At 39.5% G+C, this 72,089-nt stretch overlaps 1 long non-coding RNA gene across 1 annotated transcript; it reads left to right on the top strand.

The window, feature by feature from the left end:
• Positions 1-13,796: 13,796 nt before the first annotated feature.
• Positions 13,797-68,017, top strand: Gm31431. Its single transcript, XR_384987.2, has 3 exons — positions 13,797-13,892; positions 14,019-14,172; positions 67,902-68,017. It is a non-coding gene; the product is annotated as a predicted gene, 31431 (long non-coding RNA).
• Positions 68,018-72,089: the final 4,072 nt, after the last annotated feature.

Below are 72,089 nucleotides of genomic sequence, written 5' to 3'. Positions count from 1 at the left end.
AATGTAGATATAACTTGGAATTAAGTAGTTTGTAGTTCTTTAAAACATTAGTCTGGTATTATCTGAATTACCCCCCCCCCCCTTTTACTTCAGTCAGTAGTTTAGCTCTGTTTTTTGTTTTTTTTTTTAATAGGAAAAATATACTAAAACCTAGAAAGTTTCAAATGCAAACTTGAGGGGCTGCAGAGATGTCCCAAAGGCTAGGAGCACTTGCTGTTCTTGCACCACTGTGGGTGGCTCACATCTTTGTCTTCCATTCCAAGGACTCCAATGTCCTCTTCTGGGCTCCACCTTCACACAGTTGTGTATACACATACAAAACAAACAGACAAAATAAAACAAATCTTCAAATGTGAATTTGAAATGTTTCCTTTATTTCTTTGAATATCATTTCTGCTGGAGTTTTTTTTTTTAATTTTAAAAGTATGGTTTATCTAATTATTTTAACCCAGGTCACATATTTGCATTATTACAGTGTGGTACTGCTTATCTTTTTCAGTACCATTCTGATCACAGTTTATAGCATTAGGGTTTTCAGAGGGAGCTGCCCAACAGTGGAGACTGGTTACACAGTCTTCCATGTCTAATATCCATTTCCTTGCTTGTAGCCCACCTGACATAGTTTGATTCAAGAATGATTTCAACAGCTAAGAGATTAGAATAGTGGGAACTTGAGACCCTTAAAAATTGAATCAGTTTGAGTTTAATTTTACAAGTTTGATTTTTGCATGAAGTGTTTAAACCTTCCTTTGATGAAGTTCTTCATTAGAAATTTCTAGGCCTGCATTGATGAGCCTAAGTAGATTTAGAACCTTTTCTAATGGCAGCAATTTGGGTTATTTTCACTGAAGTGACACTACATCATTGTTACCTTTGTGGGTATTTTTATTAACTTTTGCCAGGTACCAAAAGATACATCCCCTTCAATAATTGTGATAATGTATTCGAACTACGCAGGTGACTTTCCCTCTCTAATCCTCCCTCTAATTCAGAGGATTTAAATCTCTTTTGTTAAGTTATTATTGGGAGAAATAACTCCTGCATTCTTTGTGAACCTACTTATAGAAAAAAGGAGATTTTATTTCTCCTTTTAATTAAAAAGAAATACAACTGGTCTTTCAGAATGAACCCGAACCTAATTTAATGTTATAATAAAGAGGAGGTGCCGTGGAGAGAGATTTTGATGTTCCTAAATTTATACTGAGATACAAAAAGCAAATCCGATCTGTCCTGAGCCTGCATTTAATGAAATGTTGTGAGGGCAAGAGAGAGTAGAGAATCTGAACAAAGAGAATACATGTCGGGTGGAGTAGTTTCTTTAGAATGACGAGTTTGTTGGCTCAGCTAGCAGGAGGGGTCAAGCCGTAAACTGAAATAAAGGGACATTATAACTGGTAAGAAGCACAGCTTATACAAGGGTGCACTTTTAAGTTTGGGAGAAATAGTTGTTGCTCTGGCTGGAAAGTTTCTGTTCCCTTCTTTTTTACTAAACCAGGGAAACTGTATTGACATGCACCCAGATGGACGCTTTGCAGCCTTTCAAAGTGACTCTCCCTAACACTGCAAATTCTTGGCCACTTTCCAGTCTAAGGAGAGGTTAGCCAAAGACTAAAGATTTACTCGGACCACCCAAACGATGAGACTCCACCTTTCTTCTGGATCTCAGCCACCCGGGTACAAATAGAGAAAACTCAGGGGGCCAGGGGTAGGGGTGGGGACGACGGACGATGTGGAAGACAGATGGCAGGGAGAAAGAAGAAAGAGACAGAAAAGAAAACGCAACTTTTAATCAGAGGAAATTAAATTCTCCTTGCTTTCTTTCTGTTGCCCTGGAGTATTAAAGATACAAACCAGCTACATCAATCACTCCTCAACATAGACCTTTTTGTTTGCTGCTCTGAGCCAGAAGCACACATTGTGATTTTTTTTCTGTACACTGCAATGGTCATTATTGTGTGTGTGTGTGTGTGTTTTTTTTTTTTTTTTCTTAAATTTCAGACGAAAGCCTTTACATCCTAGCTCTGATTCTGGACAGTGACATTTTGCGTGGTGGGGAATGATAAAAATCTGTTCTTTGGCATCTTAAAGTTTTATGGAAGATTCTCACTTATTTTATTAGAGCTTTCGTGTTTGGAGACGTTTGGAGCTTGAGTTGAGTTCTAACTGTTCTGAGAGGTTTACAGACTTCCTCGGGCATTTCTGACCAGGATTCATGGACACTGTGATTTCTGCTATCAGTAAATATTTTTTAAATCATTGTTTTTATTGTATAGATTTACAGGGTAGAGTGCAACAATTTGATAGATGCATATGTTATATAATGATCAAATCGATGGTTAATCTTTCCATCTCTTTAAGCATTAATAAATTGAGAAAGAACATGTAGTAGTTGTCCATTCTCTATTGTTCCTGTTCAGGGTGTATGACCCTGAGGTAGGAGACTGTAGCACAGTCCAGCTCTGGTGGCACATCTCCTTATTTTCCACCTCTTGGAGGGGCAACATCAGCACTTTGTCTCCTGAGGGTAATTTGGGGCTTAGGTACTTTAGGGTCAAAAGAAATATTAAGAAAGCAGGCTTAAGCCAGAATTTGGCTTAACTGATTCAAGGCTAGTCTGACCTTCAAGTGACCTGCCAGGGGAAAGCATGGATCTACCATCTCATGTGTAAACATGATAGGTTCTGCAGATGCTTAGAACTATGGGATGAATGACCCATGTAGGGATGCTCCAAAGTTTTATCAGCCTGTCAATCAATCAGGATAAGGATCTATCCTCTTTCTTACCCTGTGGAGGGGCTGCTCTAGCTCTAACTCATACAAAGAGCTTGGAAAAGAACTCTCAGATCTAAACTTGAGTTGGCTGAGTCTGTGGACTGCAGCCCCTTTTACTCCGTCTGTCCACAGATCTATACTTTTATTATTGATCCTTGGGTATCTATTCCAATTCATTGAGACAAGGAACCTGATATGACACAATGGGACTCTCCAAGATCCTCCCGGACAACAGATCACTCCTCCAACGTTTCTTTCAAAGTTAGATGAGGATGGATCAGAGATGAGGAATAGTCCCAAGTTTTGTGTAGCAACTCAGCATCCTTTTTTTATCATCAGCTATGAAGTACAGAATGTGTATTGTTTTGCTTCATAGCATCAGACTATTCCAGAAGATCAAGGAAGATCAGCATCCGTAAGAGATAAAAGGAAGCAATTGAGTAAGAGACAATGTGAAGAAAGGATGTGAGACTTCGGAATGAAAGGAAGGCTGGGAGGACAGATGCCAGGGTGAAGACTTGGGAGAGTGAACCGGACTCATTGAGCTATTGAAGGCCTCTGCTCTCCAGTGTTGCATGGTAGAGGAATGGTGGCAGGTGGCAAGAGTAATGCAAGCAGGAAGAAGCTGACCATAGTGATGTGTACTGCACATGGGTCTCCTGCAGTTCTTATGCGTGCCTGGGCTGGGCTGCCATGTGTGTAGGAATGGGCTTATTCAGTCCTTGTGACTATTGCTTACTTCATATAAACATTCTCTTAGTGGTTTAGAAATTTCTGGAAGCAATTATGTTTCTTAGAAGTAACTCTGTGCTTTCCAGTCAAGATGCTATAAAAAAAAATGTTGCCATGCTTAAAAGTTAGAAATTTACTGTGACCTTTAATTTCTTAGGAAGAAATTACTATTAGTGTCACTTGGATGCCTGCAAACAGCCATTTACTTCTATTATATAAACGTCTGTGTACAGATATTTCAGCTCCTCAAAGTTTTGGATGCTCAAATTTGAACATCTTTAAAATGTTCAGTATGGCTTAGGACACTCGCCAGAAATTTGTTTCAGTATCCATAACCTGGGGAAAAATCGAGAAAAATTTTATTCTTTTTCAAACACAACAGGTTTCAAGGATCTTCTGTATATAACGAGGCTTTCAGAAGTCCATAAAGAAACTCACTTCTTTAGATATTTACTGCTTTAAAAAGTTTCATCTTACAACTACACAGTTAAGTTCAACATTTTAACGCTCAATTCATTGACCATGCAAATTCTTTGCCAGGATTTCGAAGTCAAATAGGGTGAGAGGGGAGAGCCTTTCCATATTCCAGGTTTAATATTGAAGCACCAGATGGAAATAATTCTACAAAGAAAGAAAGAAATCTGTTAGGATAGTTTGGAGAGCTGTTCAGTTAAGCAGCCCGTCACTGGTTATGGGGCCAATTTCTCCGATGACTTATTTGAATTGCAGATACTCAAGTAGTGCACGAATTAACTCAGGATATGCTGAATTTCAGATATATCTGAATTAAGAATTTTAATATTTCCTTAGTTTTAAAAAAATTCACCTTTTGTCTTTGTGAGTAACTCGTTTTTTATATACCTGAAACAAAGAACATCAAGTCAGGCAAGTATAAAGAGAAGTAGTGCTGTGTAGATCAAGTTGGATAAATGAGAAAAATTATGGTCTTAATATCTACTGTTCACGTCTACGATTCCAATTTAAGAGAACTGTACGATTATTGGCAGGTGTGTTTGTTGTGAAACTCCTTTGTCGGGGTGGGGGCAGTTTATGGCATTTCATTTTTTTTGACAGATTAGAATAAATTAACAATTAAACAAGCTCACCATGGAAGCTTTTCAATGGGCGATTTCAAGCAAATTTGAACAGAAACAAAGGGTAATGAAATTTGCTTGGGAATATGCGGAAGGTGGCAGGGTTTTGACAATAGATAACTGGGGAACCAGTGAGAGACGAAGCTGTAAATCTCAGAGGGGGGCGCTTTCATATCCATACCTGTGTTTTCTGGCAAAGTAAGTGTCAAAATTTGCAACTGTCTGACAGAAAAATTATGCATTACATGGTGAGTTAGAGATGTTGGATGAACTCCAGCTCGGATGCTTTGGTAAGAACTTGACGTGATAAACAAAAACACTAACATGTCCAGGCTTCAGTGTCTCAAAGATAAAATGAAAGGAAAACAACAGTAATACTATTATTAAGAGAGACTGTCAGGCTGTCCACCTTCCTCTCTCCCACTGCTGAATGTTTCAAACACAGAAATTGTGAGAGAATGTATTAGCCATTTGTTCTCCTGTCTATACAGTCTGTGGAGAGATTGAAATAAATGAGGATGGCTCTAATAGAAAACAGGAAGGATTTGTGTCTTGTTCACGTATTTGGGGCTGAGAAAATAAATTCTCAGAGGAAACAAAAGGAACAATTGTTCATTGTCCAAATCCCTGAGTTGGTCCCATCCTTTGTCTTGTATATTTCAGCAGAAAAATAGAAGGAAAGCCAGGGGGATTGGAGGATGGCCTTGTAGACCATCAATGGGAGGAGAGACCCTTGGTCCTGTGAAGACTTGATGCCCCAGTGTAGGGGAATGCCAGGGCAGGGAGGTGGGAGGGAGTGGGTGGTTGGGTGGGTGAGCACCCTCATAGAAGCAGCAGGGAGGGGATGGAATAGGGCATTTCCGGAAGGGAAACCAGGAAAGGGGATGACTTTTGAAATGTAAATAAAGAAAATATCCAATAAAAATTTTTTTAAAAAGCAGCAAAGAGAAACAAGAAAGAGCAAAAAACAGAGAGAATGATACTTGTAAGTCATTGATAAGGCGGAGTTCTGGGTTCCTGGGAGGAGGGACATTACTGGGAGGAAGGAAGATGTCGGGATACTTGTCATCTCAGGCATTAAGTCTTTAAAATCACTAATGTGCTTCTATATCATTAAATTAAGTTATGGTCTGAGGGCAACTGCAAATATATTTCACACTGCTGCTAAGGGGAGTAAGTTAAACTTCATACAAGCTTTCCCTGTGGCACATACTTTGTGGAGTTAAAAAAAAAAGTAGAGGGGTGAATTTTTACTCACAAACAATTTACAGTTGCTTTAAAGGACTGCAACTGAGGAATCCAAAGAGAGTGGATGAACGTCTGTGAACCAAAAATCCTGCACGCGAGTACCTGACCTTCACGTAGTTCTGTACACGAATCATGTCCTCTCCAACCTCGCCTTTGTCCAGCAGTTGTCTGTTCTATCAAAATAGGAGTTCTCTTCATGCTCTGAAAAATCCATGGTTCTGTGTTCGGCTTACTCTAGGAAAGGAAGATGTTCATTCTTATTCAGGGTACAGAGAAGTATAATCGATATCTGGACCAGGGCTGTAGGCACCTGAAGGCTTTCTTCCTCTTCTCCTTGTGTTTCTTTCCTAGATGATCCATAGAACTGTTGACATCTGTGCCTTACAAGCTTCACATTTAGAAGGTATCACTTGGACAACTGAGTTGGTGTGATCTCACCTATTGATTTGATCACTGCTCATATTCTTTCTGAAGTCACTTCGATGCTTGCGTAAAGCATGTTGCAGAAGGCTTTGATTAGACCGAGGGACTTTGTTTCTGTATTTTCAGAATGCTGAACGTGGGAGCTGGTGATTAAAGTAGGCGTGGAAGAGCTGGGGCCTTAGTTTTGTTTTTAAAATGTTTTCTGAGATCCACTTACTTAGTTTTTCTTAGAGGCATGAGGCTCAAACTAAAGATTGAAAGAATTGGCTCATAATTCCAAGCAAGCACAAAATGGCCTATTCTTTAGAGTACTCATTATTTTATACTAATATGGATTAAATTTATACAATCCTTCTTCATAGTAAGAAAATTGATGGATATTAAGGATAGAATGCATGTTTTAAAAAAAGATTTTGTTTGCTTTTTTTTTTTTTAAATGTTATCCGTGTAAACTGTTGCTCTCTTCAGAGCCACCAGAAGAGGGCATCAGATCCTATTGCAGATGATGGTGAGCCACCATGTGGTTGCTGGGAATTTAATTCAGGACCTCAGAAAGAGCAGTGAGTGCTCTTAACCACTGAGTCATCTCTCCAGACCTAGAATGTACATCTTATTGTTGCTCTCCAACATATACTTGAAAATAGCTAGAACATAGTAAAATAGTTGTTAAGCTGTAGTTGTGCCATGGAAAGTGCATTTCTAGTTTCTTTTTAAAAATTTTTATTTAATCAGTTTTTACACTCCAGATTTTATCCCCCTCCCAGTCCTCCCTCTCACTGTTCCCTATCCCATACCTCCTCCACACCCCCGATCTCCAAGAGGATGTGAGGTGCCCCCAACCACCCTCACCCCACCAGACCTCCCCACTTCCTGAGTCCTTCAGTCTCTTGAGGCTTAGGTGCATCTTGTCTGACTGAACCCAGACTCGGCAGTCCTCTGCTGTATGTGTGTTGGGGGTCTCATATCAGCCGATGTCTGCTGCCTGCTGGGTGGTCCAGTATCTGAGAGATTTTTGTGGTCCAGGTTAATTGAGACTGCTGCTCCTCCTACAGGGTCACTGTCCTCAGCTTCTTCCAGCTTTTCCCTAATTCAGCCACAGAGGTCAGCAGCTTCTGTCCATTGGTTGAGTGCAGATATATGCATCTGATTCTTTCAGATGCTTGTTGGATCTTTCGGAGGGCAGTCATAATGGGCCCCTGTTTGTAAGCATACTATAACCTCAGTAATAGTGTCAGGTCCTGGGGCCTCTCCTTGAGATGGATCACAATTTGGGCCTGTTGCTGGACCTCCTTTTCCTCAGGCTCTTCTCCATTTTTCTCTCTGCAGTTTTTCAGACAGGAACAATTATGGGTCAGAGTTTTGACTGTGGGATGGCAACCCTATCCCTCACTTGATGCCCTGTTAAGTTGTAGTTGTGCCATGAAAAGTGCATTTCTGGTTTCTTTTTTAAAAAATATTCTTTCACAATTTCACATATATATTATGTATTTTAATCATATTTATTTCATTATTCTCATTTATCCCCTTTTCTCCTCCCACAGAATCCAATCTTCCACAAAAGTCCTCTCCTACTCTCATGTCTGTTTTGGTTTCCCCACTGCATTTGATTAAGGTTACTTGTGTTAGCATGGAGTATGTGTGTTTTACATACCAGAGTCTGGGCAACTTCATTCTTAGACAAGCAGATAATCATTTGGTTCATAGGTTTGGAGCTCATCTATCTCAGGGTAGCTTCAAATTTGCTATATAGTAAAGTTTGATCTTGAACTTCTAATCTCCTGCTTCCACATCCTGCATGTTGGGATTGTTGGCATGTGCTATAAATCATGCCTGATTTATATAGTAGGAACCAACCTCAGGGCTTTCTGGTCTACCTTTCATTACTTTTTCCTAACCTATTAAATTTCTTTGGCACTCAATGGAAACCAATTGACCATAGATATTACAGTGTTTATGCACTCACTACATAACTGATTCCACTGATGATAGATTCCACCAGAGTCTATGCTTATAACTGTGCCCAAAATGCATTCCCAGATTATAAAACTTGTAGGTATTGAAATATGAACTGTGTTTTCTTTCATAGGTTGTTTTTTTCCCCTATTATGTATGGGTCCCTTTTTTTTCTTTTTGTGTTTAGTTTTTATTAATCATTCATTTACATCTCAAATGACATCCCATTTACCAGTCACCCCTCCACACATCCCACATCCCCACATCCACCCTCTCCTTGCTCCCCTTTGCCTCTATGAGGGTGCTTCACGACCCACCCACTCTCTCCCACCCCATCGTTCTAGTAGCTCCCTATGCTGGGGCAACAGACCCCCACAGTACCAAGGGCCTCTCATCCCATTGATGTCAAGACCTCACATATGTATCTGGAGCTATGGATTCCTCCCTGTACACTCCCTGGTTGGTGGTCTAGTCTCTGGGAGCATTGGGTGGTGTATGGGTTCCTTTTATCCAGGTCAAATTTAAAATTACCCTGACAGTTTTTATAAATATGCCAGCTGACTGGTAGGGATTATACTCAGTCCATTGATCAATTTTGGAAGTGTTTATAACTTCACAAAATTGTAATGCAATCTACAAACATGTAATGCTTTACAATGTGTTTATTATTTAAAACAATGATTTATGGAAGATCTGTCATGGGATTCTGTTTTAAAGGTATTACTAGTGGTATATCCTGTTCAATGCTGTTATAAGTGTATTTGCTCTCCTAACTTCTTTTTCTGACTTTATATTGCTACTCTCTAGAGACATGACTAATTTTATGTTGAACTCTAACTGTGTTTGCTTGCTTTAATATATTTCTCTTCACCAATTCCTTAAGATTTCATAAAGACACTGTCATCAGTCAATACAGAGAGTTTTACTACTTCCATTTCTATATGAGTACTATTTATTTTTTCTCCTTGCCATAGTGTTGAAGAGAGGATATTATAACATTATTCCTTATTTCAGAAGGAAGACCGTTACTTACATTGTATGAGCTGTTTGCATTTTACGGAAAGCCCTAGTTAGAAAGGTCTTGGTGCAGGTAGTCTTTTACTTGAAATTAAATGGCTTACATGAAATGCTTTTCTTTCATGAGTATGCTTTTTAAATGAAGAGTTATACTTAGCTCACAGTTTTGACGTTCCAAGAGAGTAGTATGGTGAATTCTATATGGACAGTGTGGTTTGTATTCTACAACACTGCACACATGTCTCACATTTTTTGGTGAAAATCGCTCACCTGGCCAGACCTCACGAAGAACAAGGAAGTGGCATGAACTTCGAGCTTGGATGTGGGAAGAATCAGACACTTCAGAATCTACAATCTTCACAGCAAATAAGCCATCTGAAGAGAAGGAGCAAGGACTCAAGGCACACACACAACATCATTGAGTCAGCAAATAGAACAGAACAGCACTCCCTTAAAAATCTATCACAATTCAGATATCTTGCAACTGAAATTTGCCTAATGAAGAATATGAGCTAAATAGCCAGGAACTGCTTCAAAGGAGAGAAATTGAAGACAGAAGTAGAAGCTTATGGAAGCCATGACAAACTCTTTTTGCTGTGTAGCCCTGAGTGTCCTGGAACTCACTGTGTAGACCAGGCTGGCCTTGAACTCAGAAATCTGCCTGCCTCTGCCCCCCTAGTGCTGGGATTAAAGGCGTGCACCACCACTGCCTGTCCATGACAAACTCTTAACAGTGCACTGAGACTGCTGCTGGTTGAAGACTGTTCGTACTAGGAGTCTTGTACACTTTTTACAATGTGGAGTGGAACTTTCCCGAGAAAGCTTTGACCCGTCTACAGTGCTCAAAGGGAGAAGCTGGGACAGAGCAATGCTTCATACAGCTGAGCCCCTTCATCTGAGCCCCGAACATGAGTCTGTCAGCAGTCACTCCCAATAGTTTCCTGCAGGAGAAATGATCCCCAGGCAGAAAGGGTCTCCTTAATATGTCAGGGGTACAAACTCCTCACGCCAATAAAGCATTAGAAGGTATAATGTAAAATGAATGTAGCCTTAATTAAAATGATCTCCCTGTGCTTATGCTATAGTCTATAGTCCTAATGTGAAATCCAGAGCATCTCTATTGTTAGTTTTGATGATACTTGGATGCTTTCTAAAATATTCTTTTTTTTTTTTTTTTTTTTTTTTTTTACTCATGGATGATGGATAATCAGGTTAGACTTGCTAAAGTAGAAACGTTTACATTTCTGAAGAAGCCTCCTGTTTCCCTCAGCATTGGATGTGACAGGCTTGCTCCATAATATATTCAGGTGAAATTGAATTTGAACTTCAAATGTGTTTATTTTTACACTCATTACATCAGCTTTCAAGGAAATCTGACATAAAAATGAGAGCTTTCTAAAATTTCAGTAAAATGGAAAATAAAAAAAGGGGATTCATTCTAATTGATTTGATATTGTGACCTTCAATCAGTTTAGATTCATATTATTCTGTGGACCTTTTAAAAACAGCCAGTTGAGAACCACCAGCCAAATAGCATACACAGGCTGTTCCTAGGCCTCCCCACACATATGTGGCAGATGTGCAGCTTGGTCTTCACTTGGGAGTGGGGGCTATCTTAAAAGCTGTTGCCTGTCCATGGGATATGTTCCTCTAGCAGGGCTGCCTTGTGTACCCTCAGTAGGAGAGGATGCACCTAGCCTTGCAGAGACTTGATGTACCAGGGTAGAGAGATACCCAGGGGCACTGTTAAAAAAAAAGTTGAAAATTGCCTGGAACTTAGTCTTCTTAATATACTCGCACACCAACTATTCTTTATGTGAGCTGAATGTTGATAGAAATGGGAGATTTGTAAAAACGCTACAGAGGTTGTTTATACAAGCATGCACAGACATAGATACTCACTCAAGCCTATCATTTTTATCACACTTATTAATGTTTAACTGCTCTGACATCTTGATGATTTTTCTAACAACATTAAACGGAACAATATTTATACCCATGTACTCTGGTTTAGACAAGACGTGCTGGGAGGTCTGCTCTCCTTTCCTTTGAAACTTTGGTGCTTATTTTCTTTAGACGTTAGGGCCGTATGTTCATGATGGAGTAGTTTTTGAATAGTGATCCATACCACGATTATAGCCATTTCATAGTATTCAACATAATTTTTTTTAGTACTTTTAGAAGCAGATTTTTTCCCCTTTCTTTTAGTTACTTTTTGCTCTATTTCCCAAAGAAGGGGTTCCCCAGCCCCCTCTCCTAATCGAGGCACTTCAGACAGTTGATGGCTTCTGGAGAAAAAGAGTCTGGTTCTTTTAAAGGGTGTGACCCCAGTTGGGAAACCATAATTCAGCAGATGGCCCCATACCCAGGAGTATATGGGTGATAGAAATATATCTTATGGGATATTTAAAAAGGGGAGCATGAAGTTGGGGTTATGGAGGTAGAATGTGCAAAGGAGGAGTTGGGTAGAGTATGGGCTAAATATATTCAAAACACATTGAAATTCTTGAAGAATTATTAAAATATTAAAAAAGGACACATTAGTTCCTTAAAGCGACCGATCTACGATTTGTACTGTTGTGTCTCAGGAATTCAGGGGAGTTCTCGGTGGATGGTTTGCCCTTCTTTGGTGAGCAGATCCTCTGAGGTTAGAGGATCCACGGCAGTCCCTTGCCTGTACCTGGGGGATGATGCTTTGGCAGAATATCCTTGTAGGGAGTAGTTTACCTTTCTTCATGTGGTTCTTCCTCATGCAGTGGCCTCACCTCAGTTTCGTTACATGCAGCTCTTAGCAAGGAGATGAGAAGAGCCCAACCCATAGCAGGATGCACAACTGGCCCTAAAAGCAGGTGATATAAACCAAACTACAGGTTGCATGTGGACATATAAAGCTGCCTTATAAAAAAGAACATTCTGTTGTGTGTAGAAGAAGGCTACATAGATATAGAAATAACCATACTACGGTGCAGTTTATAGCACAGAGTACACAGGCACCAACTACATACACCATGACCATCTGACTACATGAGGTTTAGTAGAACAAAGCGGAAATGGTTCTAGGAGCAGACACAAAACTGAGTCTTTAAAGGATGTGTAAGAGTATACCAAGGAGGGGATAAATATTATAATCTAAAAGCTCCAACATGATACAAAGAAGTGTGAGTAGTTCATTGTTCCTGGGTATGGAATGAATGGGCCAGTTCTGCTTAACTAAGAAATGGAAATCTTGGGCTGAGTTTTGCCATGTGTTCCAACTCCTAGACTTCTAAGTGGGTAATATCCAGAGCTGGCACGGCTGTCTTTGCTCAGGGTGGCTGTTTAGCATGTATGCCTTAATGAAGTTGAGATGAAACGTCACAAGCAGTTTTCATTGTTGCTGCCTTTACAATGATGGCATGACTGCTCCATCGAAGATTTCAGTTGCGCAGCTGAAAAAGGCACGAAGAGCCATCACGTTTGATCATGATTTAAAAAAATAATAACGGTTAATTGAATGTCAAGATAAAGTAATATTGTACTGCACAGTATTTTGTGTAAAAATTCCAGGCGATCTTCCTTTCAAATAGGCGTTAGCAAATCAAAGGTTGCTAGGCACAGTGTTGTGTTTTATAAAATGGCAGTGAACCGGTGGAAGGTTGGGCCTCAGTGGGGCCATGCCGAAGCATTCTTTCTGAGGAATCAAAGGACAGGCTTAATATAAAAGAGAGAGTATTGGGACTTGGAGAAGAGGGTAGAGGCAGAGAACAGAATTAAAGAATGACAAAAAGAGAGAGGAAGAGAGAAAGAGGGCAAGAGGCCAGCAGGGGAAACATGAGGATGGAAATGAGAGAGAGAGAGAGAGAGAGAGAGAGAGAGAGAGAGAGAGAGATATCTTCTATAAGGATCCAGGCTTGTACCTGACTGTTGCTAGGTAACTGTTGGGTGGAGCCTAACTGTTGCGTGTGTAACACACAGTTCTAAGGAAATTCCAGTGAGAAATGATTTTTAGCAACAGAGATATGTTTGTTTCTTAGCTTCCACACCGAGGAAAGGTTTTTACTTAAAGCGAGCCTTACCCCCATACACTTATATTTGAGTGCAGGATTCCCATTTTAACCTCAATTTTATAACTGAGAGGGTATTTCAGTACCCTTTATTCCTAATTTGGACTTTTGTTACTTTTGGGGCCCTGCACATTGTTAGCTATGAAGGCTCGGGAATGTTCTTAGAGCTCTATGTATCTCAGCGACCCTGAGGATAAACAGGGTAGTGATTCTTACTAGGTGAAACCTCTGTGCTGATTAAATGAGATCTTACAGGGAAAAGTGCCCAACTTACTGTGCAACATATGGCGAGCACCCAATAAATGCTAGCTGTTTACTGTTATTTTCATATTAACATTGATAACATAATTACTAATTACTGTCACTGCTTCATCTTACAGTCAGAGAAACAGTGGCACTAGGGAACCTGGGAACCCTGACAATGATATGTGCTGCGGCTTCAGAAATCGAAAAAGATTTTTTTTTTTTAGCCCTTGAATTTCACACCAGTTAGTTCCCATCTCGCTGAGTTTTCAAGAAAATACCAAGGAGACTGAAGAGAGATGCTGGACATCACATCACCACAAGATGTCCTTGAAACGGAAACGACAGCAATTACTACTAAGCATAGGTAAGGGAAGAGTGGCCGGTCAGTCTAAAGGCAATCGGACCACTTTAAGTCCAAAGACTTGCCTTGGGTCAAATAATTGCCACGTTCTCTTGCTTGGACATTCTCCATCTGTGTTTCCGTTTACAGGTTCAACACTGTAGACAAATTGGAATAAACGGGAGTAAAATACTGGTATCACTCAAGCAGAAGGACTATTGTTCAGTGTAGAGAGCACCGCTGATGACGTTTTTGATGTTATCACAACAACCGTATGCTACCCTACTTCAGTTTCATTACAAAGGTAACATTAGAAAGGCTGACCATTAAATCTTATAAAGGACTTTAATTAGATTAATGGGACTAGTATCCATTGCAGAGAAGGGAAGACTATGAGGCAGGCATAACTGCTGGAGTGCTGAGTAGAACATTAGACCTAGAAACGATTCAGTTCTGTGCCCCAACATGCACCCATGGAAGTGAGGATGACCTTGTCTGACATCAGTGAGAAGGGAGGCCCTTGATCCTGTGTGGCAGGAGAGGGTGGGTCGGGGAGCACCCTCATAGTGGCAAAGGGGAGGGGGAGAGGGGAGTTGTGTGATGGGGGGGACTTTTGGAGGGGTAACCGGGAAGTAGGATATAATTTGAGATGTAAATGAATGGAAGGATTAATAAAAAAATTAAATAAAAATAGATGTGCTCGTTAGCTTAGCTGTTTCATGGTATGCCGTTAAGGTTATGCATATCCTATTAGCAGCAATTAATTAACAAGTGTCGCATGGTAATAAAATAGCAAGATTCGATAACAGTTCTATTTGAATTTAATTTGGAGGGGTATATAGAAGCACAACCCCAAAGAGGTACTGTGATCTACAGTAAAGAATAATTTATACACTATTCTAGTTTACAATTAAAGAAAAAGTCCCCAGGAAACCCCCAATTTCTGATTAAGGAGAGTTGATTATGATTAATGTGCCAAATTAACTACTAAAATTGAATGCACCTCAGAACAAGCGTCATTGCCCCTCCCTCAGGCTGCGGAGGCTGCACTGTGCCCTCCTCTCTTATTCTTAATGATGCACATTTGTGTGTAAAAATTTGACTTTTGGCTATTGGGACAACGGCAGTTCTTTATTTTTGGATGTAGGAATTATTCAAGGTCTCAATAATTTGCTTTTCTCCTTTCTAATTATCTCAAAAATTAGCATAATGTGTCTGTGAACCCCGGATATGAATGTGACTGTATAAATCCAGACCGTCTTTGCACTTGGCCACTGTGCTGTGCCTCTGCCCATGGCACTGACCTAAAATGTTCAAGTGGAAAGGTGGATCCAAAGGCATATTTCTAGGAAGATATGGCACAGAAATGGCTCTCTCTCTCTCTCTCTCTCTCTTTTTAAATTTGAGTCCCTTAATGAGGAAGTGACTTTTTGTAGGGGATTTTTGGTATGTTATAAATAGTCACATCTTTTTAGGGGATTTGCAAAGATATTCATAGAAAATTCAGGAATGTTCATCAGACTTTGCTAAACTGTCATTTTAAACTGAAAATCTCATCCATACAGCATTTGTTAGAAAGTATCTTCTTTGATTGGAAGTACATTTATATTTTAGAAGCAAGTAGTTATTGTTATTGTTATTTTAAAACTATAACAGACTAGGACTTAATCTAGAAAACTAATATATATATTTCCTTAATTAGCCCGTAGACCATTTTCCTCCAAAAGAAATTTTATTGGAGTTATCAATTATATATATATATATATATAATTTACAGTGACTTTATTAATAAACTCAAAAAAGTACATAAGTTATAGGGCTATGACTCCCCCTCAGTGGCAAAGTACTTCCCTGACATATATTTTTTTTAATTAGGTATTTATTTCATTTACATTTCCAATGCTATCCCAAAAGTCCCCCACCCGCTAGGCCCCCCCCCCACTCCCACTTCTTGGCACTGGTGTTCCCTTGTACTGAGGCAGATAAAGTTTGCACGACCAATGGGCCTCTCTTTCCACTGATGGCCTAGTCGGCATCATATGCAGCTAGAGACACGAGCTCTGGGGGATACTGGTTAGTTCATATTGTTGTTCTACCTATAGGGTTGCAGATCCCTTTAGCTCCTTGGTTACTTTCTCTAGCTCCTCCATTGGAAGCCCTGTGATCCATCCAATAGCTGACTGTGAGCAACCACTTCTGTGTTTGCTAGGCCCCGGCATAGTCTCACAAGAGACAGCTACATCTGGGTCCTTTCAGCCAATGCTTGCTAGTGTATGCAATGGTGTCAGTGTTTGAAAGGCTGATTTTTGGATGGATATGGCAGTCTCTAGATGGTCCATCCTTTTGACTCAGCTCCAAACTGTGTCTCTGTAACTCCTTCCATGGGCGTTTTGTTCCCAATTCTAAGAAGGGGCAAAGTGTCCACACTTTGGTCTTCATTCTTCTTGAGTTTCATGTGTTTAGCAAATTGTATCTTATATCTTGGGTATCCTAAGTTTCTGGGCTAATATCCACTTATGAGTGAGTACATATTGGGTGAGTTCTTTTGTGATTGGGTTACCTCACTCAGGATTATGCCCTCCAGGTCCATCCATTTGCCTAGGAATTTCATAAATTCATTCTTTTTAATAGCTGAGTAGTGTAAATGTACCACATTTTCTGTATCCATTCCTCTGTTGAGGGGCATCTGGGTTCTTTCCAGCTTCTGGCTATTATAAATAAGGCTGCTATGAACATAGTGGAGCATGTGTCCTTCTTACCAGTTGGAACATCTTCTGGATATATGCCCAGGAGAGGTATTGCTGGATCCTCCGGTAGTACTGGAAAACCTCCAGACTGATTTCCAGAGTGGTTGTACAAGCTTGCAATCCCACTAACAATGGAGGAGTGTTCCTCTTTCTCCACATCTTCACCAGCATCTGCTTTCACCTGAATTTTTCATCTTAGCCATTGTGACTGGTGTGAGGTGGAATCTCAGGGTTGTTTTGATTTGCATTTCCCTGATGATTAAGGATGTTGAACATTTTTTTCAGGTGCTTCTTAGCCATTCGGTATTCCTCAGATGAGAATTCTTTGTTCAGCTCTGAGCCCCATTTTTTAATGGGGTTATTTGATTTTCTGGAGTCCACCTTCTTGAGTTCTTTATATATATTGGATATTAGTCCCCTATCTGATTTAGGATAGGTAAAGATCCTTTCCCAATCTGTTGGTGGCCTTTTTGTCTTATTTAGAGTGTCTTTTGCCTTACAGAACCTTTGCAGTTTCATGAGGTCCCATTTGTCGATTCTTGATCTTACAGCACAAGCCATTGCTGTTCTACTCAGGAATTTTTCCTCTGTACCCATATCTTCAAGGCCTTTCCCTACTTTTTCCTCTATAAGTTTCAGTGTCTCTGGTTGTATATGGAGTTCCTTAATCCACTTAGATTTGACCTTAGTACAAGGAGATAGAAATGGATCAATTCATATTCTTCTACATGATAATCACCAGTTGTGCCAGCACCATTTGCTGAAAATGCTGTCTTTTTTCCAACGGATGGTTTTTGCTCCCTTGTCAAAGACCATAGGTGTGTGGGTTCATTTCTGGGTCTTCAATTCTGTTCCATTGGTCTACATGTCTGTCACTATACCAGTACTATGCAGTTTTTATCACAATTGCTCTGTAGTAAAGCTTTAGGTCCGGCATGTTGACTCCACCAGAGGTTCTTTTATCCCTGAGAAGAGTTTTTGCTATTCTATGTTTTTTGTTATTCCAGATGAGTTTGCAGATTGCCCTTTCAAATTCGTTGAAGAATTTAGTTGGGATTTTGATGGGGATTGTATTGAATCTGTAGATTGCTTTTGGCAAGATAGCCATTTTTACTATATTGATCCTGCCAATCCATGAGCATGGGAGATCTTTCCATCTTCTGAGATCTTTAATTTCTTTCTTCAGAGACTTGAAGTTCTTATCATACAGATCTTTCACTTCCTTAGTTAGAGTCACGCCAAGATATTTTATATTATTTGTGACTATTGAGAAGGGTGTTGTTTCCCTAATTTCTTTCTCAGCCTGTTTATCCTTTGTGTACAGAAAGGCCATTGACTTGTTTGAGTTAATTTTATATCCAGCTACTTCACTGAAGCTGTTTATCAGGCTTAGGAGTTCTATATATACTATCATATCATCTGCAAAAAGTGATATTTTGACTTCTTCCTTTTCAAATTGTATCCCCTTGATCTCCTTTTGTTGTCTAATTGCTCTGGCTAGGACTTCAAGTACAATGTTGAATATGTAGGGAGAAAGTAGGCAGCCTTGTCTAGTCCCTGATTTTAGTGGGATTGCTTCCAGCTTCTCGCCATTTACTTTGATGTTGGCTACTGGTTTGCTATAGATTGCTTTTACCATGTTTAGGTAAGGGCCTTGAATTCCCGATCTTTCCAAGACTTTTATCATGAATGGGTGTTGGATTTTGTCAAATGCTTTCTCTGCATCTAATGAGATGATCATGTGGTTTTTGTCTTTGAGTTTGTTTATATACTGGATTACGTTGATGGATTTGCGTATATTTAACTATTCCTGCATCCCTGGGATGAAACCTACTTGGGCAAGATGGATGATTGTTTTGATGTGTTCTTGGATTCGGTTAGCAAGAACTTTATTGAGGATTTTTGCATTGATATTCATAAGGGAAATTGGTCTGAAGTTCTCTATCTTTGTTGGGTTTTTTTTGTGGTTTTGGTGTCAGAATAATTGTGGCTTCATAGAATCAGTTGGGTAGAGTACCTATTGCTTCTATTTTGTGGAATAGTTTGTGAAGAACTGGAATTAGATCTTCTTTGAAGGTCTGATAGAACTCTGCACTAAACCCATCTGGTCCTGGGCTTTTTTTGGCTTGGAGACTATTAATGACTGCCTCTATTTCTTTAGGGGACTTAGGACTTTTTAGATCATTAACCCGATCTTGATTTAACTTTGGTACCTGGTATCTGTCTAGAAACTTGTCCCTTTCATCCAGGTTCTCCAGTTTTGTGGAGTATAGTCTTTTGTAGAAGGATCTGATGGTGTTTTGGATTTCTTCAGGATCTGTTGTTATGTCTCCCTTTTCATTTCTGATTTTGTTAATTAGGATGCTTTCCCTGTGTCCTCTAGTGAGTCTGGCTAAGGGTTTATCTGTCTTGTTGATTTTCTCAAAGAACCAGCTCCTCATTTGGATGTATCTTTGTATAGTTCTTCTTGTTTCCACTTGGTTGATTTTGGCCCTGAGTTTGATTATTTCCTGCCTTCTACTCCTCTTGGGTGAATTTGCTTTCTTTTGTTCTAGAGCTTTTTGGTGTGTTGTCAAACTGCTAATGTGTGCTCTCTCTAGTTTCTTTTTGGAGGTACTCAGAGCTATGAGTTTCCCTCTTAGAAATGCTTTCATTGTGTCCCATAAGTTTGGGTATGTTGTGGCTTCATTTTCATTAAACTCCAAAAAGTCCTTAATTTCTTTCTTTATTCCTTCCTTGACCAAGGTATCATTGAGAAGAGTGTTGTTCAGTTTCCACGTGAATGTTGGCTTTCTATTATTTATTTTCTTATTGAAGATCAGCCTTAATCCATGGTGATCTGATAGGACACATGGGACAATTTCAATATTTTTGTATCTGTTGAGGCTTGTTTTGTGACCAATTATATGTTCAATTTTGGAGAAGGTACCATGAGGTGCTGAGAAGAATGTATATCCTTTTGTTTTAGGATAAAATGTTCTGTAGATATCTGTTAGGTCCATTTGTTTCATCACTTCTGTTTGTTTCACTGTGTCCCTTTTTAGTGTCTGTTTCCATGATTTGTCCATTGGTGAGAGTGGTGTGTTGAAGCCTCCCACTATTATTGTGTGAGGTGCAATGTGTGCTTTGAGCTTTACTAAAGTGTCTTTAATGAATGTGGCTGCCCTTGCATTTGGAGCATAGATATTCAAAATTGAGAGTTCCTCCTGCAAGATTTACCTTTGATGATTATGAAGTGTCCCTCCTTGTCTTTTTTTGATGACTTTGGGTTGGAAGTCGATTTTATTAGATATTAGAATGGCTACTCCAGCTTGTTTCTTCAGACCATTTGCTTGGAAAATTGTTTTCCAGCCTTTCATTCTGAGTTAGTGTCTGTCTTTTTCCCTGAGATGTGTTTCCTCTAAGTAGCAAAATGTTGGGTCCTGTTTGTGTAGGAAGTCTGTTAGTCTATATCTTTTTATTGGCGAGCTGAGTCCACTGATATTAAGAGATATTAAGGAAAAGTAATTGTTGCTTCCTATTATTTTTGTTTTTAAAGTTGGCATTCTGTTCTTGTGGTTGTCTTCTTTTAGGTTAGTTGAAGGATTACTTTCTTGTTTTTTCTAGTACGTGGTTTCTGTCCTTGTATTGTTTTTTTTTCCTGTTATTATCCTTTGAAGGGCTGGATTCGTGGAAAGACAATGTGTGAATTTGGTTTGGTCATGGAATACTTTGGTTTCTCCATCTACAGTAATTGAAAGTTTGGCTGGGTATAGTAGCCTGGGCTGGCATTTGTGTTCTCTTAGTGTCTGTATAACATCTGTCCAGGCTCTTCTGGCTTTCATAATCTCTGGTGAAAAAATCTGGTGTAATTCTGATAGGCTTGCCTTTATATGTTACTTGACATTTTTCCTTTACTGCTTTTAATAGTCTATCTTTATTTAGTGCATTCGTTGTTCTGATTATTATGTGTCGGGAGGAATTTCTTTTCTGGTCCAGTCTATTTGGAGTTCTGTAGGCTTCTTGTATGTTCATGGGCTTGTCATTCTTTAGGTTTGGGAAGTTTTCTTCTATAATTTTGTTGAAAATATTTGCTGGCCTTTTGAGTTGAAAATCTTCATTCTCATCTACTCCTATTATCCGTTGGTTTGGCCTTCTCATTGTGTCCTGGATTTCCTGGATGTTTTGAGTTAGGATCTTTTTGCGTTTTGCATTTTCTTTGATTGTTGTGTTGATGTTCTCTATGGAATCTTCTGCACCTGAGATTCTCTCTTCCATCTCTTGTATTGTGTTGCTGATGCTCGCATCTATGGTTCCAGATTTCTTTCCTAGGGTTTCTATCTCCAGCGTTGCCTCACTTTGGTTTTTCTTTATTGTGTCTACTTCCCTTTTTAGGTCTAGTATGGTTTTGTTCATTTCCATCATCTGTTTGAATGTGTTTTCCTGTTTTTCTATAAGGACTTGCAACTCTTTAGCAGTGTTCTGTATTTCTTTAAGTGAGTTATTAAAGACCTTCTTGATGTCTTCTACCATCATCATGCGATATGCCTTTAAAACTGTGTCTAGGTTTTCGGGTATGTTGGGTTGCCCTGGACTGGCTGAGTTTGGAGTACTGGGTTCTGATGATGGTGAGCGGTCTTGGTTTTTGTTAGTAAGATTCTTACGTGTGCCTTTCGCCATCTGGTAAACTCTAGAGTCAGTTGTTATAGTTGTCTCTGGTTAGAGCTCGTTCCTCTCATGATTCTGTTATTCTCTACCAGCAGACCGGGGAGACTAGCTCTCTTTTGAGTTTCAGTGGTCAGAGCACTCTCTGCAGGCAGGCTCTCTTCTTTCAGGGAAGGTACACGAATATCTGGCGTTCAGACTTGCCTCCTGGCAGAAGGTGAAGGACTGAAACAGGACCTGTCCCAGAAGCTATTAGCTTCTGTAGTCCACACTCTTACCTGTGCAGAGTAGTCTCGGTGGAGTCTGGGATCCAAGATGTCTCCTGCAGATGTTCAGGCAAAGCCCTCTCGGGCCAGGCTGACACCTATCCTCTGGCAGGGAAGTTGCCCGGATGTCCGAAGCCCGAAAAGGGGGCTGCCTCAGAAGCTCTGTTGCTCCCACCTGTCCCAGAAGCTGTTAGCTTCTCTATCACTTATATTTTGTATTAATAGATTTCACTAGTTGTCTAGGATTACAGTAACAAAGTAAAACCACTGGCAAAGAAAAATTCAGCATCTCAAAATCTTATTACATAGGCACAACCACTATTAATGTTTTAGAATTAATTCATATGCACTTTAGAAAACAAACATTCACATGTAGTTTTCACCTATGATTAATTTATATATTAAATTTTAGAATTCAACAACATATATGGAAGTATTTCATAATTATTAAGATATCTTATTTCATTCATTTAGTGCATAGTATTATCTCATATAAATATACATATCTTATTTATATATTGAGTAAACATAGTGACTGCATAGTATTTATTGTATAAAACTACGAAGCCGATTCAGTTTTTTCAACTATAAGTATAGCCATAAAAGAAGTTAATTGCTTAAGATTTAATACAATTGACTTATGCTTTCTCCAGGGATGCTTAAAAGTTTTTATTTCTTGGCCAAAACAGTTCCTTTAAGACAGCTATAGTGAAAACTGCTTTAAGGAGATTTGTCTGTGCATAGGATGTGAACTTGCATTTTAAATACTTATTAGTAAAAGATTTTTACCAACTCAAACACTTCCATTAGTTTATAAAATCATTATTTCAATTATTATTTATTCACTGTATATTTAAAAATCTCACTGACCATTGACATTTCTTCTGTATTTTCTTTTTTAATTTTCTTTTTACATTGAAAGTTTTTAAAAAAATATTTTCTTATTATTTTGCAAGAGAGGTGGTCTTTTTGCCCCTTCTTCCCCTTCTGTTTAATGTTCATTTTAATCATTATTTCAGCTACAACTATTGGAAATCCCACGCAAACTCAAATTCACTCTATGTGTATCTTTGTACTCCATTTTTCTGCAAAAAATTTAATTATGAGCTCAGTTCTATATGTTTTACCCCAAAACTCAATCTGATCTCATGATACAGAGCAGGCAGCCTGCAAATGTAAGGAGCCAGAAAGAACATCCATTACATGGTTTAGGGAAAGTGAAGGCATCACTACTTTGTAATTGTCTGACATTTTACAGAACACTGTCGGAAAGGGTAGGCCATCTTTAAACGTTAGTATTCACTCCCTACTAGAAACTATAAACTTAGATGCGAACTCAATGTGTTACAAGTAAACCACAAAAAAAAAAAGTCATTTATATTACCGGTTCTGCTATCAGGAAGCAATCATTAAAATCAGAAGTGTTGTGTTGTAACTTGCAGGCGACAGGGCACCTCAAGGAGGAATGTCATATGGAGGAAGCTGAGGCAGGGTCATGATGGGAGCAGCCAAGTTTCAACTGTTTCTGACAAACATTTCATCTATCCCCTGAAGTCACTCTGAACAAAAAAATTGACAACAGGTGCAGACTATATAATCTACTATATTTTAATAACATTAACTAATTCATAAATGACATCACTTTATTCCTGAACAAGTATCCAGTGATTCTCAATTTACTTTATCTTCATAACTCCTGGCTGAAAGAATGCCCCTGCGGATTGCTTCAGTGTAAATACCTAGGAGGCACTGTTAGTAGAAGTGCATTCTGGGACCCAGAGTTTGTTAACTCAGTAAGGAGAACCAATTATAGATGGTGACTTGGTAACATGCATTCCTGTCTGCATGTCCTGAATGTGGCACAAAGACAAAAATTCAATATCTCAGGAAGAAATGCAAACAACATCTCATGTTTATTTGATTCTTCATTTTCCATGTATCTGTGATTTGGAGATTTATTGTTAAGATAATCTGGGAAATGCTGCAGCCTGTAAGAAGCAGCTAATATATACCCCAAAGACCGCCAACAAGGTGTTTGTCAGCTCACTATTCTCTCCCCAGAATGCCATTATTCAAAACAAAAAATTTTAGATATCAACTTGAATGTCTCAAAGGATGACAGTTATAAATAAATAAATTAATTCTACTACTAGAATTAATGAGATGATAATGAATAACGGGTAATTTAAAACTGTACTTTGTCATGCATTCAAATCAGTGTTAGGTCTGCTACTACAACAAACTAGCATGTCAATGTACTCAGCTACATATTTTTCCTTTCTTGTTATCTTGTTAGAAAAAGAATGCATCAAGGAATAAATATCCATGCTCCTCCTGGCAAGTGGCTATTGCCGGAATTTGCTGGTGAGGAATTTCAGACCATCTTTTCATGTGTTAGTTTCCTCACTTGCAAAACTAGAACAAAGTATCAACAATGTTAGTTGATTACATAATTATTATTGCCTTGAATCCGAATTCTTCTTACAGCACACTGAAAAGAAAGAACAAAAGGCCAGCAGGCTAGTATTTAATTCTGGTGTACAACCCAAGATATCATACGATGGTAAGAGAGTCAAGGAAGGGGGAGACAGAAGGACGAAAGAGACAGTGCACGGAAGGATGCCTTAACTCATTGTCCTCTGCTGCACGAACTGGTTTCTTATTGCAGCATGACAGACCACCTAAGAATTATACCTGAAGGTTTTCTGTATGTAGTAGGGCAGGTAGGGAGCAGAGATTCACTGATTTCCATCATCTATGGGTTAGTCTTCTCCCAGGAAGGATTAGTGCCTGGAAGGATTAGTTCCAGTTATATATGGGATAAAGACATCAAGCAGCCAGCAATGGAACCCTATCCTAGGAAGGAAGGAAGAGCACACCAGATGGAGTTGAGCCAGTATTCTGTGAGGGGGCATATCCATTAGTCTGGTCAGGTTTTGTGCAGGATGGTTGCTGAGCAAGAAGCAAAGATCTGAGTGAGATTGAAAGAACTCTCCATGGTGCTTAGGAGATAGCTGAGAGATTATCATTATGGGCAGACACCCTTCAACTTCTAACTATCAGAGCCTTCCTAAAAATATGTATGTATGTGTGTGTGTGTGTGTGTGTGTGTGTGTGTGTGTGTGTGTGTTGGTTTGAATCTGCTTGGCCCAAGGGGACTGGCACTATTAGGAGGTGTGGGCTTGTTAGAATAGATGTGGCTTTGTTGAAGGAAGTATGTTACTATGTAGGTGAGCTTTGAGGGTTCCTAGTGTTCAAGCTTCACCCAGTGCAGAAGTCACCATCCTCCTGGCTGCCTGAGGAGGACAGTATCTTCCTGGCTGCCTTTAGATCAAGATGTAGAACTTTTGGCTCCTCCAGTATCAGGTGTGCCTATAAGATGCCAAGCTTCCCACCATGATGATAATGGATGGAACATTTGAACCTGTAAGTGAGCCCCAATTAAAGGCTTTCCTTTCTAAGAGTTGCTTTGGTGCCACTCTTGGTCATGGTGGCTCTTCACAATAATGGAAAACTTAAGTAAGACAGTGTGTGAGTGTGTGTGTGTGTGTGTGTGTGTGTGTGTGTGTGCATGTGTGTTCATATGCACATGTGCATGCACACATACCTTCTGGGAGATGAGTGGCCAAATAGGCTAGAACAGTTTCTTTCTTTCTTTCTTTCTTTCTTTCTTTCTTTCTTTCTTTCTTTCTTTCTTTCTTTCTTTCTTTCTTCCTTCCTTCCTTCCTTCCTTCCTCCCTCCCTCCATCCCTCTTTCTTTCTTTCTTTCTTTCTTTCTTTCTTTCTTTCTTTCTTTCTTTCTTTCTTTCTTTCTTTCTTTCTTTCTTTCTTTCTGATATTTTATTTATTTATATTCCAAATGTTATCCCCCTTTCTAGTTTCCCTTCCAAAAATCTCCTATCCCCTCTCTCCTCCCTCTGCTCCCCAGCCCACCCACTCCTGCTTCCTGGGCCTGGCATTCCCCTATAGTCGGGCATAGAACCTTCACAGGACCAAGGGCTTCTCCTCCCATTGATGACTGACTAGGCCATTCTCTGCTACATATGCAGCTAGAGCCATGAGTCCCACTATGTGTTTTCTTTGATTGGTGGTTTAGTCCCAGGGAGCTCTGGGGGTACTGGTAAATTCATACTGTTATTCCTCCTTTAGGGCTGAAAACCCCTTCAGCTCCTTGGGTACTTTGTCTAGCTCCTTCATTGGGGACCCTGTGCTCCAGCTAGACCAGTTTCAAATGCTCTCATTAACAGAATAAAAATTTAAATATCTCATTAATAGAATAAATTGGTCTTAATCATAATATATATATATATATATATATATATATATATATATATATATTTACTTTTCTAAACATTTATATATTTCTGTCTGTTTTTTCTCCTTAGAGCTGCTGGAGTGTTCTTCAATCTATGATGTCATTCCTTAAGCATTTTCATTCTTTGCCCACTGTCTCACAATGCTTCTGACTGTCCCACATAGTGTTATGCATTGTTTTCTTAAAACAAACAAACAAACAAACAAACAAACAAACAAACCAAACAGAAAAACCAAGTTCCCATCCTGCTATTATTATGCTGTTTGAAAGGTCACCGACAGGTCTATTCAGGGACTCAATGATATTTGTATTTGGTATATTTGATAATACTCCTGAGTAAAGCACTGCCCCCTAGACCTTCTATTCATGGATACTTTGAAGAACCCAGGTTAAGTTTATTTAGCATTCAGAGTCAAACAGATTTATAATATCCCTTTAGTGCAGTGCTTCTCAGCCTATGGGTTGCAACCCCTTTTGGAGTTCAAAAGATCCTTTCACAGGAGTCACCTAAGACCATAGGAAAACATACACATTTATATTACAATTCTTCTCAGTAGCAAGATTACAATTGTGAAGTAGCAATGAAAATAATTTTATGGTTGGGGGTCACCACCACATGATGAACTAACTATGTAAAAGGGTTGCTGCATTAGGAAGGTTGAGAACCACTGTTCTAGTGTTATGTGAATCACAAATCTAATGGTTGCTGCTACATTAGAAAATGTATCAATTTAAGTGTTAACATTTTCATGGGAAAAGCCATCCATAACTTTTCTTTGTGTTTCCCATAGTGTAGGAAAACAGCCACATAGCACATTTCATATCTGTTTTTGTCCATGAGCTCCAGGGTTTCTCAACAATGGCAATGCTAAAACTCTGACCTGTGTTATTGTATGGATTGTCTTATGCACTAGAGGATTCAGTTTCTACATTTGAGATTCCAACATCATAAAAGTCCTTTTTCCATGTTTTGACAGCAAAAATCATCTCTGAATGCTGACCTCCTGACCTCAATAACCAGTACACAACGTGGAGAAAATAGTGGATATTAAATATTTAACAAGGGTGCAGTTCAACAGAAGCAGTTATTTAATCCAGTTAGACCTGAACTGATGCTAGTCCTTGAGGTCAGACTTTGTCAGGATGTATGGCTTCCCTTTGTGCCAATACCTTGTCAGAGTATTGGTGCTTTAATTAGGAATTCTTAAAAGTTATCTTAATCTTTGTTAGAATACTTTACATTTAAATTCATTTTTACAATACCTATTATTATGTACTTAATGTTGGTGCATATTATGCAAAACAGAGGAACTAATAAGCAGTAAGAGATCTTTTACTATAAAAATATACTATTGCTGGATTACAATGAGAATGGCTTTCCTGATTATTTACATCCATTAAGTCACAGTGTACTACTGCCTTCCATGTCTTCTCTCTTTGGTCATCTTCCCAGGTCATTTTAGTCATTCTACTCCCTAAAGCAGAGTGACAGCTTACAGGTAGTGATCACGAAAAAGGAACAGGAAAGGATGAACCAGAGAGTGACGGGAGGCTGGCTATTCACAATGCACCCGATTGTATGAATCCTTACTGTGTGCTGCGTGAGCTCAAGCTGCCAGGCATCCTTGAAAAGCTGTGCGTGATGAGATTAAGAACTGTCCAGCTGAGCCATGCCAGAGTCGGGCAGTCATGCTCTCCTTCAGCCTTTCCTGCATTGGCCCACCTTAGGTTTGTGTCTGGATCACTATGGCTTAGAAAGTGACAGAAACCTGTCCTGTAGCAGCTCAGGAGCTCCAACAGAGATTGAAGGTGTTTCTGAAGTGAATGCAGTTAGGCAACAAATGTGTGTTGTGGTTTAGAGCAATGACTGAAGGGAAAGAGGAACAGCGAGGTTGTGAGATTGGTCCTGAGGGTATCAGAGACAAGGTGAGGGTGGTCATCTTCATATCATTGCAGGAATAAGCAGGTGGATATTTGCCATTTATATCTGAAAAGCACTTTGCTGTGATTTGTTGACAATGTCTAAAGAGAAAGATGTTTAGGAATAATATGAAATGTTTAGGAGACACCTAAACCATACAGGCTGTAGCTGCTGCCCTTGGTCACTTCCCCAGATGTGACTAGTAAGTCCTTTGTGCTGGAGACACCACTGAGAGTCCAGAGGCTCCTGTACTGAAACTGACCCAAATGCCTCTTTTCTGAGGGCTAGCTTTCATGGTACCATGCAAGCTTTCAAAGGAGAGAGACAGTCAACACTCATACCCAGACATAACACTTAGGAACCACATCTCATCGACCAGTGTGGCACTATAATCCTAAGGGTACAGTAGGGTCATGCACTGCATACAGTGACAGTAACAAACAGTTCTCTAATTGGACTTAAGAACCATTAAACAAGAGGGAAACAATGCTTAGTCCTGGAAACCAAGCCAACTATTCAGTTCCAATGACGTCAAGGTCATTGGAGGGGAGTCCATACCAACTAATTTACTAACCCAGCAAAACCTCTAACAACAATTTTTAAATCTTTGTCTTTATACCCAGAGATAATTGTAGTCTCTGTGCTATCATGGAAACATCATTCAGGGGCCATGACAAAAGACCCCAACAAATCAAAATGCAGAGTTGTGGAGATATCCAATCCCAATGGATATCTACAAAACTCTCCTGCATTTAAGGATTAGGGAATGGATATTGGAAAAGAGGGGAGGGAAGATTGTAAGAGCCAGAGGATCAGGAAGTGGTCTATCTATGTATCTATGTATCTATGTATCTATGTATCTATGTATCTATGTATCTATGTATCTATGTATCTATGTATCTATGTATCTATGTATCTATGTATCTATGTATGTATGTATGTATGTATGTATGTATGTATGTATCTATCTATCTATCTATCTATCTATCTATCTATCTATCTATCTACCTACCTACCTATTGTGTGTGTTCTAGTAATACCAGAAGCTATATCCATAAAATCTCATCAAAATAAATGCCCAAAGATTAAGTGAACAAGTAGGACACCACCCAACATGCCATACTGAATGGAAAAAAGCCTTTTGAGGTTTCACCCTACACAAAGAACTCTAGGCAAAAGTGGAAAGGTGGTAGCAGGAGAGGCGGTCTTCTTCAGGGAAGAGAACAGCAATTGTTTGTCCAGTGCCAAATGGTCAGCCTCAAAACATGAATAAAAGCAACATTATACAAGCAACAGATTATATTTAGACACCTCTCCCCACTAACAATTAGTGAAAACAGAGCCTATGAATTTGAAGATAATCAGGAAGCACATATAAAGTTAAGAAAGAAGAAAAGGAGACATGTAATTAAATTAATATTTCAAATTTAAAAACTGAGATGAAACTAAAATGCCATATTTTCCTTTCAAACTACTGGAGAGCTTTGGAAATGTGTGTTTGTACAGTATGAGGTGGATCATATTTGGTGAGCTGAGAGTGGAGCCCTCTAAGCTTGACAGATCATGGTGCCTGTGCTGTACGAGGAAGAAGCTTAGACTCAACAGAAATTTTTCTGAGTGCCAGAAAATCCTGATCATCATGCCTTCTATTGATGGGATGAAATAACATGACCAAGGCAACTTATAAAAGGAAGCAGTTCACTTGGGATTTGCTTGCTTACAGTTTCAAAGGATCATTCTATGGCCATCATTGTAGGGAATGTCCTGGCATGGTACAGACATCCACAGGGGGAAGACAGAGAGAGAGAGACAGAGAGATACAGAGAGAGATATACAGAGAGAGAGAGAGAGGGAGAGAGAGAGAGAGAGAGAGACAGAGAGACAGAGAGACAGAGAGACAGAGAGACAGACAGAGACAGAGAGACAGAGATACAGAGAGTCAGTCAGCCAGAGAGAGACAACCAGAGACAGAGAAACACACGCCTTTAATCCCAGCACTTGGGAGGCAGAGGCAGGCAGATTTCTGAGTTTTGAGGCCAGCCTGGTCTACAAAGTGAGTTCCAAGACAGTCAGGGCTATACAGAGAAACCCTGTTTCGAAAAACCAAAAAAAAAAAAGACAGAAAGAGACACAGAAATAAAGAGAAACAGAAAGATATAAGTACACAGAAACAAACATAGAGACAGAGATGAGAAAGAGAAGGAGAGACAGATAGAGCCTAAGAGATACAGAGAGAGGAGAGGAGAGAGAGAGAGAGAGAGAGAGAGAGAGAGAGAGAGAGAGAGAGAGAGAGAGAGAGAGAGAGAGAGAATGGTGTGGCTTTTGCTTTTGTTTTTAAATTAAATGCATTTAATCACTTTACACCCCAATTTTAGCCCCCTCTCCTCCAAGTACCCCCTCATGCAGATCCTCCCTTCATCCCACCCTCCCCTTCTCCTTTGTGAAGGGGAGCCCTTCTCTGGGTATTAGCTCCCCACAGTACATCAAGTCTCTTCAGGACTAGGCATATCCTCTCCCACTGAGTCCAGACAAGGCAGGCCATTTAGGAACAGAATTCATACACGAGAAGGTAACAGACTCAGGGTCAGCCCCTACTCCAGTTGCTGGGGGACCCACATGAAGACCAAGCTGCTCATCTTCTACATATGTGCAGGGAACCTAGCTTCAGCCCATGCTTGCTCTTTGGTTGGTGATTCAGGCTTTGGGACACTCCAGGGTCTAGTTTAGTTGACCCTGTTGATCTTCTCATGGACTCCATGTATTTTTCAGGTCCCTCAGTTCTTCTCTGAACTATTCCATAAGACTCCATGAGAGTTTCCAGAAGACTTCCTTAAGCTCCATAAGGGCTCCAACTAATGTTTGGCTGTGGATCTCTGCTTCTCTTTCCATTGGCTGCTGGGTGAAGGCTCTCAGAAGACAGATATGCTAGGCTCCTGTCTGTAAGCATTACAGAGTATCATTAATAGTGTCAGGAATTGGTTCTTGCCCATGGGTCTCAATTTGGGGTAGTCATTGGTTGGCTATACCCTCTGTCTCTGCTCTACCTTTGTCCTGCACTTCCTGTAGGTAGGACACATTTTGACTGGAAGGTTTTGTGGGTGGGTTACTGACCTTATCCCTCTACTGGGAATCCTTCCTGGCTACAGGAAGTGGCCACTTCCGGATCCATATCCCCTACTGTTAGGAGGCTCAGTGACAGTCACTCCCATATACCCACTGGGGCATCCACCCATTCCAATTCTCTGTCATGTCCTAGAGATGTAAGAGCTCTCCCCAACTGCTCATTTCCCTTCTCTTTCCCCTGATCTCCGTACATCTGACCATTCCCAATCCCCCTCCACCTTCTCCTACCCAGTTCCAGTATCTATTTTGTTTCTCATTCTGAGAAAGATAGTATGGGCCTTTGGAACCCCAAAGCTTACCTCCACTGACGTGCGTACTACAACAAGGCTACACCTACTAATCCTTCCTAAACCATCCACCAATTGGAACCAAACATTCAAATATGTGAGCCAATGTGAGTCATTCTCATTAAAACACCGCTTTGAGCTAAACATTGGCTGACCTATTGGGTTGGAATTTGACCAAGTTGTAGGGGTGGAATCACTGCTTCATGGCCAACCCTCCACTGCCCCACCAAGTCCTCAACTGCTGGGTATATGTGGCGTGGTCACTTGAGAACTAGACAGAAAGGTAGAGAATGCTTAGCATGCTGTGAAGTTCCCACCCTAAGGTCCCCAAAGAACCTACAGATCCTGACCTCAAGGCATTTGAACATAGATGAAAGCTGAAACTGAGCAGTGGCCTCTTCCAAATTTACTTAGACTCTTGGTAAATGGACTCAATCCTAACAACCAACTTCCTCAATGGAGAACAGCAAGCTGTTTCAAGGGTGGTGGCTTTGCTATATAGTGTCTAAAGGCAGAACCGTAACTCATAATTATAACAGAGAAAAGTCATCAGGGAATTAATGACATGTGGCCCAAATGCTGAACGGAGAGGACAAGGATTTTAAAGTAAAACTTAGAAAGAATTTAGAGTAAAGAAGTAAAATATGCATTCAAAAGATGGAGGTTTATAGCCGATGTCTAGTGTCTCGAAATTAAAAAAAAAAAAAAAACTGACAAAGGAGACAGCTGCCAAATGGGGATCTTTTCTTCTTTCTCTGACTCAGATTTGCCTGCAGATCACAACACTTGGATGACAGTGTCTTTTGATGTGTACCCTCTCCTTTGTCTCCCAACCCCAATATTGTCCTAAATTATTTTTCATTATCAAATTGTATCTCATTATCTTACTTCTCATCCCACTCCTGAGAATCTCAGTCACCAGAGGAATACCTTATGCTGCATGTGTCAGGGAGTGAACAATTCAGGGAGGCCACAGAGTAAACTATGTCATTATTTCTTATCAGAAATGTATCACTGGATAGGCCTGAGATTTTTAGATGTTTCTGGGCTCTGTGCAGTGTCAGTAGCTTTTTCTTATCTGTCACCCTTCTTTTCCTGGTCAAGTCTTACTCATATTTAAGACAGTTTATTTCAAAGTCCTTTTGGGATAATTTTTACTTCACCTATGTCAGGACTATATTTCTGTATTTCCTGGATGCCTCCAACATCATTCTTAGCACAGGCCTTGTGATGATGGCTTGACCATGTGCCTTTCTTCCATGCTCTGAAGTCTGTGAAACTGGAGAGGCCTCTCTATAATCATCATTGTAGGTGAAAAATTCAGCTCTGTATAAACAAATCACAAGGAAATAAAAGCATTTCCTGAAAGTGGTGTGGCCGAACATCATGATCCTATTTGGATCTGAGATACTTACAAGTTGTACATCCTCCCAGGAGTTACACTTCAAATCAATGCAATGAGCTCACTGTTGGACTACAAGTAATTAAGAGACAGGATTCTAGAAATCAACCAAGACAACTTTATCAAAGAGGTGACAACTCCCTTCCACAGTTCAGGAATTTGTTCAAATGGTGGATCAGTAGGAATGGTTCTAAACTCAAAGCTTTCCTAGGTTAGTGTCTGTGAACTTGATTATCATCAAGTTATGTGAATGGTAGACGCTTGTTTCCTGTTTCTTGTGACCGGCAGAGCTAGCATCTGTTCCGTACTATTTTGGTGACCTAGGTAGGTAAGGGTAATTTACAGGCCTCTTATTATCACTTCATGTTACTTCTGTTCAGAGAGAGCACAACTAACTTGAAAACGTTCTTGTTGTCCAGGTTGGTTCTTCTCCAACACTTTTGATTCGTAGTCTTACCAGTATCAGTGAAAATTTTTAGAGCAAACACACTCTCTGCAATGTAAGTGTGGTTGTCCACTTAACTTGTAACATTTCCCAGGAGTTTAAACATTCAGTAGCCACAGTTTTATCAGCAACGTTTGGATAATGGTCATTAGAAGTTTTAGTGTGCTCTTCATAATTTCCATTGTTCCTCCTGCCTTCTGGGATGTGTATATGCCACTTTTAATCTAGCTGAGAAACAATTATGGTAGACATGTTTTCCCCACGGACATCTTAGTGTTTCATTTTCATTCCAATGAACATCATTTCTAATGATAAAGATAATCCCATGCAATGAAATTTGTCTTTGACGTTATTTCACAGAAATTTCCAGAATCAATGAGAAATTATATAGAAGATTAGCATAAAATAATTGCTTCAAAATAAGCTCACAATTTTCCCCAAACACCTGGAAACCAATTAGAAATGGCAGAACATTTTAAAGGCTCATGCATTGAGGGCTCTCGGCTTCTCTCAACACAATTTGGGAGTTCAACATCCAGTTTTGCTTGATGGACAGATATTTGTGGTTGTGAGCAGTGGAAAAAATTTCAGTTTAATGATTTTCAGAACAATAGTATCCATCGTTTAATAATTCTAAAGAAAAGAAATCCACACAAAAGCGTAATTATTACAACATGTGTTTCATATGGTAAAGACAATTAGCTGCAAGCCTCAGACTTTCCTTTCTCATTCAGCACAGACAATAAAAATAGCACTTCATTTTGGGCAGGCATTTCATACTTTATGAAGTACATAAATATTCATTGTTTCATTTGATGTTTATAACCATCCTGCTAGGCAGCCAGGAACGAATGTCCCTGCTTTTCTCATTGGAAAGACTTGAGAAGGAACAGATGAGATAAATGGCTTAAAGGTCACACAGTGAGTGTGGGTGGGGTCCACATGGGATAGCTGTTAAGTGCAGAGCTCACTTTTCTTTAAATATCTTTTGTCTGGCGGATCCATACAATGAGTGCAATTCATCTGCATATTTAAATAAATAAGACTTTCTTAATGTTAACAGTAATCATGAAGTTTTTCTTAAGACACAATCTTTGTGTATATAGACAGTGAATATAATTATGAGTCCGTTGCCCCTTTGTATCCTGGTACTGAGAACAAGAGTTGGAAGGGAAATCCTGATGTTTTTCCTTGGAGTTTTCTCATGCCTTCTTTGTAGTCCATGATTCAGATGGTGTCTATTTGCCTATCTTCTTGTCAAAACCCTCTTGGAATGAAAAAATATCTATGTGACTTTTGTTAATGTTTGTATTTTTAAAGAAACAAATTGTAAAGTTAAATAAAGCAATTTAATCAAATTCCTTAATTAGGATGATGGCATCATAAAAACATTGTGTGAAATTTATGCTCGCATCACTGAAAACTCAGGATCATGTGCCGGTGGTCACCCTAGCTGGCCTGCCTGTGGAAAGGAAGGCATCTCCGCAGAATGACCTTTCTTGCTCATCAGCTGCCTAAAATCCTGCCACAAGTGCATTTGATCACTAGAAAACATGTTTTCTTATGCACTTAGAATTGCTTTAAACTTTAGTGTTTTCTTTACACTAAATAATTTAGTCAATAATTTTCTATATTATTTCTCAGACTATTTATTTGCTTGTGTATGCTTTTCTTTATTATATCAAGTAATATATACATATATGTATATATATATATATATATATACATAATATATGTACATGTATGATTTACTACAACTAAAAAAGGAAATTATATATAATTTTACATGCTAGGTGGGTACCCTACACTGAGGTATATCCCAGTACCAGTAGTTTATATTCTCCTTTCCCCAATATTTATTGTCGGAATGGCAATAAAATGTACAGTGTTTCCCAGAATGCATAAAGTAAATATGTCCTACCAATGTAATGAGTTTCTATTTTGTATCCTGTGCTGATATAAATATAAAAAAATTATATAGCAAATGCTTATGTAGGAAACTATGGTTAATGGAAAGTTTTGGGGGTAGAAAATGATTTTGAAGCTAAATTTCAGCACTATCTTGAAGAAAGTCAACCAATAGCACCAACCTCGGGTCAAAGAATGAGAACTGAGCAAGAGTGACTGAATTAGGCCTAAGCCGATTCTCTCTTCCAAATTATATTTACATCTTGTAAAGCGGGCCTCACACTTCAGCCCTAGTTCCTATGTACAGTTATGAGCAGTTATTTTGCATTGTCTACACACTCTGAATTACGTGAGATGTTACTTGTAGTTCTCTAGGAGAGAAAAAGAAGAACTGTGCCTTTTATTAAGAAAGGCTTTAAAATCCCACAAGCCTCTTCCTGGGGAAATGTTAAAACTACATCCCTGGAAGAGAATCTCTAAGCTCTTCGCCCTCCTCAGCAGTGTTTGGGCCATGACCTTTGAACTTGCAGGATAATTGGTTGCGAATATTGATTTGAAATACTTTCAGATAAGGAAGGTCCCGTTAGCTGAAACCATATGCTCTGGTTTATGGGTTCCCTTTCTATATGAAATTTTACCATGTGAGTGTTCTGCAGTTTCCTTTCAGACAGGCAGCCCCAAATCTGTTGCCTACTATGTATTATCTATCCTCCCTCCCGACTGACACTGTTAGCTTAGAATCAAAAGCACATTTCCACTATTAAAAATATAACAGAAACCAGATTTATTGTCTGGATTTTATTGTGGGAAATGTGAAAACAGCAGTTTTATAGTGTGCTGGTCCACGGAGTCGATGATGCATTTCTGGGAGTCATTAGGGCTGGTCACAGTGGGGATGTTCAGGACACAGGCGAATCACTGCGAGCAGAGGTGGCTTCTTTGCTGAGCACCAGAGGATGAGACCAGATCGTGGGTATCAGTGTTTAAAGACAAACTGGATGAGGCAGTCCAGTAGTAGGAGGAGGCGGTAAAGGTCCCTAAAGCAGGCAACAGAGTCAGAGACAGCCCCTGCTCCCACTCTTAAGGGGTTCCATAAGAAGACCAAGCTACACAACTGTAACATAAATATAGAGGGTCTAGGCCAGTCCTATGCAGTCTCTCTGGTTGTTGGTTTAGTCTCTGTGAGCTCCTAGGACTCCAGGGGAGGGCCTAGTCTTACTGCAACTTGATAAGCCATGGTTGATTGATATCCACAGGAGTCTTTTCTGATGAGAAACAGAGGAGGAGTGGATGGGGGATTGGGTGGGGCACTCTTGGGGGAGAGGAGGAAGGGAAACTGGTTGGGAAGTAAAATTGATCATTGAATGTGTGTGTGTGTGTGTGTGTGTGTGTGTGTGTGTGTGTGTATGTGTGTGAGTTTGAAGTTCTGTATTTCCTCTCTTTTGTGATTTAGCCAACATAAGCAACAGAAGATAGAATTGCAGAGACAGGTATATCAGTCATACCCATGTTTCCATTGCCGACGTAGAGTGTCTGGCAATAGGTTGGAAAGAACTAAGCCTCAGAAAGCGTGTTCCTCTTGATTTGCTCACTGTCCCTGGAAAGAGGCAGGATGTTAAGATTTTTTTTCCTTACTTGCCAAATGTGGTTTCTAAGTAGTAGCTAATTTCACATGGTTCTGAAGTGGATTCAGTGTTTTCAGTCTCTGGTCATCTTTATGCTGAAATGACTTTCCATGAATCGTGGTGCATTGTCATGCGAGCTCATTGGTGTTGCTGCATATGCATGCATGCTTGAGTATGGAAGACGGTCAGGTGTAAATGGATGGAATTTGATTCTGGCTTCTAGACTCCAACCCAGAGACTGAAGGAAGCTTTGGATATTGGGGTATACTTCCCCTTCAGCTTGCAACCCATATCTCAAGAATAGTGCATCCCATGGGCTTTTATGGTGTTCATTTAGGGTGAGTAGAACCTTGTTCTCAGATGGCTTCTTGCTTGCTCCATTTGACACTGGTTCATCTGCTTAGTAGACTAGCTCCTGCCAAGAACAGATCTGCCCCTCCATCTGAGCAGGACCTTTATTTCCAAAGCCAAGAGAGAGATGATGATTGGCAGCTGCTACTGCAACAAGCTCACTGCAGGTTTTCCAGGAGCTTGCTGAGCAAGCACTGTGTGTCTGTGTGCTGATCTGGAACTAGGCATTACCATGGCTGACTATATAGTTCTGATCGTAGACTCTCAGAAGTTTGAAATTCACTAAAACCATGTTTTCCTTCAGCGGAGCCGACTGAGTTTGAAGAGGCAAACAAGGGCCTCTCCTCCCATTGATAGCCAACTAGGCCATCTTCTGCTACATATGTAACTAGAGACACAAGCTCTGGGGGGTATTGGCTTGTTCATATTGTTGTTCCTCCTATAGGGTTGCAAAAAACTTCAGCTCCTTGGGTACTTTCTCTAGCTCCTTCAGTGGGGACCCTGTGATCCATCCAATAGCTGACTGTGAGCATCCACTTCTGTGTTTGCTAGACTCTGGCATAGCCTCACAAGAGACAGCTATATCAGGGTCCTGTCAGCAAAATCTTGCTGGCATATGCAATAGTGTCTGGGTTTGGTGGTTGTTTATGGGATGGATCCCAGGGTGGGGTAGTCTCTGGATGGTCCCTCCTTCCATCTCAGCTCCAAACTTTGTCTCTGTAACTCCTTCCATGGGTATTTTGTATGCCATTCTAAGAAGGAACGAAGTATCCACACTTTGGTCTTCCTTCATCTTGAGTTTCATATATTTTGCAAATTGTATCATGGCTATTCTAACTTTCTGGGCTAATACCTGCTTATCAGTGAGTGCATATCATGTGTGTTCTTTTGTGATTGGGTTACCTCACTCAGGATGATATCCTCCAGACTTTTGTGATAGCATTTGAAATGTAAATGAAGGAAATATCTAATAAAATAAAATAAAAAAAGAAAACAAACAGTATCAAACCCTATAGGATCTAGAAATATACTAAAATAGATTAGACCTCAGCCCACTTAATTGCCAATGATCTTAAAATAGTAATGGGAAGACTAATTCTGAATATGCTGTGAAGAATTGTTGAAGAGGCGAACAAGGTGTTTGTGATTCATACCCAGAGAGCAGCACAGGTCAGTGTAGGAATCATGACTGGTGTAATAAAAGCTTTGGATCGTTTATAGCACATAAAATATTTTTCTACTTGGCAGATTATGTTCCTGTAAAAATAGCACAGAATCATGTGGTGCCCAGTGAGAAGAGGACCAGGGGTGTATTCTACCATTCTTTCAGAGAGTTTTGAATTAGATTTCACCACTGGGCTGTATGTGCAGTAAAGATGCTTGAGTTGTTTATTTTACAGGTGAGCTTTTGCTTCATGAAAAGTTATTGTATTTACCTTTTAAAGACCCACGTCTTATGGATTTTTGAGTAAAGTTTGGACAGGATGTGACAGCCTTCCCATTTCATTTTCTGCATTTCGGGAGGAACCATTTGTTTTTTCTCTTAGAATGATTGTAATACGAACACTTTTATCAGCCCAAATCTGTCCCCTTTGGCTAGTTGCGCAATGTTTTGTTATCACTGAGGTTTCAAATTATCATGAAAGTTCATTTTAATAAAATCAGAAAAGCCTTTTCTTCCTGAGTTCCTGCTGTGTGAAGAGCTCTCTCATGGTTAGCCTGTTTCTGTTTGCAGCCGTCTCCACTTCTCTCAAGGGAATCATTTTGAAATGGTGACAAAAGATGAAGTGACTACAAGAGAACCTGTTTAAGATGCGACTGCAATGCAATTATTGCATATAAAATATTAATCATATTTTTCATTTTTACCTTTTTGTGAAGTATATGTGTGTGGTGTGGTAGTGTTCCTCTTTCCACTTCTCTCCCTCTGTGTATGTGTGTGTGAGTGCATATGTGTGTATGTTTTTGCATGTTAGGGGATGTATGTCCATGTGCTTATACATGTGGAAACCAGAGGTTGCTGTTAGGTCACTGGGAACCACCCTCTATTGCTTTTCTACCTTATTGAGAGAGGGGCTCTCAGTCAAACCCAGAGATGGCCGATATGGCTAGTCTTTCTTGCTGAGTCTGCTCTGTTTTCTCACTTCCGGTTGGAATGATGAGAGGATGGCCCTAGCCAGCTGGCCTGCAGGTGGGATTCTGGGTTTTCACTCTTCCAAGGCGCATGCTCAGCCTCTCAGTCATCTCCTCAGCTCCGTAATCACCTTAGTTCGATCACACAGCCATTCAGTGTGTAAATTTCTCTCTTTTCCTGATATGAAGAAATTTGGTGCTAGCATAGTTTATTTCTATATCTCACAGGGTTTGATGTTGGTCTGTTTGCTTTTTCCCTCAATGGTAGCTGATTGGTACATGGAAAGGAGCCTTTAAAAATAGGACACTTAATAAGGAGATTCAGAGATAAAGCTGGTAGACATCTACAAAACTGCAGATGCACGTGCTGGATGTACACAGGACGCGTGAACAAGCAAACCATTACCAACAGATTTAACTAAGCCAGAGCAAGAACACCAGCATCAGGGCAGCATGAGAAGACTTTTATGCGGGAAGAAAAGATCAAGAGGTTAGAAAAAAAATCCCTAAATGGATTTCCCAATAACGAAAACATTTAAATAAGGTTAGTTAGATAAATGTGAAAAGGGCAATAAAAATAAGTACACATGACTTTTAAAGCAAAATGATAAAACTCAAAATTATACCAACAGAGAGTAAAAAGCGAAGAAACATAGAGCATAAGAAGAGAAAAAAAGAAATAAAAAAAGATCACCACTAATTAAAAACACATTAATAAAATTAGGTGAGTGCATTAAGAAAAACTAAAAGGTATAGCACAAATAAAAATACAAGCAAAGAAACATTAAAAAAAAGCACACTCAAATCTGCCTGACAGTCCCTTCCTTGTTTCCGTCACTTGTTTTCTCTCTCTGTTTGTGTGTGTGTGTGTGTGTGTTTGTGTGTGCGTGCATGTGTGCATGTGTGCGGGTATGCGTGTGTCTGGGTGCACATACTTGTTTCCATATGTGTAAGGCAGAGGTAGTGCCAGGTGGCTTCCTCAGTTACTCTCCAACTTACACTTTGAAAGCTCTCCCAGTGCACCAGAGCTTGGGACAGACCTGTTTGAGCCCCAGTTCTAGTGTTACAGATTTGCAACCTGTGCACAGTTGGAGTTGTAACGCTGTGTTAGAACATTTGCCTAACACATGTGAAAAGCCCTAGGTTTGATCTCTAGCACCACCAAAGGGGATAAGAGGACCCCCCCTCCCCCTTCTAGTATGTGATATTAGGAATTAACAGCTTCAGATGAATTATTGAACATATTTCTTAGCATCCTTACTCTCTCATTAAGCTCCTGAGATTAAAAGAGTTATTCTCCCTTACATAACGATGTGGAGAAATGTCAGACTGCAACCATCTCTTAGGTCTCACCAGCTGGTTTCTCGTTATAGAAGTCTGCAGTACCTTGCATGGAGCCCGAGTTTATGGTCCCAAATTGCTTTTGTCTCTTCAGCTCTGATTTGAGAACTCTGCTTTCATTTCTTTTCTTTTTGCTTAACCGGGGGCCAAATTTTACTCACACAAACATTTGTTCCTTTTTCTTTTTTTTTAAAAATTAGATATTTACTTTATTTACATTTCAAATGTTGCCCCCTTTCCTGGTTTCCCATCTGAAAATCCCCTACCCCCTTCCCCCCTGCTCACCAACCCACCCACACCTGCTTCCTGGCCCTGACATTCCCCTACACTAGGGTATAGAGCCTTCACAGGACCAAGGGCCTTTCCTCCCATTGATGAGCAACTAGGCCATCCTCTGCTACATATGCAGCTGGAGCCATGAGTCCCATCACATTTTTACCCAATATGGAATCACAAATAGCAGTCTGTGGTTTAGTACCAATAGTAACTGGTTCCTATGGAAATAAGTGTATGACTCTTTTTTTTTTTTTTAAAGATTTATTTATCATTATATCTAAGTACACTGTAGCTGTCTTCAGATGCACCAGATGAGGGCGTCAGATCTCATTACGGATGGTTGTGAGCCACCATGTGGTTGCTGGGATTTGAACTCAGGACCCTTGGAAGAGCAGTCGGTGCTCTTAATTAACCACTGAGCCATCTCTCCAGCCCGAAGTGTATGACTCTTATGGGAATGTGTACACAGTGGGTATCAGTTGTATGAACTTAAATGTTTAGAGTGAGAGATATCAGACTCATCAAACTGAAATAATTTTGTCTCTTCTCTTAATTTTGCATAATTAATGTAGTTCCTCAGGTAAGGCTTGGAACAACAAAAACGTATTCAGATATTCTACATCTGTCTCATCAGTGATCAGTCACATTAATAAAAAAGGATCAATAAAACATTGAAATGCACTCGTTTCTAGAACATGACAGCTACATGGATATAAATACTCTATTTGTCTTAAGTCTGTGTTACTATTGCTGTGAAGAAACACCATGACCAAAGCAACCTGGGAGGAGTCCAGTCCAGTTCAGTCCAGTTCAGTTCAGTTCAGTTCAGTTCAGTTCAGTTCAGTTCAGTTCAGTTCAGTTCAGTTCAGTCCAGCTCAGGTCACACTTCCACATCACATCACAGTTTAGCATCATCAAAGGAAGTCAGGACAGGAATTCAAGCAGGGCAGGAACTTGGAGGCAGAAGCTGATGCAGAGGTCATGGGGTAGTGCTGCTTACTGGCTTGCTCCTCATGGCTTGCTTAATTGGCTTTCTTATAGAACCCAGGACCTTCAGCTGAGAGGGAGCCCCAACCACAATGATCTGTGCCTTCCCCTATCAATCAGGAATCAAGAAAATACCCTAAGGTATCTCTCTCTCTCTGTCTGTCTCTCTCTCTTTCTCTCTCTCTCTGTCTCTCTCTCTCCTTATTAGATGTTTTCTTTATTTACATTGCAAATTTTATCCCTTTCCTCATTTCCTCTCCAACCCCCCCCCCTTATCCCATCACCCCTCCCCTTGCTCACTAGCCCACCCACTCCTTGTTTCCTGTCCTGGCATACGAGGACACTGGGGCATCGAGCTTTCACAGGATCAAGGGCTTCTCCTCTTATTGATGTCCCACAAGGCCATCCTCTGCTACACATGCAGCTGGAGCCATGAGTCCCTCCATGTGGACTCTTTGGTTGGTGGTTTAGTCCCTGGGAGCTCTGGGGGTACTGATTGGTTCATATTGTTGTTCCTCCTATAGGGCTGCAAACCCCTTCAGCTCTACAGGCAGATCTTATGGAGGCGTATTCTCAGCTGAGGTTCCCTTCTTCCAGATCCCACTAGCTTGTGTCAAGTTGACATGAAACCAGCTAGCAGACTATTATACTGCTGAGGAGAGTACACTGTTGCAGGCATTTCTGTTAATGAGTGAACCGTTCATCTCTTATGTATAGTAAGTGCCGACAAACCCCAAGGGCTCTCAGAGTCAGTTGGGAAGTTCATCCAGTCTCGGCTAATCTTGGTCATGCAGCTCTGGTGAGTGGGTATCTGCGTTTGTAGCTCTGTTGTCTGAGTGTCTGGACGAGCTGATAGTCAGTTTCTCTAGGCTGCCTTCTGGCATAGGTTTCCCTCCCACAACCCACAGGAAGAAATGCGCTTCTTCACATGTAGCGATGTCACTCTAAGAAATTAAAAGGATGAAGGAAAAGTCTCTCGAGATCTAGTCTAGGCTTGGGATTTTGCAAATCTCTTCTGGCAGGTTAGATTGGATAGACTATTCACAAGCCCAACCCAACTGCACGAGCTAAAGAAACAGAGTGCATCTTCCAAAGGAAGCAATGCTAGTCAGGCTTCGAGCATGCACACTAACGGCATGACTCATTTCTGGGATATTTGGCTGTCGACAGCTTAGAAACCTCATACCTCCCTCTTTACTTCATACATCCTAAAAAGCTGCTGAGGAAGCTTCGCACTTTCTCCTTTGGAAGCCAGGGAAGCTCAAACCACAGAAAACCCTGTGGATGTGGCCACCATTGCTACAGGCCCTCCTCCAGCCACCACTAAAAATTCTGGGTCATTCATTCCTTGCTTGTCTCATGGTATGTTTGGATGAGCATAGGAAGTACATGGTGCTCTTCCCCAATGATTTGTCCTGTCTGTCTGTCTGTCTGTCTGACTCTGTGTGTGAGAGAAAGGGAGAGGGAGAGAGAGAGGGAGAAAGGGGGAGGGTAAGAGGAGAGAGGTGAGAGGGAGAGGGAGAGGGAGAGGGAGAGAAGGAGAGGGAGAGGGAGGGGGGAGAGAGAGAGGGAAAGAGGAAGAGAGGGAGAGAGGGAGAAGGAGAGGGGGAGAGAGAGAGGGAGAGGGGGAGGGGAGAGGAGGAGAGAGAGGGAGAGGGAGAGAGAGAGGGAGAGGGGGAGAGAGAGGGAGAGGGGGAGAGGGAGAGGGGAGGGAGAGAGGGGGAGAGGGAGAGAGGGAGAGGGGGAGAGGGATAGATGGGGAGGGAGAGGGGGAGAGAGGGAGAGAGGGAGAGGGGGAGGGGGAGAGGGGAAGGGGGAGAGGGAGAAGGGGAGGGGGATGGAGAGTGAGAGGGAGAGAGAGTTATCCTTTTGGAGTCTATGTGAATAGTACAATCTCATGAACACAGACAAAATGGTAAAAATGCAGCCGTGTGGGCAATCAATAATGTTAATGTTTTCCAACGTTTGTTAGTTACAAGTATTCCTGGGATCTCAGTGGCTTATGTGTCTGCATTTGTGTATATATATGTGTGTGTATTTCTGTTTATGCTTTCAAAAGTATTTATTTTACTTTTAATTATATGTGTGCAGGTGTGCAGATATTTGCACATGAATGAGGATATAGGCAGAGGCCAGAAGCCTAAATCTACCTGGGTTTGGAATTACAGGTTGTCCTTAACTCCCCATGTGGGTACTAGGATTCAAACTTGGGTCCTCTGCCACAGCAATGTGAGTTCTTAACTACTGAGTCCTTTCTCCAGCCTGCAGGGATGAAGGTCAGCTTCCCCTTGAGCTCATGATTCCCTTGCCGTTTCCTCATCAGCACATCTTACCAAGCGCGGTGCATGTTTTATGCTGGGTTTTGTTCCGTTCCCTTGGCCTGCAGCTGAGCCCATGTGCTCTGGCTATCATTGCAGTAGGCTGGTGGCTGCTTGACTCCCCATGACTTGGGTGTAAGGATTCTTTGTCTTTTGGAATCTAAACGGATGGAATACCTATCAGCCAGGATATGCTGTTAGAATATAGGGAGAAAAAAATGGGCAAAAGAACCAGGGCAAAACCAAAGCGAGTTTCAGAGGTCTGACTGGGGATCTAGGCTAAGTCCTGCTTTGCTGGACATGATTGGCTAAGTCAAACAGTCCAGTGTAGGTGGACTTTTGGCTACTTTGTGGGTTCTTTTTTTTTCATTGTTCTCTCTTCTTCCAACCTTTCAACACCTAAGACTAGGTAGGAGAGAAAAGTGGATACAAGGGAAAGGGTGACAAAATCATTGCACTGCCTGCTGATTAGGGGCATCAAGTTCCTTGGGGCAAGTTTGATCTTCACCATCAGGATATCTAATTTCTTCTTTTCATCTCTTTGTACTTAACTACTTGTCAAATTGGAACAACCTACAATCAACCATCAACCAACCAACCAGCCCCTTCCACTGGGGCCCTAGTGTTTATATATTCTTTAAAAAGTGCCCATCCTCCTGTGCAGCAGAACACCAAAATTTGTAATTAATCTCTAATTAAAACTTACTACCTTGGCAATATCTCCATAGCCCTCTGTCCTTGACAGTTTGTGATAACCACTGATAAACTTTCAACCTCATGAAATAAGATGTGAAAACAGATATATTTTTGTTTTCCGTGTATTTCTGTGTGCATGTGTGAACATGTGTCAGATGTGGGTAGTGCCCACAGGGGTCCAAAGAGGACTGTTCTGTCCCCTGGGGCTTCATTATTGTCAGTTGTATGCTGCCCCTGTGGGTGCTGGGAACAGAACTCAGGTCCTCTAGAAGAGCTCCTAACCACTGAGCCTCCTTTTCAGTCCCAACATCATGATACATCTATATAAAGATTCTCTCTATGGGCTCCAATTTTGAAAACAGGTTAAGTGTCTCCATTTAGTATGAGAGAAGAGGAAAATGTCTAATTTTTTTGGTTTATCAGTGGAAATCTCACAAAAATAACTGCTGAAAGAAGAAACTTAGGAAAAATTTCAGTTCTCTTTGCGTTGGCTGCTTTTGTATTCTAGTGAGCAGGTCACTCTGTGAGGTGATGCTAGCGGCTTGTTATTTATTGTGTTCTTTCTATTTGATCCTCACAAATGGTTTCTTTAAGCATTTACTGCACAGGGTTGGTAAAGCTGGAGTAGAGATGCAGGAGAGAAGTTAAAGGTGCTGGTATCCCTGAGACAGCTGTCCCTGTTGGCCTTTGGGGCACCTTTGAGTATTTACTGGGGTCTAGAAGAACCTCGTCTGGTTGGAAATATAAAGCAGCAAGCTTCCCTCTGAGAAGTAAATCCATACATCTTCTTGACTGCCAGCATTTAGAAACAGCCACACTGAGACCACGGTGACCTGGTCTCAGCTTTTGGGAGTTTACAATTTCTATCAAAACAATGTTCATTTTAACACTCCCTGCAAAATGGTTGTGCTATCATATTTTCATGGGGGGGGGAACATCTGTTGGAGCCAGTTTTAACACATTATCTATAATTAAGGACACAAAAGATTTATTCAAGGTCTTTTATAGAGGGTTCAGTATGCTGCACATACCTGCTTCTCTTTTTAACACAAGAAAGGGTAATTTATAGCTTGGAAACCTGGGACTGAAGGTTATAGCATCCAGTTACCAGGAGGGGTAGAGCCCTAAGTTCATATGTAGAGAAAGGGTAAACAATCTAGAGTTTTCAGTCCAAGCAGAACAAAGCAAGCTTTGAGACTCGTGAGTCAAGGCAGACATTTAGAACTATGATGTCTTCGAGAAAAGACAGGAAGAATGCAATTGAATTCCTCTACGGTTTGGATTTTAATGCAACCAAATTCCAAACCAATTATCTCTTGTTCAAACCAATCAGCTGGTAGGTGTGCAGGGCCTTGATGGAATTTGTAAAGCCTGGTCCAAAATGAAACCATGAGGCCCCCTTGTTCCAAAACCAGGAGGAATATTCTGTGAACAGTGCTAACATAGAAAAGAAACCCAATGCTTTTCTGTTTTCCATTAACTTATCATAGTCTATCTATTTATTATAATCTTACATAGAAATAGTAAAGTTTTAAAACATTAGTATGAATTTTAGAAGTCATTTTTATTTCACACTATGACCCTATTATTCCAAACTCATTATAACTTAATCCTTATGTAAGATCACTAAATTTCGAGAGTTTGTGCGTTGAAGCTCATACATGCTTATGTGTCTTGTTCAGAGCAATGAAGGGGAGCCTTCCTCCAAACGACATAACCCTTTTAAAATTGTGATGTGCTGTTTCCAGCTGACTGGTTAGTCAGGTGCCCCTGGAAGGAGAAATACTTTGCAGTTTCTTTGTTTTTTCTTTCCTTCCATGCTTCCTAACCACGGTGGCTAACATGGAAAAGTGACTTATGTGACTGAGGAGTGGTCACAGGCTTGTCGCCCCATTTCTGATCCTGAGAACACCATCGACTCCTTTCTGTTTGGGAGACAAGTTCTGATTCAAATGGAGACTGAGGGGCCCTCAGCCCTGAGCTTTCCCTCTTAGTTGTAACACCAATACGCCATCTTGTAGAAAGAAACACAATCTAAACCGTGCTTAGCTAAGCAATGACTTTTATTACTGTGTTTGTTCATAGACTTCATTCACCTTGACTGACTATGTCAGCTGATACTTCTCATCGAGAACTTGTTCACACCATCCGTTTTTCCTCCGTTTAGCACTACGTGTCTGGTTTAGAATGCTGCTGATTCTCATTCTGGCTCACTATTGGTCAAAAAAAAAAAGCCTATCCAATGAGAGCAGACAATACTGGGGGGGGGCAGCTTGCAAACACGTGACACTTTCTGCCGCCCCCCCCCCATACCCCAACCTTCTTGTTTCTCCTCTTTTGTCTGAGCATCTTTCTCCTTAGCTGTACTTAGGATTTTCCAACCTAATTTAAGGATACTGGCACACCCTAGAGTGTGGGGGACACTTTAGCAATGAGGCTACATAGGTTAGGGTAAAGCTTCATTTTCTCAATATTTTCATTATTTTAAGATTTTAATTTTTCCCATGCCAAAGATTGAACCAAGGACATCATGCACATTAGGCCAATTCTCAACATTGATCTACATTGCCAGCCACCAAGGTTTTTTTTTTTTCTTTTCTTTTCTTGTTTTCAGTTGACTTGCTGTGGTAGACTGAAGGATGGTTTATTTAGTAATTCTTGGAATCTGAGGCAAAGCAGGTCTGGTTCTCACCGTTTACTGCCTCAGCTGACGAGCTCAAAGGAGCTTGCCTGGAATGAAAAAAAATTAGTTTGCAAAGAATTACTTGGGAGCATGAGCCTAATTAAATATTAAAACACAACAATTTAGTTAACAGTTATTAAAGGATCAATTTGTGTTGTGATCCAATTGAGTGTTAAAGAGATGAAATGTATATTAGAAGTAAGTCTGAGTACGTAGAAAACATTACCAAGGATGAGGGGAAGATTAAAGATCAGCAGGAGGAAAAGAAAAGAAAAGAAAAAAAAAAGGTTTTGCCCTGTAATTCTGTATCAACCTCGTGAAGTTGCTGAAGTTTTATAATAGCTGCTAACCTCATAAAATCAATCTAGTGCATTCTTTCCTGGTTACACAGGACAGACACTGCATGGGAGCGTTTTCAAGATGAGCCATGGTGCTTCTCTTTTACTGCAATTTGAATTCACGGTTTCACTTGTCTTTCCAGCTTGTAGATGGCAGATAGTGGGACCCTAAGCCTCTAACTGCAGAGGTAAGTTCTGATGAAACGTGTCTATGAGCACGTCCTACTGATTCCACTTCTCTGGATAACTGACTAAACAGATATTATTAAATACTCACAAAATTAATCGTGATGGAAATAAAAGTATCATTTTGATAATGGATCGTCCCCATAGATAGACCTGGGTTCTCGTGGTATTCTTTTATGCCTACCTGCCTGTTCTTATCCCAGAATCACCACTGGGTGCCCAAACCTCATAGGTATATCCTTGTACAATCTCAATTTAAAACACTAAAAGGTTTTACAATCCTGAATTCTACTAGATGAGTTTTGCCTCATTTGTTTTCTCATAAATAGCACTTAATGCCCTTCCCAATGGCATTGTTTGGTCAGTGGAAATATTTGCACACTCAAGAACATTTTCTTTGAAGGAGCAGAGTCCTGGAACATCTGCAATGTGTTTTGAATTGATTAGTGCTAACGTGATCAGCATTAACCTCTGTCTGAGGCTACTAAAGTTCTCTCATTTGAAGTAAAGGTCTGTGATTTAATAAAGGATCCAAGGGAAGAAATCTGAATTGAGTTATTGAATTTGTTAATACATCTGTGGCAGAGAGCAAGCAAATCTTATAAAAATATCAACCGTTCTCTGTTGATGGCGAGCCATCTTGCTAATCCATCATGAGACACAATGCGTTTGTGTCTTAGGAACCTTCATCTTCTGAAGCTGACGTTCATTGTATTCTGCATGGTTGTTTATTTCCAATGCATTTTCAAATATTATACTTTGTTAGAGGTGGAAGGCCGTTCTTATTTATTTATTTATTTATTTATTTAATTTTTAATTAGGTATTTTCCTCTTTTACATTTTCAATGCTATCCCAAAAGTCCGCCATACCCACCCCCCCAATCCCCTACCCACCCACTCCCCCTTTTTGGCGCTGGGGTTCCCCTGTACTGGGGCATATACAGTTTGCGTGTCCAATGGTCCTCTCTTTGCAGTGATGGCCGACTAGGCCATCTTTTGATACATATGCAGCTAGAGTCAAGAGCTCCGGGGTATTGGTTTGTTCATAATGTTGTTCCACCTATAGGGTTGCAGTTCCCTTTAGCTCCTTGGGTAATTTCTCTAGCTCCTCCATTGGGGGCCGTGTGACCCATCCAATAGCTGACTGTGATCATCCACTTCTGTGTTTGCTAGGCCCCGGCATAGTCTCAAAAGAGACAGCTATATCTGGGTCCTTTCAGCAAAATCTTGCTAGTGTATGCAATGGTGTCAGCGTTTGGAAGCTGATTATGGGATGGATCCCTGCATATGGCAATCACTAGATGGTCCATCCTTTCGTCACAGCTCCAAATTTTGTCTCTGTAACTCCTTCAATGGGTGTTTTGTTCCCAATTCTAAGAAGGGGCAAAGTGTCCACACTTTGGTCTTCGTTCTTCTTGAATTTCATGCGTTTAGCAAATTGTATCTTATATCTTGGGTATCCTAAGTTTCTGGGCTAATATCCACTTATCAGTGAGTATATATTGTGCGAGTTCCTTTGTGTTTGGGTTACCTCACTCAGGATGATGCCCTCCAGGTCCATCCATTTGCCTAGGAATCCTTTTTGTGAACATAAAAAAAACTGAAGGTTGGCAAGGTTAGCTGAAAGATGATAAATAAATGCAACATAGCTTCATCCCACAGAAACACATTTTGAGAATATTTAGCCCATATACACACATAATTACAGATTTTCCTAACTCTGTTGAATCAGGATGCTAAACAACAAGTCAAATGAATAAGTGATGCTTCTCTAAAAGCCAAAAAATATTGATATAAGTTCCTAGGTATCTTTTAATTGGGGTTTTCTGGTTTGAAAATAGTTAATGATAACTGAGATAGTATACTCTGTAAAAACTTAAGGCAGCTGGTTCAAACAATACAGGCATTGTTCTAAACATACCATTCAGTGTTTTCAATTAAATGTGGTTAAGAGATTTTTCTCATGCGCAAGACATTTTAAATCCTCGGGGAAGTAGCTCAATATCGGTCCACTTAACTTTTGCTTACAAAGTACTTCAGCTTGTAAATCGGAGCTGCCTAAACACCCTGACAGGGGTGTGATGGTTATTCACTGCTATAAGATGAATGGTGCTCCTCACACAATTTACAATTTGAGGTCCAACTTACAGAGCTTTGGAGTATAGCCGAATTTTGTAGTATTGCCGGCAAAGAGATAATTAAGATTGTACAAGGTCATAATGATAACCCTAGTCCAATCTGGCTGACACCCTTTAAGAGGAAGAGATGCTGGGTACTCGTGTGCACAGAGAGGAGACACAGTAAAGCCATAAAAAAAAATATGTTCCTTTCTCAGCAAAGACCAGAAGCCTCAGAAGAAACCAAAACTGCTAACACTACAGTCATGCTTATAGCCTCTAAGACTATAGGAAATAAACATGCTGTTTAATTTACCTACATACTTTGTTATATCAGCAACACAACTCTCCTAATGACTGAGGCTTCTGTATGCATAGATTCTATATCATAGATTCTATATCATCAGGTCTTTAAGTTTTATGAATAAGTGCTTTACTAAGGCAGTCTCTTATGCCAAATGGAAGGTGAAATATTTCAAATCTCTCCTGGACCAACGCCTTGGATTTTAGTTCTGGAGGGCTCCACTGCTGTTAGTCTCTAGAACTGATCCCTCTGCCCACATGTTTATCCTGATTATGTACTTTCAAATACAGATGTTTATTCTGAGAAAGCTGCAAGATCGGGAGTAAGGGTGTCTATTACCATAGCATACTATAATTTATCCTCTCTGATAGGATTGTGGGCTGAACTTATTAAAATTACATGACAACCAAGCAATGTTTTCTTGTAACTAAAGAAAATATACAAGGGGAAATTAAGGCCTCAGCGCAGGGATACAGGAGCAGCCGAAATGTCCTGTTCTTTATCCAAATTATTGCTGAATCCACAGATAATTTGATCATTCTCATTCATCTCTATGAGACAAGGTTAAAAATATTTTAGCCATATCAAGGGAAGTATAGTTGGGTGATTAAAGGCCTAAAGCTGGTAAATGTGACTCTTCATTGTTTATAGGACAGGTTTGGCAAGAGTCCTAAACATCATCTCCGTTTATAAAATCATAAAGCCCCTCTATTCAATATGAAACAAAGCCAAAGTTCATTTGCACAGTTTTGCTGCAGTAATTGAAACCACTTAGGGATGTTTATTGTTCTAAGACCAGAAACAATAAAGACAGCATAAACAAGACACTGACCCAGTGTGATGCTATCGGGATGAATCAAAGAAAAACAACCGAGTTTCTCTATACACAGCTGAGCTCATTCCCTCCCTGACTGTGATCAACTTGCCAGCATGCGGCTTTATGTTGTCTCCTTTTGAAACCGAGGATGAGGGAAAGGGCCAGCCCAGTGAGGTTATAAAGATAGTGCTGTCTCCGTGTGTTTCTCTTAGTTCTCTTCCTTTTAAAGTTTCGTGCCACAGCATAGATACAACGAGGGAGAAAATGAAGCTAGCATTTATGTGCAGCTGCACACTCTTGTCTTTCGCAGAGAAAAGATTAAAAAGTTCCTTTCTATATTAAATACAAAACTTTGTGTAGGAATGGAGGGCGTCTTACACAAAGACAATAGGCGTTAAGCAGTGCAACAAGAATTGAAAATTAAATGAATTCTCGCCCATCAAGTGTTTTAGAAGACAACGTTTTAGAAGCAAAGTGGAACAAGGCTGTGTGTTGCGGGTGCAGGGAAGGAAGTGACGTGATTTTGGTCACTTTAAGAAGACTTCATTCTGCTTTGTAGTTTTCATTCTGGTAGATCTTGAAATTCAACCCTGCTGACAAGTGCAAAAGCGCTGAGCAAGATAGCAGGAATTTCCTGGGGGCAGTCCTGAAGGGCACCGGGATGGTACCACCCAACGTGCTACTCGGAGGCAGTCATTGGTTAAAGCCGGAAGTGGACAAACAATAGAAATCTTGTGGAAAGACACCTGCAAGGAGATTGAGGATAGAGGAGTAGTGGCTTCATCAGAAACGTCCCCCATACTCTCAGATATTTGTTCTCTGGTTGGTGGTGTGTTTGGGGCAAGTTTAGGTGAGACAGCCTTGCTGGGCAAAGTCCACCACTGGGGCAGTGCGCTTCGAGAGTAAAATGTCTCACCAACTTCAGATCGTTGACTTCGCTTCATGCTTTCAGTAAAGGGTGTCAACTGTCTGCATCTAGTTTTCACTGCCATGCCTGCGTCTTGCTACCATGCTTCCCTGTCACGACAGACACTCATCCTTCTAAAACCATAAGCCCAAATAAAATCTTTCATAAGTTGCCTTTGTCATGATATTTTGCCATGGCAAGAGAGAAATGGTTCAAGAGTAAAAAGGGTTCAGACAGCTAAGACCTCAGATGAAATGGTAGCCAGCTGACCACAGTTCTGACCAGGACAACTTACAACACCATGCTCAGGGAAGGCTAGGAACAAGGGTGACAGGGCCTTTTGCATATCTTAATAGGCAAACTGTTTTTGTTTTGTGTAATGGTTGTGGATTGTGGCTGGAGAAATTATGGAAAGATTGGAACTTAGAGAATGAGTTTACCTGAAAGAGGATATTTCACTGTGGACTGAGTAGGATAATTCTTTCTATGTTCTTGCTGCTGCTACTACTGATGATAATGATGATGATGATTCAATTTTTACTTGATACCTAGTGGAAGGTAGGCTTATCAAGGACAGGGTCAAATTTATTATGGAAGCCAAAATAGCAACAAAACTGTACCCAACAGAATTTAAAATTTAACAATGTTCCTTGCCCCTCTACAGTATGTGTGTGTGTGTATATATGTATATATGTATGTATGTATGTATGTATGTATGTATACACACACACACACACACACACACACACACACACACATATATATATAATTTTTAAAAGTACTTTGGGTCATTTTGTTCATGGAAATTTTTTATTGTTAACTTTGCAGCACATGATTAAGTACTATTTGTACTTTATATTGCTCTAATTGTTAGCCATATGTATGTTTGCTGAGATTTTGTTTAATATAAAAATAATATCTTTTTATGTGCCATTTACATGGCAGTATGCCCCATCTATAGGGATTCTATCAAAATTATGTATTTTTTGTCTCCTTTCAGTTTGCATACTTCACTCCTGGGTAAAAAGTTATTGGATTTATTTTTGACTTTTATTTCCCATCACCCTTAAATTTACCACACTTGTATTAATGCTCACACTAATATAGATATGGTAAAAAGCTTGTATATAAATGAATGAACAAACAGCTAATTGAGACTATTTTTCTGCATGATGTGTATATGTATGTGTATATGTTCCATGGTATGCATGTAGAGGCCAAGGGACAACTCTGTGGAGTTAGTTCTCTCCTACAATCTTTATGTGCATTCCAGTGATGATATCAAGGTCACCAGGATTGTACAGAAAGTAATACATATTTCTATTTTATATATATTATATATACATATATATATATATATATCAAAGAAGGAGTACATATTTATAAAAGGGATATATATTCCTAAATGTATGATATATATATATATACCCTTTAATATACAATTATATATGGCTAAGTCAATTTGTAAGTATATGTTCTCAGGGCTCTCCATTTGTGTTGCTTCTCCTGGGGAAGACTATTCCCCGTCCTCTACTCTCAACATTCCTTTGTTTACTATGGTTTTTATCTATGGTCGAGGTCTCAGGACCTGTCTACTGGGCTCTTCTTTGTTCAGGTCATGTTTAGGCATCCATTGTGATGCGTCATTATTCAGAGTAATATAGTTTAAGAAATAAAGAAGATGTTTGGTGTAGACTCATCAATGATGAGTGTGGAAAAATAAAGAAAAATCTAAGCATGTCATACATCAATATCCAATTTGTGCTGTCACCTAACTTTTATGTTTTGGTGACAGCAGGTGATGGATGAATGGTAAGGCATAATTCATAACTATCCTTGGGAATACTTGTATTATAAAGAAATAGATTCTGGGGTCAAAAGTATTTCCAAGAATTTGAAATAACAATAAGAGAATAAGAGACTAATGGATTAATATTTGGGTTTGGGTTTGAATAGTAAAATACAGAATATATATGGGTTGTGTTGTCAGAGCACAAGAAAGCATATATTCACTCTAGACTCTGCTTTAAATTTTTCTTTTCTTTTTTTATTAGATATTTTCTTTATTTACATTTCAAATGCTATCCTGAAAGTTCCCTATACCCTCCCCCCCTGCCCTGCTCCCCTACCCACCCACTCCCACTTCTTGGCCCTGGCATTCCCCTGTACTGGGGCATATAGAGTTTGCAAGACCAAGGGGCCTCTCTTCCCAATGATGGCCAACTAGATCATCTTCTGCTACATATGCAGCTAGAGACACGAGCTCTGGGGGTACTGGTTATTTCATATTGTTGTTCCACCTATAGGGTTGCAGACCTCTTCAACTCCTTGGGTACTTTCTCTAGCTCCTCCACTGGGGGCCCTGTGCTTTTCCATAGAGACACTAATATCATGGAAAGTGGAAATGACAGTTTCTAATTTATCCATGTGGTCATTTATCACTGTGATGTAGTGTGGAGGTTGAGTGATAAGCTTAGCAGCTGGAGCACTTACCTTCTAATCCTCATGCCTCCATTTACAAGAACACATTTAGGAAAATTACTTAATCTTTCCACTTTCCAATTTTCTCATCAGTAAAATTGTTGAAATACTAGACTGAACCTCTTGGAGCCATTGTGTGGATTAGATATTTTAATAGTTCTGAAAGGACTCTGAGACCTGTGGAGCAGGATTGGTTAATTTGGGTTAATTTGGGAATTTCTCATTACTGCAAATTTCAAAATAATCCTTGGGGAAAAGGGGCTTAGAAATGAGCCACAGAAATGGTTGAAAAACCAGAAACAATCTTGTGAGGAGAAGAAATAAAAGGGCAGCAAACACACATGGTTTGGTAAGAGGACAAAGAAGCCACAAATGCCTACCCACCCACCTTTGGAAAATTCAGATATTATGCAGAACTATTTAAGATGGTGCCAGAAAATAAGACACAAATAGAACAAAATCTCTAGAGGAAAAAAAAATCTAGTTAAGCACTAGGAATACAACAAACAGATACTTCTAAGTAAGAAGAATGAGGTAACTGTGAGAGATTGCCAGCAGAGTGACAGAGGTCTTGTTGTAAAAGTATTTTAACCCAGGACTCACTACACTAAAATGTCATTAGACAGTTAGCACTCAATATCACATATCAAAATCCCATTATCTTTACTTTTATGTCAGCAACAAACGTGTTTGTCAATAAGAGGTTCAGAGTTTGACATTGTTTATGCTTTTGGAACTCAGACCTTCAGTCCATAGATAGAAATGCTTAAATATTACAGTAAGAGATGATAATAAGAATCTATTTTTAAAAATCTAGACTATACTAGAGTAAGTCTAGAAAGCCAGATTGTTAATCCTAGTTCCTGAGTAGTGTTGAGCATCTCATCTCTCTGGGATCCTGATCTAGTTTCCCCTTCTGTCCTGTCTTACCCTGTCCAACTTTATGTGGAACTTGTGTAATGCAAGAGATGAAGACTTCTTGGAAACCTGGAAGCTACATGATACTGAAGAATGGTTCCATCCAACATTGGAACCCTCATGTATAACATTCTGGAACGAATTTCCTAATTTATGTCTTAAAGAAGGGAACCCTTGGGGATTAAAATTTCCAGTTGAGCACAGGAGAGGGAAGCACCTCTGCAATCACTTACATAAACAATATCAAACCAGGACATTTCTCTTCTTGTTTCTCAAACACTTCAGGGTTATAATCCCTCCTAAGAGTAGCTGTGTGTAGCACAGAGTTTTATACTCTGCAGCCACTGAGGCGTTGAAACATGTTCATGTCACAGGATCCATTTACTCCCGTGATCAGACCTGAGGTTGATGCCACACAATACCTTCCTAGGAAAGTGGCATTTGGTCGGTGGCTTGAAGGGGACTTAATCTGCAGGAGGACAAATGTGGAAAGGAGACATAGGTGTAAAGCTAAATACATGTGGCTGTTGGAGGAGCAGAATGCTAAGATTGCTAAATAAGTAACCCCAGGACCTCCAAGCACAAGTGGACAGGGAATACATGCTATGGATAGAGGAATGGAGGTCTGCTGAGTTATTGCCTCGCAACTAAAGGCCAGCACATTGAAATATGAAAATTATTTATGTGATAGGATTCAGGGATCATCAAATTAAATATTTAAATTTGTATAGATTTGAGAATTAGAAAGGTCACTGTGTAACACCCCCCCCCACCTCCCAGTTTATAAGACCCTTGTGTAATAAGTGCCTCTTCCATAATGTAAGCTCTGATGATACAAGGACATGCAGTAGGAAGTCAATACAATGGCCTACCTAGATCCCATCAGCTTACAGTGATAGGATCAGAGCATTGCATTCAGTCAAATTTCTCTGAGTCCATTTCTGCATCACAGACTTGGTAAAAAAAAATAGTATGGTCTATTTCTATAGGTCTTTATTCCTTTGTCATGTAAGAATCCAGTCATGTACTTGTATTGCTTTATTATGGTTAACTTGTTTTATATTGTAGAATTCTCAATTAGTAATTTGGTGATAGAAGAAGATAGAGATTTCTTTTTTTTTTTTCTATATATACAATGGACAAAGCACTGGGGAAAGAGACACAGGTAAGCTTTATCTTCAAGCTGCTCATAATGCAGTAACTATAAAAGTACCTTGATTGCATCAATCCCTTTAGCACTGGAAAGGAACACACACATTACAAATGGAATAACAACTGGAAAAAATCATTAAACTTAGTTGAAAGAAAATAGCAAACATATTATTTTGATAGCTGTCCTGTAGCATCCATGTTTAATATAAACAATGATCAATTAACACTAGCTGTTTTATTAATAACCATGATGAATTCCTTTAAGGAAAAATTTTAAGACCTCTTGTCCATATGTTTAACTTTCTTTTTCAATTCCTTGTCTATCTTCTTTCCAAATGATTGTTTTCTGTACACAAGAGAGTATGTTAGGAGAACAAAGTACTGGTTATTGATTCTGTTGCTTAAGGTCATTTCCACATTGGTGGAACCATTGTGTCTGCTGTTTTACAGCATTGTTTTGAAGATGAAATAAAATGATATAAACAGTTATGCAAAAAGCAAGAAAATGTATAGATGAAGGGAATAGGAATGTAGCCTATGGAATGCTTTTACCGCAGTGTCACTGTTAACCACAATTATCACCTTCATTCTGTCAAGTAGTCAATTAAACACTGAGCAAATGGCAACTTCTACAGCTCCTTGAGATGACTGCGGAATAGCTGGCACTATCTGAATACAAAAGTATACACATTCTACAAAGACCTGGTTTTAATGTTATCTCTTTTTAGAAGCTTGATAACATTCTGATGGCTTCCTGTTTTATTAACCTTTTCTGTGGATAAAGAATTGAGAATGGCATTGCTGTAGCAGGAGTTTTGCATTATCAACATCTGGCATGACTCAGAAATCACTGATGGCTTTGAAAGAGTATTCGGCTCAGAGGGCCTGCCATCATTGAAAGCACTAGAGACCCTTATCAAATAAGAATTGATTAAACTTACAGCTTCCCAGAAAGGCTATTAATGCAGATTAATAAGCTTCTGGGAGATTAGAATTAGTGAGTTTTGATATAAAGCATGTAGCAAAATTAGCAGAATATCTTGTCAGGGCAGAACAAAAGAAAAATGACATTTGAGACTTTATATTTGATCTTATAGTCCTTATTTCATGTGTGGCTATATGTGTGTGTTCTTTAAACAATGCCTTTTTTTTTCTTGGATAGCAGTAATGTTGTTTTGAAAGCTGTTTCCTGGTGAGCATGGCATGTGGTTTTAATCCTTCGAGATGAAAAGCCTTCATTATCTTCAAGTAGGCTAAACTGTGCATATCAAAGATCATGACAGTTGGCTCTGAGCTAACAAATGAGTGCCCCTAGATATTATAAGGTGTGTTGACACCTACCCTTTGCCACATCTACTGTTTCAGAGCTGAGGCCTGAATCAGAGACTCTTGGAGACTAAGCAAGTGCTCTACCACCAAGTTATTACTCTATCCTATATCGTAACCTTTGGAGAAGTTACTCACCATTAAACAAAATTGAGAGTAGGATTTCTCAGATAACACTCCAGCAAAATTGTCAACATCAGGCTGGTAAAATGACACAGTGGCTAACAGAGCTTGCTAACCAAGTCTGACAACTTGAGTTTGATTCTCAAACCCACAGTGGGAAAAATAGTATCAAATCTTGGAAAGGTCCTTGGACCTTTATGTCTGTGCCATTGTATGCAGGTACCCTAACCACATATCTCACACATAAAACAATGGCAAAAAAAAATAGTAGAAATGTTAGCATCAAGTTTACAAATTCTAATGATCTAAAAAAATGTACCATGTAAAATTTAATGGTGATTTTAGGATAGGATCAATAATTGTACAATGCTACTAATAGAGTCTTGAATAGAAAACATTCAGTTAGCTTTCCATTTGGGCCATCTACGAAAACCTAATGTGGCCCCTGTTTCTTGAATGTCTTTTTATGTTAATCCTTAGATATGTGGCAGGTGGTATAGCTGTTGAGATTATTATCTGATCTTTCAAATATTTTCTCTCTGGTTACTCTACTGGTGAAAAATAAGGTTTCTCAATAACTTACAGTTAACACTGTGGGTTTATCAACTCCTTCTTGTAGAAGGTTACCCTGTGCATTCTATGATTCTGACAGCTTCCATGCTCTTTACTTGGGTACCAAAGCAACTTCCTTTAATATTCCTTAATTAAGTAATGAAAATATGTCTATATTTTGTCAAATCTCTGCTGCTATGGATATGTTTCTGTTTGATAAGCGCTATTCATTTATTTCCCATGATAACATTGTTTTTGACTAATGTGGTGGTCAGTGATAACTGCTTCATTGACAGAATCCAAAATCTTATAGGAGACTGAGTGAACCCCATAGAGAGCTTATTTTCATTATGTTAATTGATATAGGAAGTCCCATCTTAATGGTACGTGGAACCATGCCTTGGGCAGAGGAACCTGGACTGTATAAAATGGAGAGATCAAGTTGAGCATGGATTCATTATTCTTTGTTGATTGTGGATGCAAGATGTCCAGCTTCCTCAAACTCCTGCCACTATGGCTTCTCTGCGATGATGGGCTGTACCCAGGAATTCTTGCTCTCTTGGGTTGTTTTTGCTCTTGTCATAGTATTTCATCTTAATAATAGGAACACCTAATCCTTCAGGCTTCTGGTTGTCTGTGCAAAATATACCATGTGCATATACAATATTTTATTTGTTTCTTTTTAATACTTACACTTTAACTCAGAGTTATACTTGCATCAACCTGCCAAGAGTTGGGATTAAGTATGTGCCTCCATGTTTGGCTGAAAAAATCCAACTCTTTATTTGCAGCTTGAAGGGAGGAAGAAAGAGAGAAAGAAGAACAGAGGGAAGGAAGGGGAGATAGAAAGAGACAGAGAGATAGATAGAGCCAGAGAGAAAGAGAGAGAATGAAAGACACACAAACACACACACAGGGAGAGAGAGAGAGAGAGAGAGAGAGAGAGAGAGAGAGAGAGAGAGAGAAAGAGAGAGAGAGAGAGAGAGAGAGAGAGAGAGAGAGATGTTCTTTGAAAATAAATTTAATTTCTCTCTGGCTCTATCTATCTCTCTGTCTCTTTCTATCTCCCCTCCCTTCCCTCTGTTCTTCTTTCTCTCTTTCTTCCTCTCTTCAAGATGCAAATAAAGATGTAAGCTCTCAGCTGTTTCTAATGCTATGCCTTTTCTTCATCATCATGGACTCTAATACTCTGAAACTGTAAACCCCAAATTAAGTGCTTTCTTTTTAACTTTTTTGGTCATGGTATTTTATTATTACAACAGAAAATTAACTAAGATTAACTAAAGTTAACTAAGATGCAACAAAGATTTTAAACACATGTAAGACAATATATATTCATCATAAAAAAGGGATGCACTAGTTACCTTCATCTGATAAGAGAGGAAAGGAGACAATGACCATGTAACTGCGTGACTATATCTACAAATGGTCTCACCTTCCTCCCAACAAAGTGATGTTGTCTATGGATAAGAATAAAACTCTAGTGTTTAGCAGCTTTATAAACATCTGGAGTGGCTTTTAAACTTGTAGAGCTACAGTATAAATTGTTCTACAAAAGAAAGCATGCCTTCATTAGGATCTGAGACTGTTCCAAGATCATCATTATTAATGCTTGATGATAAACAACACAAATAAGGGACCATCATCTTTCATCCTGCCTTCCTAATGCTACAAAGCTGAGGACTAGTTTAAGTGGAAGAAGAATAATGACTGGAGGATAGAAAAATCATGGTGTCTTCTGAAACTGCCAGTGTATAAATGGATCACCATTTTTATGTAGATTGTGTGTTTTGTATGGCTTTCAGGAGAAGGACACATTCTACAAAGGAAACCATGCTGTCACTAGGTTCTGAGATCGTTCCAGCTTTATCATTGTTAATTTTTAATGATAATCTGCACAATTAAATACTTAATTGTTTTTTTTTTCAAAAACTACTATTGCTGCTGCTACAGCATCAAAAAATGTATTTGGTGTGATATGTAAGAAAAATGCAGATGGGATATATTTGTTTAGGCTTTGTCATTTAAGATATGATACACAGACCAGACCAGAAAAAAATGGGGTAGGATTGTTTACATTGTGGTCTATGTCCTGATCCAGTTTCTCTCAAAGTACTTCATATTTATGTTTGCCTTGCCTCGCCTTGCCTCTTGTCTCCACCTTTTCTTTTACTCTTTTCTCTCCTCCTTTTTGACCTCACCCCAGATATGAAACTATATATGTATATAACATACATATATATTCCAGGTTATGGATTTCCTGGAGTTTTATTTGTTTAGTTTGTTTAGTCTTTTTTTTTTCTTTTTTTTTTTTTTAGGTTTTTTGAGACAGGGTTTCTCTGTATAGCCCTGGCTGTCCTGGAACTCACTTTGTAGACCAGGCTGACCTCGAACTCAGAAATCCGCCTGCCTCTGCCTCCCAAGTGCTGGGATTAAAGGTGTGCGTCACTATGCCCGGCAGTTGTTTAGTCTTTATTGTTTATATTGTGTCAATACCTGATCTAAGTATGTAAAACATATTATTTCATTCTATCATCATAATGGTCTACAAATTTCATGTAATTATTGCCTCAACTTGTAGAAAAATCACTCATGTTTTCCATTAGTGGTCGTTGCTGAAGAAAGACTCAGAAGCGGTGGCTGATGACGTGCCTGACCGTTGCTTATTCTCTGCCCTTACAGAAGGAAGTCTGATACCTCCTATCCTAGAGTATGAGGCATAAATCAGAGTTAGCATAAACTATCTGGTGTTGTTTGAAGCCACAAGTATACAAAGACCTGATATTTTATGCATGAAATAAATTTAAAAATGTCTGGAGATAAACTATATACTTCATAGATGTAACTTTAATTATTATTCCTAGTTTTTTCAATCTAAGACATTCACAAATTACTTTAATTTAGCACTAATAAATAATTTAATTGATGCTCATTAGTTATGGATTTAAAATTTTTCTTTTCATGTTTTTAAACTAATGCTATTTTTCTTATGAACAGACTCTTGAAAACTTGTGGCTCTAGACACTCTATTTATATTACCTGGTGACTACCGTGCCCTCCCTTTGCATAATATTCCCTCTTTTTTTCCATATAGCAGTCCTAAAATTCTTTCAAGACATGTCATTGGACACAGTTTTACAAAATATGCCATGCTTCACATTTTCTTCCATGTGCGATAAAAATTACACATAATATTCTAGATTGCTGTGGCAATCAGGAAAGGATCCCAAGAGAGAAAGGTGAACAGAGTTGAATGAATAGAGAACTTAAGAACCCTCTGTGCTCAGTCTGTTCTGAAACCGTGGATGGTAGATCAAAGAAGAGAGGCATTCAGATATCTAACTCAAGTCCTATGAGCCTTGGTCCTAAGTGTGCAGTGTCTTCGGCAATAGAGGTCCATGCCAGGGAGCCAAGGGCTACATCTATAACCTATATTGTTCTGGGAATCACTTGGGCTACCCTGACCAACCATTTGAAAGGAGGTTTGCCATGCATGATATTTCGAGCCTTCTTAACCCGAGTAGCTTAATTTCTTTTAAGATCTCTCTCTCTCTCTCTCTCTCTCTCTCTCTCTCTCTCTCTCTCTCTCTCTCTCTCTCCTTGTCCCTCTCTGTGTGTATGTTTATACATACACATACACTTATACATATTGTATATTATTGTAGATGAGGTCAAAATAATGTGGTTCCTAGAGGCTTGAATGATTTTAAGAGACCAGAACAGCAGGAAGTTAGTTGGGAAACGTTGTCTCCTAGAAATGGCTGCATAAAACAAGTCTGTGACAAAGGCAATTGCAATGGGTGTTAGCATGGAAGGGAGAAAATTGCGTGGTGCCTCAATCCTAGAAAAGGAACTACAGGCAACTAATGACTGTTGGGAGGGTATGAATTAGCCTCTCCTAAGAGTAAGCTTCCTTTTTGGTTGTCCAATGTAGCATAGTCAGCCTTGAAATCAGATATACACAAGAAAAACAGACCCTGTGGATTAGTTTTATATATATTTGTGTCCAACATGCACACACACACACACACACACACACTCACACACACACACACACACACACACACACACACACACACACACACACACACACACACACCATACCACACCACCACCATCATACAAACAAATTCCACACCATACATAGAAAATAGACATTAGTAAGGCAGAATTAGTTCTGACCTCCTGATATGGCCTTCCTGGGGACATTGTACACTGTTTCAAAATATTTACATTGAGGGACCTGATGGAGAAATGTATGAAATATCTGTAACCAATATTTGCAACTGTTATACAGATCCAAAATTAGTTCAATAGAAAAATATTTATAACTATCATGACATTTATAACATGAGAAGTTTATGGCTTATAGGAATGTTTGATGAATGGAAAGGATTTGGGGGTCATGAAGAGGAGAATAATTAAATACAGGCAAGAGTCTAGTGTAGAATTACAGAGACAGTGCCTGTGTGTGGGTGCAAGTTAATGGCATTCCGGCTGGCCAGAGCATCAAGAGTGCGGGGGATGAATTACAGCCCACTTGGGCCAGCCTCACTGTAGTTTCCTACTCTTATGACAAGGTTTTTGAAAAACCAGAGCTGCTAATTTTTAACATGTAATTTGGGTCTGAATTATTGATGCAAAGCAGCTGACTGAGATTTACATTACCCTTTACCCACTTCCTGTCTCATACAGCCGAGCAGCTAGGATTCGCCAAGAGGATGTGGGGCTGTAGGAAATGCAAGCCAGAGAAGCAGCCCAAGTCTATACCACATGGAAGGTACTTGCCTATCAGCAAAAAAAAATTGTATCAGACGTCCACGTTCAACACTGCATTTTGCTTACAATAAATATAGGAGTTGAGGTTGACCTAACTAAGAAAGATACTTACAACTGTGTAAGGTTTGGTGTTGATGATCTTGGAGCCTTTCAGCTCATTAAAAATTCTGTTCCATGGATCTCAGTCAATACAGCTTCAGGCATGCTTTGTCCTTTGCTAAGATTTTTTTTTTAAATTTTTTTACTAGATAGTTTCTTCATTTATATTTCAAATGCTATCCCAAAAGTTCCCTATACCCTCCCCCTTCACCCCCGCACTGCTCCCCTACCCACTCACTCTCACTTCTTGGCCCTGGCGTTCCCCTGTACTGAGACATATAAAGTTTACAAAACCAGGGGGCCTCTCTTTCCAATGATGGCCGACTAGGCCATCTTCTGCTACATATGTAGCTAGAGGCACGAGCTCTTGGGGGTACTGATTAGTTCATATTGTTGTTCCACCTATAGGGTTGTAGACTCCTTCAGCTCCTTGGGTACTTTCTCTAGCTCCTCCTTTGGGAGCCCTGTGTTCCATCCTATAGATGACTGTGAGCATCCACTTCTGTATTTGCCATGTACTGGCATAGCCTCACAAGAGACAGTTATATCAGGGTCCTTTCAGCAAAATCTTGCTGACATATGCAATAGTGTCTGCGTTTGGTGGCTGATTATGGGATGGACCCCTGGGTGGGGATCTTAATGAGGTTGTGTTGAGCATCACCTGGGAGAGAGAAAGGCATTTCAGTGAAGCACAGCAGTGCCCTGAGCGTGGTATGGCATAAGTGAGTGGGACCAAACCCTCTACTGACTGATACGGAATGATAGTTCATGCTATACTTAGCCTGAGCCCCCATTTCTCTTGTTATTTTGTGAATGCTTAGTCAACTCTTGCTCAGTTCTTAGGTTTCCAGAGTTTTCTGTTTTTGTGATTTTCATTTCATTTTAAAAGGTATCTGACTACATGGCCCAATGCTACCAAAAGTAAGGAAGCCCATGTTGATGATGTGCACGCTTGCCACAGTCTCAGGGATAGGGCATATTATAACCAGCATCCTAATATAGATATGGTTTAGAAAGCCATGGCATTCCTGTTACCCATAGGACGTTACCTCATACAGAATGTGAGATCAACAGGAAAAAAACGGGGGGAAAAACCACATATGTGAAACCTGACCTGATGCGAATTATTATCTGTTTTAAGTTTTTGGCTTTAATCTCATTTGGTTTTCACGTTATATGGTTATGCTCCGGATTCTGTACTTAGAGTCAGATGTGCAGAAGACTCTCGATCTGCCTCCTTTTAACAGAAAGTGTAGTTGCAAGGAGGAGAAGCAGCAGAGGAACCAGCATGTGGACCTTGTTATTTCTGGTCTTTATTTCACAATCAAACCCTAAGCATAGCATGGTCTGAGTGCTCATCTGCTCCACATTCATAGGGAGCTCTCATTTAAAACGAGATTGTATTTGAAGGCAGGGTCTTTGGGTTGCGGCTGGGTTAAGTGAGATGATGAGGCTGGGGTCTTTATGATGAGACTATTATCCTCTAAGTAGAGGGATAAAAAAGTTTTTTGTTTTTGTTTTTGTTTGTTTTTTTTTTTTTTTTTGGTTTGTTTTTAAATTGAATTTCATGATCCAACAAACTATTTATTCAATTGAAATTGCCTTTTCCTTTGGCAAGTAAGGACACCAAAACCGTTAACAATAATAGCTTCTTCATTATTCAATATTCAATTAATCATTATTCAATCATGAATAGCTTCTTTACTTATTAAGGTGCTAAAGTACATTCTGATCTTATGTCTTGGTGGAAGATGGTCCTAGATTTAGGTTATCGAATGAAATGTCAACATGTCCAAATCTTCTCATGCCATTCGTTCATAATGTTTGAGAGTCATTCTACGTCATTAAAACACTTATATCCTACTGCTACACTTTAAAGAAGCATCCTCCTCAGAGACAAGTATGTAGACTGTTGAGGTAGAGAGGAAGTCTACAGTAGAAGGACACATGCTTAAAAAAAAGATTTTTATGACAAACAGAAAATGGTGGGAGCCTAGGGATTTGCATGGATGGAGATTGAAAATCACTGGTTGGTATTTCAAAATAAAGTTCTGGAAATGAGAATACGTATTTTTGGAGTAGTTATTTTATGGAGCGGAAGGGTGTGTATCCTGGAAGTAGTAGATGTGATTGAGATTCTTCTGGGGCTGTGAAGACTGACAGAGGGAGAAAGACCAGTGTGGACACATAGGGAATATATCAGAGGCCTGAAGGGCATATCTGAGAAGACTGAGGGCCATTCTACAGCAGCCCAGACAAGAAGAAAGTGGGACTTGAGATACGGTGAAGGCGGTAGGAGTAGAAGAAGGACACATACTGGATCTAATATTTAGAGGACATTGACAACTCGTCATCACTACAGAAAGTGAACTGTGAAAGAAATAAATAATTAACTCATATCTGTAGACTTCAAACCTGCTATTGCAGAGTTTGAAAGAAGTTATGAGACAGGGGATAAAGGACTGCCTTCATCGGATTGTAAAACATAGCATATCTGTGGGGGGAAAGGAGAGATGACTGGAATGCAATAATATGATGTAGTGTAGAAGTAGTTCATTTAAAACAAATTAATAACAGCCTTCGATAATGTATGCTTAAAATTCAAAATAAGAACTCTTCTAACTTCTTAAATATGTCATGTCCATCCCAAACACCATAGGAGGAATTGCTAGTTGCCAAATGAAAGACATGTGATTAAATCCTTTAGGATTCATATATCCCAGATCTGCCCTTGTAAACGCAGCAGACAAGTAAAAAAAAAATCCTAGGCCAGATTGCCAATGGTCAAAAGCAGCAACAGTCACCAGAATTGTGGGCTGAATAACTGATTGCTGTTAAAACTAGTGAGTTCTAGGCTGTATTGCTAGTAGACTAATCCTATCTTTTTTTTTTGTGGAAGGAAAGCCAGCCGAATATTACACATTAGATTGCCCCAATGTCAGAGATTATCTATTTCAGATGTGTTTGTAAAAGTGACTATTCAGTGCTTCCTAATAGATATTTGTCGAGTTTAATCCTCATGTTAGAAAATATTGGCATTTCTGCCAAGGCTTGAAATAAATAAAAGAGAAACATTTGCTAACTTCTGGGTAGGTAGATAGCTGAATCTAGCCCAGACTTTGTCTAAACGACACCGAAGCTTACTGTATGCCGACTAGCACTTGTCACACATTTTAACCCCAAGAAGATTCTCATTTATCATTGTTTGAGCTAACATGTTTTTCTATTTCAAAAATCATATTTCAACTCCTTATCCAATTTTGTACAGATTTACCTTTTGTCTCTCATAGAAAGTAAAAGTCTCTCAAAAGGCACAACACTGTATTTAATAGCTATTGCTAGGCCGAGGCAACCAAAGCATTACTGGAATCAAATTAATTGGCCAGAAGGGACTGAGCCTGGAAGCATTTTGGATTAAAACTGTTCTCTTTGCTGCTGTCTGGGACAATATATTTCTAATAAAACTGCTTTACATAACAGTTCTGTGGCAATTCAACCCTGTGGAGTTTTCTTCCTTCTTTGCTCAGGAAACCAACTCGATTGTTTTGCCAATAAAATCCTAGGCTGAGATTCTGTTTTATCTACTTCCACATTAGCTTCATATATTTCCCATGGTGAAATTAAAAGTAGTTCACCTGCATTATGCGCAGAGTGAGGGGCGCCTTTCCATAACCGGATTACAAAGGTTCAGTGATGCATATATGTGTTTATTTTAAAAAGATGAGCCTGAGCTGGACTTGGTGGTGTATGCCTTTAAACCCAGCACTCAGGAGGCAGAGGCAGGCAGATTTCTGAGTTCAAGGCCAGCCTGGTCTACAAAGTGAGTTCCAGGACAGCCAGGGCTACACAGAGAAACCCTGTCTCAAAAAACCAAAAAAAAAAAAAAGAAAAAAAAAAGAGTCTGAACTTGCTAGGCCATTGTTGAGGCTAGAGAGACCCTTAAAATAGAAAAGGGAGAAAAATGTCGGAGAAATATAGACTTCTTAAAATCGACTTGGGCTCCATCAAAGTGTTGTTTTTTTTTTTTTTTTTTTTGGTTCAAGAAATATATTAGGAAAGGGAAGAAGTCTTCATAAGAAATAACTGAAACCCAAAACTCAGAGATGTTTCAGGTGTTGCATAAGTATCCAGAGCCGTAATCTTGTAAATATGAGGGTTTTTTTCCTTTGATATATCTTGTCTGTAAGAAGTACAGCGAAGTCTTTAAATTTAGAAAGAAGATACATTTCTTCAATTTGAGTCATTCATTAAACGAGAAAAATCGTGCTTAAAACTGTCTTTTTAAAATATGATAGAGGGCTACCACTTCATTGTAAACCAGGGGTTAAAAAGGGTTTTTTTCCCCCAAAGCTTTATTCTATATACTTTAAGACATGCCTGTGTTTCTAACATCTATTTTTCTCTAATCCTCCTGATGATGGTCATTATAGAATTTAAATTTTACTTTCTGTTCTCTTTGAAAATAGGTTGCATATGTGATCCTGGCAGAAAGAAGAGACAAGACAAGTGAAAGCATTGCATTGAAAGGGAAGTTTAAAAACTAGTAATTTTTCTCTTAAACATAAAATATTTTATTAAAGGTAGTTTGCAGTCTTTTGCTACCTCAGAAGATAGAAGGAGACTCTCAAAACTCGGTCCAGAGCAGGCATTTTGGGGAAAGTTGAGATTCAGTGTTGATGGTCTATGTGGCTTTGTGAATACAAGCGGTAAGAGATAGCATTACCAGTGAAAATGTCATTACAGAGCCCTTTACTTTGTGAATAAAAACTAACAAGCAAAGAAGCTGAATGAAAGTCACGTGGGGACTTTTCCAATACAAGTAACATGGAGACATTTTTGTTTTCTGTTTTAAATATTATTTATTCTTTTAGTATTGTATCCAATTTAACTTGACCTACTTAGCCTTAGATCGATAAGAAAAGTATCGGTGTGGCAAGCTCTAGTCAGAATATGTGTTGGATTTTGGGCACAGATTTTATGACAAGGAAAAGGGTTGAAGCTGGATCAGGACTTGGGTTGCTGTTAGATTTTTAGACTGCTGCCCTTTTATGTTTTGAAAAAAAAGGATCTGATAAAAATTTGAGAGAATGATACTACTACCCATATAAACTTTGCTGGGTCCTCCCATTGTGAGCTTCTGATATGACTTTCTTCTCATGTCCTTAAAAATAACCTTTTGCAGTTACATTGTTGCTACTGAGACATCTGATCCTTCTGTACCCAAGATAACTCTGATACAGTTACAGTGGCATTAAGAAACTCAAGAAATAGATTATTGATATTGTAACCATCTCTAATATGCAGTCCATATTCTGGATCATCCAACTGAGCCCATGTACTCTCTTTAGCTGTTTTTAATCTTAAGTTTTGCATCTGATTTGTGAACTTATAGTAAAATTGTTCATCTCATTTCTCTAAACTTCTTGAAGTTAAGGTAGTTCCTTATATATTTTTTCATCTTCTTGACTATGGTATTTTTAAGTATGTAAGCTAGTGGTCTTTAAAACTAACACACAATTTTATTAGTCCAGTTGATTCTTATGAATTCTTATTATTTGGTCAAGAGCAAGGCATTGGTGTTATCCTGTATTTCCCCTTGTATTGGATCAGCAGCATCAGGTTTTTTCTTTTGTTATTTGCTGGTGATACAAGTTTGACTTCATGATTAAGATAACAATTGCAAAAAGGACCAAAATGTTAAAGTTATATCCTACCTTTATGGTTATTCTGTATGTTGCTATATTAAACCCCTTGGCCTAAATAAATTCTCAGTCAATAGGTTCTGCCTCTGAGACAGAAGCATGTTTAACAGTTGTTCTGAGAAAGCATATAGTAGCATGATATTTTGGAGCAGAGGCATTCACTTACTAGTGGTCAAGGTCAAACAAGCAGAGTACAGGAATCATCTGGCTGAAGGAGGAAATTATAAAGCTTTCACCACAGGTGTTTGATTCTGTGATATTATGTTGGTAAAATGAAATGCAATAGCAAGTTTTTGCTCTAGTAAACATTTCAGATAAACAAGAGAAACTCATTATAAATGCAATGGTTGTGGATAGTTCTTGCTAGGGGCAATTGGTGCTCTGAGAAGAGTAAATGGAAGATTGAAAGAGATGAACTGTCAATAAAGAGCTGTGAATTCTAAAGGGCTCTTTATAGACACACAAAATGATCCTCATTTTCTTCAGCCTGAAGTCAGGAGATGCTGATGACCAGCCTCAAGAGTTAGGGTAATAGAACTAGGGGAAAATTAACTTTGCCAACTAGTTAGAGCTTTCGTGAAAGAACCAGGGGAGTTTCTGGTAATAAATGAGACTCACAGATAATTGGATTTTAATGTGTGTGAAAGTCACAAGACTGCAGGTTCCTTGAGCCAGACTCCTGAACTGTAACAGTGCCCACTAATTTATAAGTTGTTTCAGTTGCATATTGTTTTTGACACATTGCCACTGAGTCCTGCATGGCCATGTGGAAGGGATGGTGTGACATGACTTCCCACCCCCTGGAACAGAGCCAGCAGGGCATGGGCATCCACAAATTTTGACAATTGCTAGGCATAAGGGAATGTCCTCTCTGCCAAGGTAAATATCTCCACTGTAATCAGAGACAGCATGACTCTGGGATGTGAGGTTGTGTCTAATGCCCTTACCAAAATAGTAAATGCTGTGACCTTCAGGACAGCCCTTAAGGCTGTAGAAAAGAACTCTGAAAACATGAGTTTAAAAAAATATCATTTCTGAACTATGCAAAATATAAGGATGCAATATGAATTATACGAAGGGCTTCACAGACCTAAAAGCATAGAGGCAGCTGCACTATGAGCCAGCTTGTCAAAAATATACAAAGGCAGGAAGCTACAGAGGTGGCAGATCCCTGAGTTCAAGGTGAACTTGGAGCAGAGCTGGTCTGAGCCCAGGTGTGGTGGGAATGGCAATTTCAGGAGAGGACTCCACCCAGCTAATCTTATTGTCTGTGCTTACAAAGTCAGGCAGCTCTCTATATTCATCTGCAATGTTTAAAAAAATGTGCTTGCTGTCTTTTTCTAAGATCAAGGTGTGTGTGTGTGTGTGGGGGTGTCATAGAATGCTAATTCCTGGGATAATCAAAAGGATACCTGGAGTAAATGACTCAATTGATATATAAATAAAAGACTGGGTGTTGGTCTACAAGAAGTGAGCTACCTGGATGAACTGTCTGGAGATCTCCAGAGAAAGCAGAACCCAGACCATCAGCTTGTAACCCATGATGGATGTTCAGTCGTTTGTTTCTTGCCACTCTCAAACACCCTTTCTCTCAGGAATTCCTCCCTAAGTTCAAACTTGTCCTTGGCAACACATGTCACTCCTGTCCCTTCTGTAGGGTAGTCCAATAAAATTGGTTTATATCTTCTGGGAATGAGTTAAAAGATCTAAGTCTAATTTGTCAGCAGGAACACATAAAATTAATAGGCATGGTGAATTTTGTAACTAACTTAAATAAAACCAAGCACAAGGGTCCCTTGGTGACTCAAACTCTTCAGTGTGCCCTCCATACTGATGAAGTACTATCCTCAGACTTTACCTATACAATGCAGCTAGACACATATGCCACCAATTAACTGCTGGAAAGGCAATGCTATAGGATGCTGGAAGATAAAGAGAAAACATAATAACATTAAATAGTTTTGTATGAGAAATTTATTAGGACATTCTTGTAGAGAAAAAAAAAAGATAGTTTAACTGCAGTTTGTGTTCAATGGATTAAATGTTTGTGATTTCCCAGATTAGCTTCTGGATACTCTCACTTTCAAGATGAAGTTAGGAAAAAGTAGGGCCTCTGGAATGAAATAAGGTCATGAAAGCAGACTATTCATGAATGAAATAGATATCTTTATAGAAGAGTCCTAGAGAACTTTCTAGTGTTTTTTATTTAAAAGTCACACAAGGTTTGAGCATACATTCTAGGACCTCCCCGGAACCCAGACATATTGATAATATTCTTAACCTCCAATCCTAAAATTAACAAATGCATTTCTGCTGCTCATAGGCCACACAATCTAAGACAATAGGTCTCATCAAGGTTAAATTAAAAGCTAACTCTGAAATGGAAAACTGGCTTTGATATAATCTTAATAATCTTCAGGAATGGGTTTTTGATGAAACAGGAAAAATAAACATATGGAAGATTTAAGGCCAAAAATTTGACTGAGATCTCTGCAATTTTCATGAGAAAATGACTTCTTTAGCTTCAAAAAGTGCAATTTATTGGCACTGCTTCCCCACAATAAAGAACTAATGAGGAAACCTTGCTTTAATGACTAAGTTCTGAAATGCACCCTACGTATTACAAAAGCAGTCAACATTACATGGGCAGAAAATCACAGAGGAAGTTAAAAATACTGTACTTCTTGGGCAGATATGTGTGATGCTTAAAAGTGCACTTTGAAATAACATTTACTGATACTTGAAATTTGTCATTTTCCCCTGGGAGGGATTTGAGCTTTATTGAAAAGTAGGAGAAGCCAAGTTGTATGTCAGTCTCATTGCCTAGTTGGATTAAAACAGGCACGATATTGTAGGGTTCTGGCTTCAAGCCAGAATTTTTCAAAATTAAGGTTGACAGCTGTTTTATATACAGCCAAAATTTATTATCTCTACAAACAATATGCATGTCTT

Source organism: Mus musculus, chromosome 16, assembly GCF_000001635.26.
Source record: "Mus musculus strain C57BL/6J chromosome 16, GRCm38.p6 C57BL/6J".
Taxonomy (NCBI): domain Eukaryota; kingdom Metazoa; phylum Chordata; class Mammalia; order Rodentia; family Muridae; genus Mus; species Mus musculus.
The sequence above is the reverse complement of the archived record's forward strand: the minus strand, read 5'-3'. Positions and strand labels throughout refer to the sequence as shown.